Below are 72089 nucleotides of genomic sequence, written 5' to 3' on the forward strand. Positions count from 1 at the left end.
GCATCCTAACGCGCCACGCGCGAGAGGGAAAAGGGAGCGATGCAAACACCAGAGGGTGGTATAAACATTAGAGCACGTTCCAATGTTTCTAACCAAGACAGAGAAGTATAAGCGTCGAAACACGATCTAAATGTTTCTAACCGGAAGGGAGGTATAAACATCGGGCATACCCGAGTGTTTCTAACCAAAGCAAGGTATAAGCGTCGGACACACGTCCCAAACGCTTCTAACAACAGGGATGGTATAAACATCAGGCACACAACCCAATGCTTCTAACCAAAGGGGGTGGTATAAGCGTCGGACAAACTTCCCAAATGCTTCTAACCAAAGGGGTGGTATATACATCAGGCACGCAACCCAAGTGTTTCTAACCAAAACAATGTATAAGCGTCGGACACACGTCCTAAACGCTTCTAACCGGCAGGGAGGTATAAACATTGGGCGTACCCGAATGTTTCTAACCAACGAGATGTCGGTGTAAACACTGGGCGTACCCGAATGTTTCTAACCAACGAGATGTCAGTGTAAACACCGGGCGTACCCGAATGTTTCTAACCAATGAGATGTCGGTGTAAACACCGAGCGTACCCGAATGTTTCTAACCAACAAGATGTGGGTGTAAACACTAGGCGTACTTGAATGTTTCTAACCAACGAGGTATCGGTGTAAACACCAGGCGTACCCAAATGTTTCTAACCAACGAGATGTCGGTGTAAACACCAGGCGTACCCGAATGTTTCTAACCAACAAGGTGTCGGTGTAAACACTAGGCGTACCCGAATGTTTCTAACCAACAAGATGTCGGTGTAAACACCAGGCGTACTCGAATGTTTCTAACCAACGAGGTGTCGGTGTAAACACCGGGTGTACCCGAATGTTTCTAACCAACAAGGTGTCAGTGTAAACACCGGGCGAACCCGAATGTTTTTAGCCAATGAGGTGTCGGTGTAAACACTGGGCATACCCGAATGTTTCTAACCAACGAGATGTCAGTGTAAACACCGGGCGTACCCGAATGTTTCTAACCGACGAGATGTCCAAATGACAGGAATGATCTTACCTGGAGTTCCTCTGAATGAACCGTGCATACAATACCGTGCCTTATGTTGTTGGAGATCTTCTGTTTTTTCTTAGTTACACTTCCAAACCACAGGTACTACTTTTCTTCTTGGCCATGTTCACAACTTTTTCTATTCTCCAACAGGGTGACAAACTAGGTTGGTTCAGTATCTAGAATTGAAGCGCATAGATGCTACCTCAACCTATGGGGCTTCCATACAGATTTCAAGCTGGGGATACACCCCTGGGTATTTAAACCAGACTTTAGTCTCGAAAATTCCAAACCTTTGTGTTCTAGGCATCAGCCATTCGAACTCTAGTTTCCACCGTCGTAGTTGATCTCCTAGGAACTCATTGCAAACACAGCCAAGATGTCTCTGACAAGGAATGGTACTTAGGGAGACCACTTCTGATTGCCATTCTGGCTTTGAAGCAGGCTTGAGCTTGAGGTAGAGGTACATTCATACTTCGGAGCATTGACAAGGCTTGAAGAGGTACATTCGGAATACAATCTCAGAATTTGCTGAAGGTGAAACTCTTTTCTTTTGCTTTGCCGTCTAGAACCTATATAGCTTCAGTTAGGTCCTTGTTCTATTGTTCTCATATGATCTGGGTTGAACCCTGCAGTTTTATAAAAGAACAAATCCTATTTTGCACATATGTGGAGAACGGCAAAGCACTCTGAGTACAAAACGATTTATTTTTGAAATTGAAATTGGGAAACGAGTTCTGAACTAGGCATTGAGCCTACAACTGAACACAGCCAAAATGACTCAACAAAGGAAAACAAAGGTTAACAACCTAAACACATCTATTGACACTCAAAACGACTCAAAACAAGAATCGAGACAAATAAAAACACACACACAACACTCAGATGTGTTACGAAAGGGCGAGAGACCTTTCGGTTCACGAGGAGCCTGTTTCTCTGGGTATTGTTTCCCACCCTTTCTCATTTGTGATTCTCACATCACTCTGACACTCAATCTCTTTTTCTCTAAAAAAGCCCTTTCTTCACTTTTTCTCTCAATGCACATCTCTCTATTCTTTAATCTCACTTATTTTTTATCCCTCCCCTGGGTGGTTGATGGATAAACAAGAAGTTGTGGGCTCTTGCCCATAGTATTCTACTAGATTCTCCTTTTTTGGCTCACAACTAGTGAGTTTTTCCATAGAGGGGTTGCGCTACGACTGAATGTGTAGCAGATCCGCAACTAACATCTGTGCTTGATCGAGGTGAGTTACAGCATGTCCCACTAGCCAAGTATACAATTGATTGGTCACACACATAGTATTTTCTACGTCCCCATTCCGGGTCAGGTGCCAATTTGGGCGTGATCGTCCCAGATGAGGGAAACGAATATCTAGCGCCATTTCCAATTCATGCTTCGCACTTGGCTTGATACCTCGCTGCTCAGAGGATGTGAAAGCTTTCGGCCCTTTGCTTGTTAGCTTCAGTCGTGCCCTTTCTGGCGAACAAGGTGCCCTTTCCGACAAGTATGGTGCCTTTTCTGGCAAGTATGTTGACAACGGGAAAAAGACAGAAAACCTGACTCACCTGTGCCCTTAGTTCATCATTTTGACCATTTTTTGTTTTTTAGTTTTCTGCTAAAACAATTTTGATCAACATGAGAGTTAGATTAACATACTTGTTCGATTTTCTGATTTGAAATCATGCAAGTCAGGTTGTGCGCACTGAAAAGTTTCCTTTTTTGGGTCCAAGAAATAGTCCAGTTTTGGAAAAATAGAATAATTTTCGAGAGAATTAGTCAACCTCATTAAAAATCCTCAAAACAGTTTTTGCAAATGGCCACTGCTCGATCAACATAGAATTTACTCTTGAGATACACAACCTCAGATCTGAACTTGAATTGTCTTGCAACTGAATCTTCTAACGGAATAGAACAACCGAATTTGAACAAAGATGAGCACGAAGACGAGCCAATTTGCACATGGATAAGATAGCCTAGTTGAACAAGGATAAACCAATCAACATGGATGAGACCAGCAAGTTGAAAATGGTTGGAGCCGAACTTCAAAATGAAGTTGCCTACGTAACCCAAACATGGGAATCAGGCCTGACGTAGTTCCCGGTCAAGGTTCACTCGGGTGTTAACACTCTCCTTTTACGCTCTAACTTTTGCCAAAGCCGCCCTTCCGGGTTTTTAACCTTGCGAGCTATTTTTCTTTTCTTTTCATTTCTTTTCTTTTTTCCTTTCCTTTTCTTCTTTTCTTCTTTTCATTTTTTCTTTTTCTTCATTTCTTTTCCATTTTTTCATTCTTGTTCTTTTCTTCTTTTTTCCTTTTCATTTGCTCTAACTTTTGCCTGGGTCGCCCTTTTGGGTTTTTAGCCCAGCGAGTCTCTTAAGGATAGAAAAGTTTAACTTATCCATGTTGATTGGTTTTGAGATCTCGAAGCCATCTGAATCCAGGAGAATGGTTGTTATTCGTTGATGATGTAGGAGCCCATCCAATCGAGTCTGAATTTGCCCCTAGTGTTGTGGATAAGAACTCGATTGTCCTTCAACAATAAATTTTCTTCTTCAAGCTGCTGGAATTTGGCTTTCTTGCTAGTCTTCATTGGTTTATGGAATGACCCATCTTTTGAATCTTTGAGCACATCTGACATTTTTGCCCCTAGTTCAAGGGCTACTTCTGATCTAGCTTTGCAAGCTTCCTTTGATGACATCTGACCTTCTTGATTTGACCTTCTTGCCCCTAGTTCAAGGGCTACTTCTGATCCGACCATACAAGCTTTATATTGTGGTTGACCGTTGAACATTCTGAATCAAAGTTCAAGGTTTGAAAGCAAAAGGGGTCGAGTCTCGAGGCATGAGAGTGATCCTATGTTGTACAATCTCGAGAGCGATTCCACGCATGTCTTCGCAGAACCACACAAAACATTTTTTGAAATCTTTTAAGAAAGCGACTAGTCGCTTATGCTGAAGACAATGTAGAACCAATCTGGATCAAGCCAGGATCCTTCTCAGTACTCACATTAACAAACATGATCTCATTCATTAAGGGCTTAGCATGCCTCTCTTTCTCTCAATTTGATCAAATTTTGCAAATCCAGAGGAATTCCCCCCTCTTTGTTTTTAACACAGTGTTAGAAAAGTTTTTGAAAAACTTAGGTCAATGCAATGATTTCAAGGCACAGAAAAGTAGGTGAAAAGCACTGTCGTTTCATTCAAATCTTCTGGCACAACTGGCTTTAGTAGCAGAAACAGACACAAAAGAAAGAGTGTAAAAGATAAACACAAAATAAGAAAGTGATGCCCGAGGTTACACCCTCGAGATCACCTGATTCTAACACCACAGGACTGACTCGATACAACAAAACAGACTCAAAACAACACAACAGAACTGACTCAATACCCAAGTCAGAAAGTACAATAAACAACATTTGTACATTGCTTAAAACAGTGCGTGCCATCCACCACATCCAGAGTAAAATGAGCGCCGTCAGCAGGTGGTTCATCCGATCACTTAGTCACATTATCCCCCAAGTTCATCGATCCAGTACCAATAGACTTTGCAGGACCTGGTGCGACGATGACCTCGTTGTCAATCAGGTCTTGTATTTCATGGCGAAAACGAAAGCAACTGTCAGTGCCATGATTGGTTTGTTAATGGAAGGCACAGTACTTGGCAGCATCATGCTTAGCTGGAAATGGATCCGGGAGAGGCCGAGGCTCAAGAGGTTTGAGATGGCCTTGTCCTATAAGGATTTGGAGAGCTTTGGACAAGGTCATGTAGAGGGGATTGAAGGCCCTCTGGCCTCGGGGTTGGTACTTCGAGGTTTATGGAGTGTTGGATGTACTAGCAAAGGGGTTGGCAGGCGCTTACTTCTGATGATCTCTTCCGAGTGTAGGATTGGAGCTGAAAGGGGTGTTTCTGATACGACATCCCTTTTCTCGGCTTGCCCATTGATTCAGAATGCTCTCATCCTGAGTAGCAAAAATGTCATCCACATTTTTTGTAACAACTGCGAGCACTTGCTGTTCGTTTAGTCCTTCAGCCTTCAAAGCCTCAACAGCCCACAGAAGGTGTTCATGGGGACCAATGCCTGCCCCTACCTTGTTCTTGTCATTTTCTTCCACTTTTCCAAGGGATTGGGTTGCCATATCAGAGCAGAGCCTAGTTATTGTCGACATGTCATTGCCCAGACCTAGGATGGCTTTAGGTTGGCCATTTTCAACCCCAGTTCGCCCCAAGATTGGGGAGCCTTTTGGCGTGAAATTTCTAGCATGTGATGTGAGCGATGACGGAGCCAATATCCCAAAGACCAGATCTGCCACAGTTCTCTAAAGATCTTCAATCATTCTCATCAGCTCAGAAGTAGTGGGTTCAGGGGTTTGAGATGATTGGGGTTCGAGTGCATCCATCATGCACAAGTCTATACTTTCTGGAATAAACACCTTAGGCTTGGGTAGATGGGCTGGGGTGATGTATATGCTGGGGTTGTAGGTGGATGGGAGTGTACGGATTAGATTGAGATGTAGAGGCGACGGGTCAGTACTAGCCTGAGGTCCTTTAGGTGGTGCTATGAATTCTTCGTCAATAAGATCCTAAATCTTATGACGATGGCAGATGCAATGGTTCGTATCATAACCATACTATTGATGATAGGCACAGTATTTAGCTGGGTCATATCTTGGTGGAAGAAGATTTGGAAGGGGTTGGGATTCTAGGAGTTCTAGGTACCCTTTTTCTCATAGCATTTTCAAAGCTTGAGAGAGACTCATGTAAAAAGGATAGAGATTTCGCGCTTGGTGCCGAGTTGAAGTGGTTGGTCTTTGGCTATTATCGAAAGGAAGATTTTCGATGGGTATGGTTGCAGTGTTTACTTCTTCTGAACATTTTAAAGTTGCGATACCGCTGGTAATAGCATCGCATTTACAAACAACATTCTTTCTCATAAGCTCATTACCTTCCACAATGAGCCTTTGTCTGATGGCATCCTTGATTTGAACCCCAATGTCATGGAGGTCCTTAAAGTTGGACATCATCTTCTGTAATATGTCGGCTTGCCTAGCCATATCTTGCTGCAGCGAATCTACTGATTGCTGAAAACGGATCAGTAAATCCTTTAGATTTGTCGGAGGCTGCGCCATGATAGAAGTAGATGCTCATGCTCGGAACAAAGGTGATCTACTTGGTAAATGCTGGAACAGTGGAATTGATGAGCCCTATCTGGCCCCTTCTTTGCCTTGCCTCTAGCGAAGGAAACACTGGTTGCCCTTAAACTAAATCTCTAACCTGACAAAGTCTATCAACACAAGTCCAATGTACCCGGGGGATATCGGAGCCTTCTGAAGCTATAGTTCCAGGACTACCTTGCAAAAGAGAAAATAGACAGCATCTCTGCCTGATTTCACCAGAACAGATATGAGTATAGCTAAATGACTGTGCTCTCTACTGAATTCTACCCCAATAATCAGATACAAAACTCGCAACTGATATGCATATTCCTGTATAAACACACCCTAACAGCACATATCAAGCAAGTGAGAGCCAAAACACCAAGATCTTTCTGCTCCACCTTACCAATTCAATGTTGAGGATTGCACCAGTGGCCTGTCGGCCATGAGTGCTTGTCACCGGCCATCTTCCGGCCAAAAAGAAACATTGTCGGCCAAAGATGTAGCATTTGAGGCCATCAGTGAGCCACTGCCGGCCACTGGTGTACTGAATCACCATACTGCAACAGAGCACAGACAGAGGAAAATTAAGGGTTTTCCAACAATATGTTTGTACTATGCCCCTCCTTATCATCTCAAAACATCAAAAGAGTGGCACTCTTGGATCCAAAACCACTAATCAAGCATTTTCAATGCATGATGGCCAAAAATTCAAGTTGTACACTTTCAATAAATGCACAAAACAAGCCTCAAAGGACCACCACCCTATCATGCATGATCAAGGGCGATGGAGACAAAGGAGATTGGCTCATTTCATCACTTTTAGTATGAAATGGACCAATCTACCTTGTGTTCAATATAACGTCTGATTGAACACATGCAATGCAAACACAACATGCTTATCTTAGTCATGTTTTACTTGTCCAATTATTGTTTACACATTTTACATTACCGATTAATACTTTAACCAATTAAGTCCAATGTGAAAGTCCTCTAATTGGAAAGATGGCCTAAGCCACAAGTGTCTTGAGCATGAAAGAGGCCTCATGCTGTTGGTTAGGAGGAACCCTCAAGAAAGGGTTGAAACCATTAGGCATGAGAGCCTCAAGTTCACACTCAAGCCAACAAGGGGCTCAAGACCACTTTCAAAGCAAATTAAAAAAGCGAAGAATAGAGGGAGATTGCAGACTTTTCAGTGATGAAATGGCATGCAAAATAATACTATAACATGCAAACAACTCATGTACAATATGTTAAGAGTCAAAAACACTAAAGCTAGTGAAGAGCACTACATTAGAGGCATGCAATATCAAGCTCAAGAGACCAAACCAGCTCAAAACAGAGCTACAACATGCCAAAACAGTGGGTAAAACATGCTGAGATAGAAGCATAAAAGGCAAGAAAAACATGCTCACATGTTGGCTCATAAACAAGGCTCAAGGCACAACTCTCTAAAGCAATGAAAGAGTGAAACAAGTAAAAGTGTGACAGAGCTATATGCACTGAAATTACATGCTAAATGATGCTACGACATGCAAGCAACACATGCACAACATGTTAGAGGCCTTAAATTACTAAGCTAGTGAAGGCATTTACACTACAACCATGCAAGGCAAGGCTCATATGACCAAGAGGGCTCAAAACAGAGCTAAAGTAGGCCAAATCAGAGCCTAAAACATGCTGAGATCAAGTCACAAAAAGGTAGAAAAACATGCTCACATGTTAGGCTATCTACTCTTACAAACAAGACACAAGGAAGGGAGTCCACCCCCTCCTATTTTGGACCTCAAAACATAGTTTTTACTACTAAAAAACCTCTAAGTTTCAGCGGTTAAAATGGCAAAAGAGTTGGTTTGAAAGGTGATGAAAGATAGCACAAAAAGCTTCACAAGCCAAAGAGCCAAAAGGGGGGGACAACCCCCTAACTCACAAAGGCTCAAACCACCATTTTTAGGACCAAAAAATAGAGGTTTTTATACTTGAAAACCAGGCCAAAAACAGTTTGCAAAGGTGGCAAAACAAGTGTACAAAATAAGCTCAAAGAAGGTAAGTGTTATACCTTTGAAACAAAGCACACAATAGGCACAAATCTGAGCTTAAACCACCTTCTAGTGCTCAAAGGAGGCTCCAAGAGAGCTTCAAGCAACCTCATCCCAAAGATGAACCACTCTTGTGTAGGGTTGATAGGTTAAAGATTGATGTATGCAAGCTTCTAAGCACAAAAGCTCTTAGAGAGAGAGAAATTTAGAGAGAGAGGATTGTAGAGAGAGAGGCTCCCAAAATATATCACTCCTAAATTGTTCTAACCTTGAAAACAATAGAGAAGGCTCTCTATATATAGAAGAATGCAAGCCTTGGTCGAAAATATCCCAAAAGGGACAGCTGGAACAAAAATATCTGTAGAAAACTGCCTTTTTTCCATCAATGGCCGGCAAGCCATCATTAATGGCCGGCACATGTCCATTTCTGGCCGGCAAGGTTCACTCTTGGATGTCAGGTGGCTGGCAAAGGCCATTCATGGCCGGCACATGGCCGGAAAATCTCATCCATGGCCAGAAACCTCCATCTCTGGTTGGCCAGAAAAATCTGCTTTTTGGGCCCAACTTCAAATGGGAATATCTCATTCATCTGGACTCCTTTGCAAGTCATTCTTGAGTGGGCCCAACTTCCTTGTGGATCATATCATGCAAAAGAGTGGTAGCAGCTCTCTGGTAAGTAGCCCCGGCATTCTTCAAACCGAATGGCATAACCCTGTAGCAGTATGTCCCCCATGGTGTGGTAAATGCTGTCTTTTCTCTGTCCTCTGGAGCCATAAGGATTTGGTTATACCCTGAAAAACCATCCATGAATGACAGTAAAGCATGTCCAGCAGTGAAGTCTACCAATTCGTCGATATGTGGCAATGGGAAATCATCTTTTGGGCTAGCCTTATTCAAATCCCGAAAGTCAACACAAACTCGGATTCTGCCGTCTTTCTTCAGAACTGGCACAATATTGGCTAACCAAGTAGGATATTCTGATACTAGCAAAAAACCAGCATTGATTTGCTTAGTAACCTCTTCTTTAATTTTTAAGGCCCAATCAGGACGAATTCTGCGAAGCTTCTGTTTGACAGGTCGGGCCCCAGGGTCGAGAGGGATCCTATGCTGTACAATCTCAGGGTCAATTCCTGGCATGTCTTCGTAGGACCATGCAAAAACATCTTTGAATTCTGTTAATAAAGCAACTAATTGTTCACGTTCCTCTGAAGACAATGTAGAACCAATTTGAATCAAGCGAGGATCTTTTTCAGTACTCACATTTACAGAAACAATTTCATCCACTAATGGCTTAGCACGCCTTTCTTCCTCCCAGTCGATTAAATTTTTCAAAGCCCGAGGAATTTCTTCCTCTTCGTTTTTATCAAAATTTTGAAAATTTTGGTCAATATTATGAACTATGGGCATAGAAAAGTAAGCGGAAATCACATCTTCATTCAAAGCCTCGGGCTCACAAGTTGCAACAGACTCAAAAGAGAAAGAAAAAGAAGACTCAGACATTTTAGACAAACTTAAATCTGCTTCTAACCCCACAGGCCCACCAAACTCAGACTCAACAGCCAATTCAGAACTCTCAATACAACTCTTTTCAAAATGCCAATTTATTTGTGAGCCATTCACCGCATCCATGATGAAGCTTGAACAGTCAGCAGGTACCTCTTCCCCGATCACGGCAATGGTCATATCCCCCAAATTCATCGGTTCAGCGTTAGTATGTGATTCTATCAGTAAGTCAGCCAGTGTTAGACCCAGAACTTCCTTTGTGCTGCTTTCGGAGCTAACCTCTCTATCTTGTCTGATGTCGATACTAGGATCTACCCCCTCCTCATCACTGTCAGAAAGCTGATGATCGAAGAAGATCTCAAACCCAAGGTATCTCTTTTTCTCCACTTGATCAATCCAGGGCTCAGGGAAACCACAGAAAGGGAAGTCTTCTCCTTGGCGGACAAAGCGTCCGTTCAAGGTCCCACGAATTGGCTTATGAACTAACTCAAACTGCTGCCCGGTTCTCTTGGCCTTGATCCTCTCCCTGATCTCTTCAGTTTTCCTTTTCCAGTCATCAACTGTGGGTGCATACCCCAGTCCGAATGCATGTGGGTTATGAGGTACTTCACTGGCTGTAGTAATACTTTTCCTGCCACTTTGTCCCAATCCCATCCCTGGAATGTGACCTAGTTTACTCATGAAATAGATTGATTGGGCACTGACGTATACACCTTCATCTTCTGCCATGAGCGTTTGAACTAGCTGGGCCTCTGCCAATGTAAAACCTGATAGGAATACATCTTCTTCCCCATGCTGTATTTCTAGCAGTGGTGTTGTGACTTCTGGGGGAGGATGAATGGATGAATTTCCGAAGACAGTGGCAATTCCTCCGCCGTATGGGTACTTTACCAATTGATGTAATGTGGATGATACAGCTTTTATCTGATGAAGCCAGGGCCTTCCCAATAGCAAGTTGAATGTTGCGGGAACATCCATGACATGAAATTCAGCTTCGTGCTCAGATGGACCCACTGCTATTTGTACTTTGATTGTCCCCATCACTTCCCGACTAGTATTATCATAGGCCCGGATCAATTGAGTAGTGGGCGTGAAATCTGCCGGCTTTAGCCCGATTGCATAAGCAGTGCGTGTAGGGCAAACATTGATGGCTGATCCGGTGTCAATCAGAACAATCGGTATCCATTTCTTTCTGCATTCCAGTGATACGTACAGAGGCTTATTATGTCCCGCTCCTTCTTGTGGCAACTCTTTGTCAGCAAAAGTTATTGCTGGGATTGTTTCTCTCGGGGTGATTAATGACACTAATTGCTCAGGAGTGGTGTCAATTGACAGCTTAGCCTTGCTCAACATTGACAACATTGCCTGTCGATGTTCTCGAGAAGCCATGAGAAGACCCCAAATAGAAATGTTTGCTTGGATCTTTTTCAGTTGTTTTAGAACCAGGTCTTCTTCTACCTCTTTCTCTTTTTCTTTCTCTTTCTCTTTCTCTACCTCTTTATCTTTGCCAGAGGGTTCTCCTTGGTCTAGATGTGGAGGCTTGAAGTAGCGCCCACTCCTAGTCAAATGATCAATTTCGTCTGCATACCAAGTCTCATCTGGCACATGGTTTACCCATTCATCATCAGTATGGGCCAGCTGTAGGTCATTATCATCCCACCATTCGCCTTCGTTGACTGAAAGGCAATTATCTAGCGCTGCTTGAATCATTCCAACAGTATGCTCTAACTGGCTTTCTGGTTCTTCTTCTCTTCCTTTGGACCTCTTTCCTTTACCACATTTAACAGGTTCCCCGAAATCAAGTCTTAGTTTATCCCCTTTTCTTTCAGTTTCCTCAGCAGAAGTTTCATCATTGCTTGACCAACTGTGACTGTAATTCTCCAGTTCCCACCATGCTCTCTGCACATTCTCAAGATCTAATTCTTCAAAGAAATGAAGATTAGCCAAGTCCTCCTCCAGGTCGGCCAAATCATCCAACCCCTGTTCAAGTACATCATCTCTAACAACATTGATAGAAAATGAGTCAGGCAGACCAACCTCAAGCTTTAGTTGACCATTGGGAATAATATACCGGCTAGGATCATACTTTTTCTCTGATAGTTTGCCAGCCTCAAGCATAGGTACTACCACCATAGGGTTTTTGGGTTTTGGCTGGGTTGGAGGTGCATCCATCATGCATAACTCAATGCCTTCAGGAATATATACCTCAGGTTTTGGTAAATGAGTAGGTGTGATATAGATACTGGGGTTAAAGGTGGATGAAAGTGTATGGATGAGGTTAAGATGAGGAGGTGATGGAACTCTGTCATGGGGTGGCAACGGGTTGGTAGTGACGTTGGGTTTTGGCGGTTGTGGGGGAGCTATGACTTTATTGTCTATGAGATCTTGGATCTTATGTTGGAGACGAAAGCAACGATCTGTGTCATGTCCTGGTTGTTGGTGGAAAGCACAGTGTTTGGTAGGGTCATGTTTGGCTGGGAGAGGTTCGGGAAGAGGTCGGGGGTCCAAAGGTGTCAAGTACCCTCTTTTTATCAAGATGTTCATTGCTTTAGAGAGTGACATATAGAGAGGAGTGAATGTTCTACTTGGAGCTCGGGTTGTGTTTTGCAGGCCAGCATGAGCAAAGGGATCGGCTATTTTAGTGGTGGTGGCAACCAAGTTGATTTCAGAGGGTTTCACAGCTGTGCTACCACTGGTGGTAGTATTGGAACTGCGACCAAAAGGTTTCCGAACAGGTTCCTTATCATCAATAATTCCCTGTTTGATGGCATCCTCTATCTGAACCCCTATCTCTTTTAAGTCATTAAAAGTGAAGAGCGGGAGGACTATCATTTTTTGTAACATCTTTCCATGTAGATTTCTGACTATCATACGAATTTGGTCCTTTTCAAGTGGTCTGTTGGTCATCATTGCTGCTTTTGCCCTCCATCTGGTGATAAAGTTCATGAAACTTTCATTGGGCTCTTGACGGGTGGCTTCTAATTCCCGAGTAGTCACTTCAATCTGGGTGTTATAAACATACTGGGTGATAAAGGCCCCGGCTAACTCTTCCCAACTTTGTTTTACCGAGTCCTCTAACTTGGCGTACCAAATGGCAGCCACTCCTGACAAAGTTCGTCCGAATAAAGAAAGCTTTTGCGGACGAGTCAAACCCATAGGCTTTAAGACATCAGAGAATAGGCGAATGTGCACCATTGGGTCACCGGAGCCATCAAACCTATCAATGTGTGGCATTTTAAACCGTTCTGGCAACTTCACAGCTGTCTCAGTGTACCCGTCTTCGATGTCCGGGATTGAATCGACTCCTTGTGCCTTTTTGAAAAGTTTTTCCAACTTGGCCAGCTTCAACATAGTTGAGTCAGACTCAGGTGCTTCAGAGAGATGGAGCCCTCCCACTGGTTGTGGAAGAGGAAATGATCCTCCTGAAGTTTGTGCAGGAACCCTTAGATCTTCTGGTGAATTAGGTTCGGGAAACTCGTCAACCGGTGGAGGTGGAGGTGGAACTGGCTGAGTCACCGGAGGTGGTTGGGTAATGGACACCCCAGATGAGCGTTGCAGTTCAGCAAGAGTATTGCCTTGAGCGGCAAGAGTAGTGCCTTGGGCGGCAACCGTAGTGGCAACAGTATCCATGCTCCGTTGAATGGCCAATAGTATGTCTGCTATATTTTCCGGAATCTGAGCCATCACTGATTCTGGTGAGTTGAGTGGTGATGATCTAGTAGGTGAAGAAGGGGTATTCTGGACAGTTGATGAAGCTTTTTCTTTTCTTCGTGTAACTGGCGGCAAAGAAACTAACACTGGCTGACCTTGAACCAAATCTGCATTTTTGCAAAGTCTACCAACGCGAGTCCACAGAACTTGGGGGATATTAGACCTTTCGGAAGCTATAGTGCTCGACTACCTTGCTGAAACAAAATGGGACCCCCAATCAGAATTTCATCAGCATCCCAGCTCAACTGATTACTGCTAACTCATGTTGAAAAAAAACTGAACTCAACCACACAAGCTGAAATGACTGAACCACTCATCTGAATCTAAGAATCCCCATACATTGCGCATAACACATAGCATGAAAGAGAACAAACACCCCTATGGGGGCTAGGGTTACCCTGTCCTAACTTTGAAATGATCTAGGGTTTCACTATTCAAACAAGCGGCATCATACATCCTAGAAATGGGAGAGCATCCTGTCCTAATTTTGGAAGGTACTAGAGCTCATTATATGCACAAGGTTGGCTCTACTCTAGGGGTTGAAGTCAAGGTGACGTTACCAAAGAGTCCTTTAGGTCATAACCAATAAAGATCCCAGGAAATCAGAAGAGTCAAATAGCCTCTCTTCGTAGTCTGAGAACCTTAGATAGCAAAGCTAGATAGCAGAGCTACGTAGCAGAACTACCTTTTTGACAGATCTTAAAAGGTTATGACACAAGGCCTCTAAAGTATCGTAAAGATAGGTGTAGTGTCACAAAAAGCATGTCTGTGCTCCCACTAGTATCTGGGCAACACAAGGACTTGAAGTGCACCAATGAATGCAATGCAATGAACATATAATTAAAAAAAATAAAAATAAAAGTCATATCATGGAGTTCGAGTCAAGGTTTCATAAAATCCCCAGCAGAGTCGCCAGAAACTATAACATGCCCGGGGGGTACCCGCGCGCGTTAAACAGTTCGGACCCCCGAGATCTCTTTGATCTATTCTCACGAGTGCAATGTGAAACATAGATGAGAGTCCAGATTTGGCAACTTTTATTGAAAATCCATTTTATTGCAATTTTGTCAAAAATGGACTGCGTCATCAGATCTCAGAGTCGCCACCTAATATTTATTTTGGGAAAATTAGGAAACCCATGACTCGTGCCAAGGCCACTGTTCGTCGTAACCAAGGATGCTTGGCTCGGAACCTTAGGTATGAGAGGGGAAGGTCAATAATGAGCACCCCCGCCCACCCGATCAAAGATCGGCCTTTACTAACCATGATATGAATTTTATTTTATTTATATGTTCATGTTCTGATTAGTTAATAAATCCTAAAATTTACTATGTGAAGCATACAAGTATAGACTATGCCATTCATTTTGGAACAATTTGATATCATGCATTTTGAAAGAGTTTTGGCGATGTACAACCCAAATAAATTGAGTTTACAAGCATGAAAAATCAACATCATTCCAAATTAAGCGACACAACCTCCATCCACTGGCATTCATAGAGTTATATCACATAAGCAACTAGCCTCATGGTAGAATGCTAGACATAATAAGAAAAACACACACACACGGGATGCTAAAGCATAAAAGTTCACATGTTTGATGTCCCACGAACAAGCTGCAAAACAAAGTTAGTAAAATATGCATGATCTTATATACAAAACCCTAATGCAATTCACTCATGAGATGCAACTAAAGATTCGGCTTCTAAAATATGATATGTGAATCATCTCAAGAACATGAGGTAGCGCACATAATCACATAGGAATTGATTAAATTCACAAATGCAAACTTAGCCGAATCAAGATGCATGAAACATGGATGCGAAGCATAACTATGATGAAAAATAAATATGATGTTTATGTACAAATAAAGAAAGCAAGTAAAAGAACGGGATAGAAAGAAGCGGGGCGGGGAATTATTACAACATTTTAAAGAATAATTACAAACCAAATTAGAGAGGGATGAGGAGAATATTACAACAAAATAAAAACCTCACAATACACTCAAAATAAAATAAATAAATAAAATAAAAGCTTCATGTTCTTTAGAACCACCGGCGAAAATTGGTCAATATTGGGAGATTACGTCATCTTGTTCGGAAGAAGCTAACTGACCGGCCAAGTAGGCCGGCCGGCGAACTAGGCCAAGCAAAACCTGTCTTGTTGCGAAACCAAGAAAAGGAACAAACAAAAAATATGTAGGTGGCTTAACTAACCACTACCGGTTAGATTAAAAAAAAGAAAATAAATATAAAATAAAATAAAGAAAAGTGCAAACTCACAACATAAACCTAAAGCAATAAAACAAATATAAGATAGAACATGCAAAATTACAACAAAACTAATATGAGACTAAAGTATGCGAATAAAAATAAATAAATAAATAATTATGAGCTAAACAAACCACTAGGATTATAACAGCACACTATGAAATATAAAGTAAGAAAATAGATATGAGATAAACAAACCACTTGGATTATAACAAAACACAATGAAATAAGAAGCAAGAATATAAATATAAGATATAAAATATAAGAAAATGAAAGATTAAAAATTCACCTTCCAAAGAAAGATTGAACTTCTTGATTTCCAAACTTCCTCTTGATCACCCTCAAGTGTAGGAAGTGTGTTCTCAAATCCTCAATTCAAAATTATGGAGTTTATGGAGTTTGTGGTATGGAAAGTGGCTAACTCTCTAGTTTTCTCACTTTCAATCACTAAACATTCTTCCTTATGATCGAGGCGATTGATCTTTGGCTATATCAGAATTTTTGGAGTGGTTTTGGTGTATGGAAATGAAGAATTTCAGTAGCTATGGAAGGTATGGGGTGTATATGGAAGATATGAATATTTTTGGCTCAAAAACTCAAATTTTCTCTCTTTTTTCACTCTTTTCTCACTTCTTTCTCTTCAATTTCGTGGTCCTCTTCCTCTCTTACAATATGATCATTCTATATAGGCAATGAGGGAGGGTAAAGGTCAAAAAGAAGGTGGGAGACAAGGTGGGAGACAAGAATGTGATAGGAGAGCAAATTTTCAAGGTGGTTGCATGGGATACTCCTTTATGGATGCAAACAAAATATCTTTTTGACTATGGAGGATGATTAGGTATAATGGAGGATGAGTGGATACACTTGAATGGCTCAAAAAATGGGTAAATGGGTTGTCCCAACCGAACCAAAACCAAGAAAAATGGGCTATTGTTGTTTTGGGTCGAATCAACAAAATCTGCTTTTAAGCCCAACTTCAAATGGGCATATCTCCCCCATATGGATTTGGTTTTGGGCAGTTCTTTGGTCCAAATTGAAGCCCCAGAAGTCTACTTTCCAATGGTGGTGGCCTCACATTTAAATTCCAAGTGTACAAAGAGATATGCCTAATTTAGTGAAGGCTGTCTCGGGCTGGATCAACAAAATCTGCTCTTAAGCTCAACTTCAAATGGGCATATCTCCCTTATTTGGACTTGGTTTAAGGTGGTTCTTGGGTCTAAATTGAAGCCCCAGAAGTCTACTTTCTAATGGTGGTAGCCTCACATTTAAATTCTAAGTGTACAAACAGAAATGCCTAATTTAGTGAAGACTGCTCATTTCCTTCTTAATGATTTGATACTCATCCTTTTCCTAAACCAGCTTTCTTTCATCCCCTCCTATTTCCTTCAACTCCAAACCTATAAAGAAGATATTTTTAAATATTTTTCAAAAATTTCACCTCCCTTCCATTTATTTCCACTTTGTCCTTACTCGGTTTACTGAAAAGTGCAATATTTTAATCGAAATGGAAGCCTCGGGACATCGTAGAAACATTTAAAAAAACATATTTTGAAAAGAGGGTTTTAAGGTCTAAAATAGTTTGGCCAAAAAAATGGGTGAAGGTTGGGATTAAAACTTAAATTCCATCTTTCTTACTGAGAATTTTGTGAGAAACACATTCTAATTGTCATCATCGGGTAATCAAAAGAAAGCGCCCAAGTCTTAGGGCCGGTCAAAATGGGGTGTCTACACTTTGCACTGCACAACTTTCATCACCAAGTAAATAATTAGTGGCGCCCAAATCTTAAGGGAGGTAAAAAATGGAGTGTCTACAGTATATTGTTAAGTTGTGTTGAAATATTGGAAATTTCTCCTTTGAATGTATTTTTGACAAGTAAAGGATATTTGATTGGAAATCATTAGTGTTTGACCTATGAATGAAAGGGAAATATGTTGAGTTTTGAATAAAAAAAGAAATGTATCTATTGATAATGAGAGTGGAATTGGATGTGTATTATCACTCAAATTTTGAAATTTTAATTGTTGTTGGAGATTCATCTTTTGTATAGATATATCTGTTTTGGACTATTAGTGAAGGATAGTTTTAATTATTGTAGAAATTGCATAAGGATTAGGTTGATTGAAACCAATTACTCATACATCTTACTATAGATTCAAAATCTAGGATTTATGAATGCGTACATGCATATGTCATCTTTTGTACGTTAAAAGAGAATCAATGAAAGATTAATATAGTATAAGTTTCTACTTTTCCAATGAAAGGTTAATATTGTATAAGTTTCTGCTTTTCCATTGAATGTCATGAAGTGGTTGGTTGATATTATTTTGGAGTGTTACAAGAACCACCACAATAACACTAACAATTTTCAGAATATGAGGCATTCTACTAATAATCTATATTCATGGAAACACTGTCACTCCATTGGCGGTTTGCATCCATTGGTTCACAAGATGTAAACATGCCACTTGAATGCATGATTTCATATGCATTAGTCTCCTTCTTCATTGCCATTACTCCAAGTTAAAATGGTCCCACCAGGTGTGCCAATATTATGTTGGTAAAAAATTGGTTTAAGCCTAATCAATAGTAATTAATCAACAAACCTAAATTAATTTTCACACAAAATACAAAAAAATCGGACTTGTGATTGAGTTCTATACCTTAAACAGATTAAGGACTTCCTTGGAGGTAATTAAATAAAGAAGAAACAGAACAAAACAGAATATGTATTATTCAAATAAATTGTCACTTTCTACAAATTGCATGAACTTAAACAAGAACAAAGAATTGAAAAATATAGCAAACAATAGAAGAAGAGAAATAGGAGTTGTAAAAAACTATCACTGATCTACTCCTAAAAATGCCAATTCAACTACTCCTGACTAGAAACTATTATTACGATTTGTGAGTGATTTGATTGATTGATTGATGATATTCTTTGTATCTCTCTTAACCTATTTATAGGTTCAGCCACATGAGAAAAAGAGAGGTAATCAAATCCCATGATTTCCTAAATATCATCCATATCTCACGTTTATAGTAACCACTTTGCAGATTTGGTACATGACTTGGTCTTAGCTCCTTGATCTTAGTAACTAACTTTCAAATGAGGGCAATAGCTAACTTTCTGGTCCTTCATTTAACATGTCAACATACCACGTTATACCACATCCTTAAAACATCTGTCATGCCACATTAGCATGCCTGTCGATAGAAATAATAATAATAATAATAATAATAATAATAATAACAATAATAATAATAATAATAATAATAATAATAATAATAAATGTGGCCAAGGTTATTTTTTAATAATAGTTTATGATTTCAATTAACAAACCATAATCGAACTTGGTCACAATCGACAAAAAAATAAAATATGGTGCCAATAAGGTCATATGATAATTAATAGCATTTTTCATCAAACACTATTACAAAAATTCATTAATTGTTAATTTTCAACAACAGTTTAAAAATTGTCACAAAAAATGTCACTAATTATAAGTTTTAGTGACAATTTAAAAAAATTGCCACAAAAAATGTCACTAATTTTCAACTTTCAGCAACAGTTTGAAAAATTCATCACAGAAAAACGTCACTAATTGTAAGTTTTAACGATAATTTATAAAAACCGTAACAAAAAAAAAAAGCTATTAATTATCAATTTTTAATTACATGCAAAAAATAGTCACAAAAAAATATTTTTAATAACGATTTTATTAGGACATATTTTTAATAAGACTTGATAGAAAATAAATCTAACAACTATTATAACGTATTGATAATTTACCTTAGTTTAAGACCTTACAAAACTTTTGAACTGCTATGATGATTGACTTTGATATCAAATGACAAATTTCTTAAACTATGCTTTAAAACCCAACCTGCAACCTAAAAAATTTATATTTACATTGTCGATTCCATTGTCAACTAATATGGAATCGTAAAAATAAGAGGCTCACATAATTCTTGTATAAAAAATATTTTTGAAAAAAAGAACATTAATATATTAATTGGAAAACAAAATTATGATATTCGACCAATTAGACAGCATAGTTGCCACGGTATTATCAAAGCCTCTCAAGTAAAAAGCAAAGCCATGAAAAGAAGAAGAATTATAATTGTACAGCCTGCATTGGATACCGATTCATGCCATGTGCTCTCTTGCTCCGTTGGATTAGTAAGCCGGCCGCTTCCTTAACACTCTGTTTGATTAGAAAACTTAGAAAGAAATTTGAAAAAAAAATATATATATATATATATATATATATAAAATTATATGTAATGTAAGTATATTTTATTTATATTTTAATTATTTTTTTTATTTTTCTTTTTAAATCTCTCAGTCAAACAAAGTATAGAGATTAAAATATTAAAAGTATCAAGTGATATATCGAATATTATATTCATGATTTTTTTTTTTTTTAATTTACTATATGGAATAATTTTATAGCAACCCAACTAGTTATATATAATTTTTTAAGAATGGAACATTTTGATTCAGCTTTATTATAGGTGAATTCACAAATAAAAAATAATATATTTAATGTAATGTGATTTTTCATCAGTTAAAAAGTAAAGAGTATCTAATAATTTTCTTTTAGAGCACTTCTCAACGTTTCATTAAATTTGAGTAAAAATTTGATATGATATGATACACTTCAATCGTTTTATCAAATTTGACTGATCGTCTGATCGGTCATCCGACCTAGAGTAAATTTTCATCAAATCTTCGCCCAATCCGGTTATCTTGTCCGGCTGGTCGTCTACCTGATTGATCGGCCAGTCATTCACTCGATCATCCATCAACGGTCACCTACGATATTTAATAAAAGAGTTTAACGCTCTCTTGATTTGATGATTTTTTTGTTTTTTCTCTCATTTGATACAAGTTTGATACCCCGATTAAAGCCAAAAAAATATGTGTTTCATCAAATTTAAATTTGATGGCAAATTTGATACGAAGGTTAGAGGTAGTCATAAAATCACTCCACACTTACATAGTATATAGTACAATTCAATAGTATACATATCAATTATTTTATAAAATTATTTATATGGTACTCTAGACCAATAAAAATGACAACACACTAATATTATGAGTCATTTTTTATTTTCTATAAAATTGTTTATATGGTAGTCTAGACCAATAAAAATAACAACACACTAATATTGTGTTTGAATAAGTCATTTTTTATTTCCTAATTACGTAATAAAGTTGAGCTTATTTTTTTATTATATAAAATAATTTCACATAATACTCCGAAAATACTATATGCCAATTTTACATTGATCTTCTCTCCCACCCTCTTGGGAAATACAACCATATAAACTACCCCAAGGAGAACAACCACCCATTTGGTGTCTCTCACTCTCAACGCCCCCACGGGATAACTCATGGCCTTCTCAAACTGGCTCTGCACCAACAGCACAAAGAACATGCTCGTCAAGATAGTCCACCCCGGCGGCCATGTCGAGCTCCACGACCGACCCGTCCTCGCCTCCGAGATCATGCTTCGCAACCCTCGATGCTGCGTCACCCACCCCGACATCTTCCAGCAGCCCTGGGCCATCGTCTCTTCCGACACCAACCTCTTACCGGGCCAAAAATTCTACGTCGTGCCCATGGGCACCATCAGAAAGCTTCAAAAGCACTTCCTGAGAAACTTCCCAGCTTCTCGGGCTTCTCAACAAGCCCAAACAGGCCAAACAGGCCCGACCGGCCCGGGCCGGAACCAAGGAGGAGAGAGTGATGGGAAGGGTTTTAATTGCTGGTTGTTTGGTAAGAATAAGAGGAAGAAAGTGTGGGAGAGAGATGGGAAGTGTGATGATGATGACGACGATGATGACAACGATGAGAATTGCTTTGATTGCTTGATTGGTGTGATTAAGATCAAAGATAATACTAAGAATAACAATGAGGAAACTAGGTCAACATCGAGTAGTGTTAATGGAGTTTCTTCAGAGACTGTTGGATTAAACAGGAGAAGAATTGGAGGAGGGTTTGTCAAGAGACGCACATCTTGTGATAATTGGCAACCAAGTCTTCAGAGTGTTATTGAAGATTGAAAGTACTTTTTTTTTTTTTTTTTTAAAAAAAAAGGTTGTGCTTGGATCTTGAATTTGAAAATGAATTCCTAAAAGTAAATTTTTTTTTTTTTTTTGGGTCTATGAATTCAAGATTTTATTAGAGTCTTGCAATATTTGGAAAGGAAAGCTGCGTCAAGCAACAATAAGACCCGAATCGGAGTATTATGCTTGTTAAAGGTGCATCTCATCCCTTATGTTAACTCTTAATTTCAAAGATTGAAGTAGCTAGGAAAACTGTGTATATTATAAATTTAAAATTAACGGGATGTGAGACACATTTACAATTAATGTAATCAATTTAATTGACTTTTTTGGGTAAATGTTTTGAATAAATTTTTTTTAGATATGTAATATTGTTAAAACTGGATATATCACATAGAGTAGTGCTATTCAAATTAAAAAATTAGACTCATTTTTCAAACTCAATGCTAACCTAGTGAGTGATTAAACACCTTGTTAGCAAAATAGAAAACAAAAGAAAAATAAGAAATTATATGGGGAAGCTTTGTTTGAACAATTATCATTTAGCTAAGGGTTAATTATATTTTTAATTCTCAAAGTATGAGTCTTATGTTATTTTGATCTTCGATATTTAAATTGTGTTAATTTAGTCCCTAATGTATAAGTGTTTCAATTTATTCCCCCAACCTAACTCTGTTAGTAGACGTAATTAAACATTGGGTACTAAATCGACACATTTTTTATATATTGGAGAACAAATTTACACAATTTTAACATTGAGGATCAAATTGAAACAAAAACTGTAATTAAACCTTTAACTAACTTGCAACAGAAATAATCAAAACACTGTTTCAGTACCCAATTGTGTTTGCAAGTGTACTAAAGGCATAGAAGAATATTATAACTCAATCAGAGTCTGGACAATTCATTCATCCTAACCATGGTCAAATATTCAGGAGTTGGGACAAGTTTGGTATTTCTTTATATTTCAAATTTCAGATTCTCATTCTTCAAAATAAACATCAAAACCAATTATCCTCAACAGCTTGTTCTATTACAAAGCACATGTCCAAGTCAATGACAGAAAGCATGTACAGAGAGTACGCAATTTTGCATCTTACTCAAAAGCAAAAACTAGTACCCATTATAAAATAAAGTTGTAATAACATGTCACACATACCATGAAAAAGGAATAATAATACTATAATAATCACATTTTGTTATCAAATTTTGTTCATTTCATTCGTCAACCTTATTTACATTGCTAATAATATACGTAAACGGTTTAATACAGTGTTGACAAATAAAATGATAAACAGAATATGATAAAAAAACATTGTCACCATAACATTATTGAAAAAAAGAAAACCACCTAGGTTCCTAGTCCCAAATGACCTCTATTTTTCCAACAGTGGATTGTCTAAAACCAATCTCATCTGGTTGGATTATTCCCATGCCCTTTGAAAAAAAATAGCTTCTTATTCTCTTTCATTCTTGTCTCTTCTGACTCTGGTCAGATGCCAATAAATCTCTCTCATCACTCTCTTGCATTTTTAAACTGTGTAGTGCTGCTGAATGGTTTCAATGTCAAGACCCTTGAGCTTCACCACTGACTCAACATGTCCTTTGAGGGTGTGAAGCTCCCTTAGCCTGAAAATAATTTAAAAAAATTAAAGAAAAAGAAAAAGAAAAAGAAAAAGAAAAGAAAAATAAGATGAACCGAGAAAAAAAAAACGGAGGAATGAACTAGGACTATAAATGAACTAAGTTGTTCGCCAGCTCAGCCTGACTCAGATTGTTTTGTAAATAAATGAACTTAGGCCAGATTTTTAGAGTTTGAGCTAGAACAAGCTCGGCAAATAATAGGATAAGTATATTGTTTTATGTATTAAATAATATAAAATGTGTTATATATATTTAATAATATAGAATAATATTCAATGAGTCAACTGAGCTTGATTATCGAGCTAAACTTTTTCTTTGTTATCAAGTTTCGAGCCGAGCTTGAGCCGAGCTTGAGCCCTGCAAAGCTCGGCTCGATTCACTTGCAGTCCTAGAACAAACCAAATTGCAAGTAGCATTTACTGAGACTAAATAGACTTCGTTTAGTCCATAAATGATAAATCTTGTCATGATAATTACCTAGCAACTTCAGCGCGTCTCTTGGCCTGTTCAGCAATTTCAGACAACTCCTGGTAGCTATTCTTGTCATGGAAGAGATCGGATGTATCTGGAGGCTGAAGGCCGTGCAAAGTACGTTGAGCCAAAGCCCATTGTGCCTCTCTCTCCCCCCGGCCATAATCCTTTTTGGTTGTGAAAGCAATCTGGATAATTCAAGTAAAGATGTCAACAAAACATGGCAAAATAAAATTCAAACTTTTTCTCAATTTTCCATAAAGATCCTTGGGGCATACCCTATTCTCAAGTAGATTATCCCAGGCCCTGCCACTCAATGCATATCGAATCAAGAACTTGAAAACATCCAGAGGTATGTAGAAGACGATACTGTAGATCCAAATAACGGCAGCCCATCCCCAACCAATGCCTTTCATAGCCGCAAATTCCCAATTGGCATACACAGCAATCAGCGTAGCCACCTTAATTAATCAAGCAAAATTTTATTTAAATTTTGTAACCAAACGAAAATGCAGTGGAAGACAATGATAATCAACACTCCTAAGAATGATGTGTGCAACTCACCAGCTGTGCAATTATGAATGCAGAAACAAGCAGAAGACCGGGACGTTCAACAAAGGACCAGCTCCGGGAACGAGTTACAAAGATAAGCGCCTGACTAACAATGCTTACTTGAAGGTAAAGAGCTGCTGTAAGCTCTTTGTGACTGCCCCTAATCGAATGTACATGAAAATTGTTCTGCCAAATTACGGTATTGGGTTAGTACAAATAGAATTTAAACCAAATTGAGTTTATTGAGAGAAGAGACTTCAAAGCATTTTCTCACAGTGAAGAAGTCAGATTCACTAGCAGCCCAGAAGAAAACAACGGTCATGACAGCTAGGTAAGTCCCGAGAACAACGCCAGTTGCAAAAATTTCCTTAAGCTTCCATGAATCAGGCATTGGAGATGGCTTCACCTTGTCTTTTGAAATGGTCATGATGGTTCCATCGTTGAGAATGGCAATGATAAGAACCATGAAAGGCGAGAAGTCGAATTTCCAGATAAGAGCAATAAGCATGAAACCCAGAACAATACGGATTGTAATAGAAACGGCATAGATGGTGTAGTTCTTCATCCTCTGGAAAATGGCTCTGCTTGTCAAGACAGCGCTCACAATCACACTTAGTCCGGGCTCTGTCAGGACAATATCGGATGCACTCCGGGCTGCATCAGTTGCATCAGCCACTGCAATACCAATGTCTGCCTTCTTTAAAGCTGGAGCGTCATTCACACCATCTCCTGTCATTCCACAGATGTGTTTCCTCTCCTGTAGCTTCTTCACAATCTCATACTTGTGCTCTGCATTGTTCCCCCACTAGTGTGAGTTTTGTATTTTTTTTATTTATTATTTTTTAAAAAATTTGGGTGCAATTTCTGTAAATAATTTCCAAATAGTTCAAGTAAGACTAGAAACTAAGAAGCAAGCCACGGACACTTGGTACGACACGCTGATAAGAAAATTGTCAAAAATGTAAGACATGACACGTGAAAAAATTATAATTTTATATTTTTATTTATGTCATATAGATGAACCCCAAGTGATTGGCTCGGTGGTCAGTTACTGAGCCCTTGGTGCCTCATGAAGCATCAGGTCTAAGGCATTGTATGCTATCAATCCCTTAGGGGCCACCCCATGGGCATAGCCCGAGATTTGCCTGACCCGTGTGGAATGGACATTTTGAGTGGGTCTCAAGATTAGTCGAGGTTTACCCAGATACCCGACAATCAAAAAACTATCTCAGATAATTGAATATTTAATTCAAACAAAATAATTTTGAAAGTCGAAATGAGGAGAATCAGTATAAATTTTCATTGTTTTTGTTTTGTAATTGGATTTCAAGTTATTTTATTCAAGCTTTTAATTTGTTTCATGTGTCTTACCGTTGGGAAATGTCCAATCAGTGTCGTATTGTGTCAGTGTCCGACCCTTTTTCTTCTTAGAATTGTCCGCACTTCTTAGACTAGAAGCATTGCATTATTCGTATTGGGAAAGAGGAACGGTACAATCGGACTTGCTTCGCTTCACTCCAGTCAGGATTAATGAAATTTTCAAGAATTATTTACAATTTTAATATCCTTCCCTGTATTAAATACTTTTCTCAAAATGCTATGTAACCATACGTCATATGGTAGGATGATTTTGTCCACTTACCAGGGAAGACACCGGCAAAGCCATCAGCCTTCTCAATCAGCTCTTCAACAGGGATATCAGCTATGCTCTTATCCTTGCTCTGGCCAAGGAGGGAGGAAGAGGGATACATGTTTGTCCCCATTCCAAGCCGGCGACCAGTTTCTTTGCCAATGGCTAGCTGATCACCAGTGATCATCTTAACATTGACACCAAGGTGGAGGGCTCGTCTAATAGTCTCTGCACTATCATGCCTTGGAGGATCAAAAAGGGGCAAGAGACCCACAAACATCCATGGCCCTCCTGGACTTTCCTTGCTTTTCTCCGGTACTGTCTGTAAAAAAAAAAGAATACCCCCACAAATCAGGTTATATGCATCACAACTTCATTCAATAAACACGGACACAGAGAAAGAAAAAAAAATAAAACTCACCTGTTGAGCAACTGCAAGGGAGCGAAGGCCACGATCAGCAAACTTAGCAATGATGTCATGAGCTTTCTTCGCCACATCTTCCTTAAGTTTGCAGAGATCGATAATCTGGTGAAGATAAATGGGTACATAAATAAACTAAAAGTACAAAGGACAAAGGCTTTTATCTTTTCTTGCTGAATGCACACTACCTGTTCTGGGGCACCTTTGCTAACTCGGTGCCAATTTCCATTGGAGTCAATGTATGTTATGGCTGTGCGCTTCTCCACTGGGTTAAAGGGCAGGAAATGCACCTCAGTGATACCTGCTCTAGCCTGAAAGCGCACAAGAAAGTAAAACAAAGTATGAACAAATTTGATTATAGTTTATCAAGATTTAGTAGGTCAGGATAATCAATGACAATGTGCTTGTTGAGTTATTTCGATATGAGAACTACTCTGAGAGAGAGTGAATCACTTTCAACCTGACTTTGAAAAACATGGGAAACACACGACCTTCACTAATCATCATCAAGTATAGAAAAATAACTATGCTCAAAAACTGGTTGCATAATTGACAGCAACATGCAATTAGTAGAATGCAGGACCCATTAGACATAGTCAGATTCATTGTTTTAACAAATTGAATGGAAAACTTCTAATCAAAACTGGTAGAGTTTTAAAATGTTATTGAATGCTGCATTAGGCTATACCTTGCCTCTTATCCTTTTCTTTTTTTCTTTTGCTTGAACTAGCATTTATCTGAATTGATGATCATAAAAGCTAGAAGTAAAGGAGCTTCAAATATGAAGTCTCCTTGTGAGATTTAAAGCTAAAAACACATTTACTTTTTCCTTTGATTTTCTCTTTTCATCTCGACCACATCAAATAAGGTGCAAGCTTGAGGTGCGTTTGAGACCAGGATAGAAGTGATTGGTCTGAGCAAAACCAACAAGCATCAAGCTTTTATTCTATTTTTCCAAGGTCAAGATTATTAGCATGATGGTCGCATTTATTCACTATCCTACTCAGAAACCATACCTAAGTTGAAATCATTAATTTACTATTGCAAAATCAGGTTTTTAATCGAAAAGCCTTGTCTTATCAGTTTGTCACACCTTACTAGTTTTTATGCTACAAGTCAAAAGCAATAACTGCAGTGAAAAAACACCAACTTAAACAGGTCAGTAGCTAAAAGAGCTGAGCTCAAGCTTCTGAATAGTTCCTATTTCAGCTATTAGCTATAGTAAAACATGTTTCCTCAGCAATTGACGAACTTTGACTAGCATACATACAAGTACATCTCTTCTTTGACATTACCTCCTTGGGATCAGCGAGCATTCCAACAATACAAGCATCAATAGCATCCTGATTCTCCACCCTAGAAGCCCTTGCCCCAAGTAGAATTACAGTTTCCTTCTCCACATCCTTCATAAACACCTACATGTTAACATTTTAATTCTATGATTAGTGAATCAACAAAGTTCAAGTGTTACCTAGACATTTTAAAATCTTTGCTTAATTTATTTATTTGAATTTTTTTTTTTTTTGGTTGCATACTTTCTCCTTTTACATTCATCATCACATATCCTAAAACTTCAGCTTAACTCAATGATAATGTATTCTACACCAAACTTTAATAAATTACAGACCTCAATAAGGTTCTTGTCGACAGTAAGCTTGTTGAGAGTGAGAGTTCCAGTCTTATCACTACAAAGGACATCCATCCCAGCCATCTCCTCAATAGCTGTCATCCTCTTGGTGATGGCACCTTGCTGTGATAGACGGTGGGATCCAATCGCCATTGTCACTGACAGCACTGTTGGCATGGCAATTGGAATTCCTCCAATAAGAAGAACCAATAGATTATTAATCCCATCCCTGTACTTGCGGTGCTGAATTGGATACATCACCACTAGCTCTATTACGATTCCCACCGCAATCGAGCATATACAGAAGTTACCAATGGCTGTCAGTACCTAATCATACCAACTAGCGAAGTTAGGAAACGCCGCAGCTACCAAAAACTCAAAAGGCTTTTTGTAAGTAATTCATCTACAAAGTGTCATATTTTCTTAGATTTCAAAATAATGCAATTCTATTTTACTGTTGCCCAAGTATGTTTGACATTGCTTGAATATGTTTGAAAATTCCTATTTGAAGCAAATTGTTGAGTCATATGATGGACATAATCTTCCTCTTTTGAAAGAATATGAATTGCATTTTTCTTGCCCAAGTTCACTCTTGAGCTTTTCAGACTTGATCACAAAGTGATTCCCATTAAGATCCTAAATGTTAAACCCTTCCGGAAAAGCATTTACAAGTTAGTATCGTACCTTTTGGAAGTGGCCTACTTGATTGGTGCTGTCAACAAGGTGAGCCGCTTTGCCAAAGAAGGTGTGCACTCCAGTGGCAATCACAATGGCCTCAATCTCACCTTGTTTACAGGTGGAACCTGAGAATACTTCATCACCTGCGTTCTTTGTTACTGGTAAGGACTCCCCAGTGAGGGCAGATTGATCAATTTTGAGGGGGTCTCCTTCCAAGAGACGAGCATCTGCTGGGACGATGTCACCCAACTTAATGCTGATTATGTCACCCGGCACCAGGATAGATGCGTCCTGCTCGCCCCATCTTGCTTCTCTCAAGACCTTAACCAATCAACATGAACATAGAATTCAAGTATGTATCCAGTACTTTATCAAACATATGTCGTAGGTCAGTTTTTGTAACAATTTGGCCTCACCCAGTACAATATTATCCACTTTGCCTGCCATGAGCAACATGCACGCCCATACGGGCGTCCACGTGGCCAGTGCACGGCTTTGTTCTCCCCAAGGTTCCTTGGGGAAAGGCATAATACTAAGAAGGTACAAAGTCTTTACTTATATGGCATTAGACATTCCTCTTCCCATCTGATATGGGATGGGGCGTAAGTTTTTCCGTACTGTTGTTATTATGTAGAAGTACCTTAGTTTTGGGAGCAAGACCAGCCATTAGTGCTGCTGCAGCATTGCCTGCATTATTTTCTTCAATAAAGCTTATAGTGGAGTTGATGAAAAGCAATGACACAATACCAATAAAATCTTGCCAATCTGGAGGCTGACCCTGCATTTATGTGATGAAAATTAAAACGAGAGAGAGAGAGAGAGAGAGAGAGAGAGAGAGAGAGAGAGAGAGAGAGAGAGAGAGTAAATGTAAGAGAGCATTACCCCTCCATTTGCCAAAACAATGGCCATGATGGCAGCAATCTCCATAACCCATGACAAAGGATTCCACATAAAACCCAAGAATTTCAGAAACTTGCTTTCCTGTTTCAGTATTGTATTAAAAATATCAGTTATTCATGACTACTGATAATGAAGAAGCAGAATAAAAGTACTGAAATATAGAAAAAATTGCCTTCTTCTCCTCAAGCTTATTTGGGCCAAAGATTTGGAGTCTTTGATCCCCTTCCTCATTTGACAATCCCTCTTTTGTGCATTTCAATTGTTCGAATACTTCCTCAACTGGTATACGCTCCTGCGCATACATAATACAATTGAATACTCTTTTATCATCAGGGCTTTGTTGTAACTAACTAGCATTCAAATTAGTCTAAAACAAATCTTCTAACTAAATGCATGCATAATTTTTTTGGGGATACAAGAGAAAGAGAAGGCCACAGCCATTGGAAAGCTAGTACTGTTGCATGCCCTCTGAGGAGAACTCAAACCATATGAAGATAGTATGATCTAATCATATTAAATTTACTAAAGTTCTGAGTTTATTTTAGTTTTATATTCTAATTTCATAAGTTTGCAACATGCCTCTCTTCATTAAAAAAAAAACGAAAACAAAACCAATTAAGAAAAAATAATACAGAGTAGTAGTTCAATGCTAAGTTTATAGCATTATATTGACAAGTTCAGTAAACAAGCAAGATCTTTCATGCGTGATATTGATCCCTTGGACACCGTTTGATTACATTTTAGAAGTACCAATTCAGCTTTTGCTACTAAAACACATACTGCATTGATGTCATATTCGAAGAAATGAAACCCTCATTCAAGCAAAACTAGCAATGGATGAGCAAGAATAAACAAGAGCCAAAGCACCATCCATGAAATTATTTAATCTTGACCAAATTGATCCATTAATACACAATCGCACGTAGAGAGAGCTTCACTTCAAAATTATTTACAGAATCAATCCAAAATCAACTATATACAATAAAAAAGTAAAATAGAAAGTAAAACCAAGATCATAGAATAAAAATCCAAAAACAATGTCCATGTCTATTACACTATATGAAGTGTACACTCCATTTGTTTTTAAAATGACCTCGTCGCTACTGAACAGTTTTTCTCATCTATTAAATCGTTCAAAAATTTAAACATAAAATTACAAACGTATCATGTTTGCATCCACTGCTAGACTATAGGCCTTTTTTGGGAAGGCAATATTTTAGCTAAAAAGCTACTACAAAAAGTCAATATATTCTCTCGTCTTTATGTAAAAAGTTAAAAAATTACTAAAAAAATCAATTGCTAAACAAACAAAAACAACAGCCTTAGAGCATCTCCAATGTTTGTGCCATTGATCATGTCAAAACCAAAAAAGGGCTTGGCTTCACAAAATTGGTGCTCCAATGGTGTGCCATTTGTGTTACATGGATTCTTCTATTTCCTCCATAGTATCCGTGTCCACCGGATATGACATGGGTAAGGGTGTCGGATATGAGTCCGATACTTATTTCCAATTTAGATACTCAAATCTTTTGCTTTGTTACAATATATGAGAAGAAGAAACTCACATTTGCTAGCAAAATTTTTAGCTTCTCACATGAATTAGAGATAGACATTTCATATTTTTTCTGAATCATATTCAATTTCAAGTATATTTCTAAATAATTTATAACATTTCATTTGAAAATATATGTGTACATGACGCGTCCTCGTACCCACATCCAATTTTGGATATGTATCCCAAAATCTTAAGATTTAAATTTATGAAGGTCTGACACTTGAATATACACCCGCACCCGATACTCATAACCAAGTCCATATAACATAGTGTGCCATTGCTCTAGCCAAAAAATGGCAGCGCAAAGCCATCTTGCTGCCAAAATGAAAATTGATACCAAAATCAATTGATTTTCAGAAATCAACAATAATTTGGTACCAAAACTAACTAATTTTTAGAAACCAACAACAATAAAATTGCTACCAAAATGAAATGACAAATGCTGATATGGTGAGAATTTTTTTAATTAATATTTTTTATTTCTTTCTGTTGCTACATTTTATTACTTTATTATTTATTAGTTCTGTTTTTATTACTTCTAATTTTATTTTTTAAAATGTAGGTTCTTCAAGCAGAAACTATGTACAAGGATATTGAAAATTTTAGAAGTTAGTTGATTTGGCCAATGATTATGTCAAAATAGCAAGGCTTCATTGGGGTGGTATAGTCAAAATTTTAAAATTAGCTTTTGTGCACTGTAGCAGGCCAAAAAAATTGGAGATGCTCATAGTAAGGCCTGGTTTGGAAAGATTATGGTAGTATTTGGTTAAGGTTTGAAACCATGATTTAGATCAAAAATTTTCAAAACTCATAACTAAATACTTAATTCAAAATTCTTTTCAAAACTTATAACCAAACTTCTTTCAATACTCTATTTTTAAAACAAAATATATATTTTTTTTATTTTGTTCATTAAAATTATTTTTTATTTTTATTTTTTGAAAAAAAAAATCAGAATTTTTTTAAAATTTTTGAAGAAAAATAGTTTTTATTTTTTTATTTTTTGGAAAAAATATTTTGTTATTTTTTTAAGTATTGGCCAAATAATTTGTTATGATTTAGATATATATGGATGATCCAAATTTTTTTTTAGTTTAAAAAAATTAATAAATATTTAAAAATTTTAAAAATTAAAATGTTTAAAAAAGTAAAATTAAAAATAAAAAAATATTTAAAATAAAAAAAAAATTGATTTTAAAATATTGAAAATATTTTTTAAAAAAAATACAACCATAAATGTAATAAATACAGTGCATATTAAAAAAGTATTTACAATAAAAAATATTTACTCTAAAAAATAAAATAAATTTTTTTAAATATTTAAAATAATAAACTCAAAACAATTTCAAAATACAACTCAAAACTTAAAATTCTTTTCAAAATTCATAATCAAACAAGTTTTTTATTTTCGAAACTTATCTTTCAAAATAAAACTCCACACTGAAATTATGATCTTAAAACTAAACCAAATGGACCTAGATTTTACCCAAAAAAAAAAAAAACACTAAAAAGTTAAAAAGTCAACCAACTAAAAAATTATATTAATTGAAAAAATCTTTCATTTTTCACTACTTTTTACACGTTTTTTTATAAAAAAAAATTAAAAAATCAGTCTTAAATACTTTCTATATCAATTTTAGGGTTGGTTTGGAATATTTTAAAAAAGTACACTTTTTGACTTATTGGCTTATATGAGTTGTGTTTGGGTTGGGTTTGATGTGATGTGTTAGAGAGGTGATGTGATTTAAATAAGATGACGTGACTTAAATAGGATAGTGACTTTTTGACTTTTTGTATTATTTAGTTTATGTCAAACCAACCCTTAGTGTCTTTCCAAACAAACCCTGTCTACTACACTAAAACCACATATTTTTCTTTTCTGAAAACCGATGAAACCAATTCAAATTCTTGTTTGGGATGAGCTATATAAGTCTATTTTTTGATTTTTTTTAACTAAAAAAATAGAGAGAAAAAATATGTATGTTTAGGAGAACTTTTAAATTTTTAACAAAAAAAAAATATGTAATAAAATATTGTATCAAATATTAAAATTACTCTTGTACCCTTCCTAACACATATTGTGTCATTCAGTGCATTGTTCAATTTTGTTGACTTTGGAAATTCGTGGCTTACAATTAGCCACGTCAATGCATTTGGTACAATGTGTAAAGGAAAAAGAGTAATGCTAGAAATTTTAAATATTTTATTAAAAGTTTTACTAAATGTCTTATATGGGTGTAGGACTCACACAATGTGGGTCCCATGTGAGTCCCACACCCATATGAGACATTTAGTAAAACTTTTGGTAGAATTTTTAGGCCTCTGATATTTTTGAAGGAAAAATTGAGAGTTCTAAATTAAAAGTTCTAATAACTCTAATTGGTGTGTAGATCCTATGTGATGTGATGTTTTGGCCTTATTATTATTATTATTATTTGATTTTTCACATTATTAGTACTCTTTTATAATTTCTAAATTAAAGGGAGGTATCATTTCTAATATGTAAAGATAGGTACACTAATATGCACTTTTTCTTGTTGAATACAAAAGGGCAAATTCATAATTTCGTCCTCCATTTATTCAGCATCTTTTTCTGCCCAAACATGGGAATAGTGTTAATTTTTTTACTTTTTTAATAGCTTTTTAGCTTTTTTAAGGGATGCCAAACATCCACAAAATTTCAATTATTCATTTTTTTCATTTCTTAACTACATAAATTTACACACAAGGATGAGATGCATTTATATATCAAGATATATTTGTTAGAATTTATGCAATATACAATATGCACTTACACACTTAAAAGTTGTGCATATATACCCTGCATAATAAATAAATAAAATCAAAGTGGGAATCAAACAATGGAAAGGAAATGAAGAACGTACGAGATCGACGTTCTCATTCTTGATTTCTTCCAAGCTGATAGCTTTGTCCGCCATGCTTTGTCTCTCTGTACACTCAAAATCTTTTCTATGAACTCTCTCTCTCTCTCTCTCTCTCTCTACACTCTGTGTTCGTTCATGGAGATTGATTGAATTGGTTTGGGGGGTTGGGATTGAAGGTTGATGCGAGAGAGTGAGTTTGGTTTATAACGAACTCGGAAATCCAAATGATACGCGATAAACAATATATTATTTATAGTATAGGATGTCACTGACCAAAACCCCTGCGATCTAATGGGCGGGACTCTTGTGGTTCTGTAGCCCCCCCGAGTCATGCGCTTTCATCCCACCATTCTCACCTTGTCTTTCTGCCCCCCCACTCTAATTATGTTGCGCCATGTTTTTTTTAGTCCTGTTTGTTTCCCTCCTTAATCCATTGCTCTACTGGTCCATGTGATTCTTCTTTATTACTGTATTTGGTTGGAAAATTTGGAAAGAAAAAAAAAAAAAAAAGAAAAAATATTATGTGAAATTAAATGAATTATAGGTACATTTTACTTATTTTTTTCTTTTCCTTTTTCTTTTTCTAAATCTTCCAACTAAATACAAGGTAAAACAATAAGAAAATTAGAGGCTCGAGATATAGATCCACTACGAACCTTTTGTTTTGTTGTATTTTAAGTTATTAATTCATGAACACATCCTATCATGTGTCCAAAATATATATATATATATTTTTAAAAAAAAAAACTTGTAAATTTTACAAAGAATTAACGGTTGGTACACGCAATACGTGTGCAATTCAAATAAATAAAAATAAAAATAAATGATAAATATTCTTAATATGTGTGTTGATTCAGTGATAAGAAAATTTTTTTTTCCTTAAACTTAAAGTCAAGGTTTCAAGCCTTATATATATAACGTCCATATTAATTCAGGTGTACGCTTTATATAAAAATATAGATGTATATTATTTTTAAAATAATTTGCAAACAAAAGATTTGTACAAAAAATACATCTAAAATAATGTGTTAATGATATTTTTGGAGTTATGAGAATAATATGTGTTTGATTAGAAATGAAATGCATATCAATTTATTTAAAAGTTACATACAAAATATTATATTAGTTGGGTCAAACTATTAATTGCAATTTTTACTTAAAAGTTTGTGGCTCAAAAATAATATATATTGCTTTTGCATAAAGTTGCATACAAAATACAAAATGATGTGAATTTTTATGTAATTTTTTTTTTTAAATGAAAGCACTTATGATTATGATTTACAATTTTAACAATATCATTATCATATAATTTTAGATGAATTTTATGTATTAATGTTCCTTTTTGTAAATTATTTGGAACAAAGTCGAGGCATACTTGAAAGCGATAAAGTCACTGAAGTTACTAGGGATCTATACTCACCCAAGGTCACGACATCAAGGGGGACAAAGAGATATGGCCTTGAAACCCTCTCAAGTTCTATAATTCATACGAGGTTTTGAGAATTAAAAACACATTTTCTAATCCGTCAATACCAAAGAAAAGAAAGACCACTAAAGTGAGGATTAATCGAAAATACCAAGATTAGCTTCAATAACCTTCATTTACCAAGACCTACCTAGAGTTCCAATGCCTCTGATAGACCATCAATAATGGTGTGGAGAAGTGATTTTGGAATATTCATTTTACCCAAACAAACCCTTGAAAGATCTTTTAGTTGTCACCTGAACTAAAAGAAAAACTCTTGTCACTGTTGTTAGTATTAGCATTTTGACATGCAAGTCAGTTTCTCTCGAAAGAATACTTTTGTTATTTTGTTTTATTTTTTATTTTCTTTATTTAGGGCGCAAATTTAGAACATACCTCTCTCTTCATCCTCTTCCTCCTTTAATAGTCATTCTCCTTGATTTTTTCTTTTGTAGCCTAGCCCCTCGTCATTACTCTGATAGGGTCCATCGTCGTATTGTATTTTTTAAGAGTGATAGAGACCCCCTCCAATCACCACCCCCACCACCCCCATACACACGTGGCGGATGGTGAATGGAGAACAAGGGGAAAAAAAAAAATCCAACCAATGAGAGAGAGGGGGGGTCAAAAGGGGTGGGGAAAAAATAGAGTCTTAGACATTTTTGATTTTTTAAATAGGGGCAACCTCTGCCTAACTAACGGGGTTGTGCCGACTTGTGTGATATACTCAGTTCAAATGTGCGGCCCAGGTATCCTTAATTTGGCACGTGCTTCATCTTGTTTTTGTATTTATTCAGCAATGATCTCGAGTCCAGTGGGCTTTGACTGAACCCATCAAAGATGAGTTTGGATGTACTTTGTTTGCCAATTTAGATTTATTTTTACTCGGCTCCCACAAATGGTGATCTAATTTAGACATGGTGGTAGACTGGCAGTTTCGAAAAAAACAAGTCAAACGGTAAAAGTTGAAGGTCCTAACCGTGCGACTACTTTCCATCACTAATTTATTTTGAAAAGTGTTAAAAAAGTTGATTTTTCTATTGAAAAATGCTTGGGAGCACTAATTAGTGCTCCCACTAATTAGGTGGCAGTGGGTCCCATCATTAATGATGTGATGTTTTGGTCTTGGAGTTGTATTTTTTTTTTTTTTTACTTTTTTAATGCATTAGTGCTATTAGTGGTGGTGTTTTTAGTGGGATGAATCATTGTTGTTTTTTATTTATTACAAAAAAAAGTGTAATACATAGAAAGATGTTGTGATCTAAACAATAAATTAGTTTTTTTTTACACTTCCCAAAAGAGGCCAAGTTGATTTGAGAACTTGACTTTTAAAATAAAAGGCTAAAAGGCTTTTCAAAAGAAATTTTAAAAATTATTTACAAAAATGAAAAAATTACTAAAAAAATAAATTATACATACTAGTCATTTACATTTTTTAAATATGGATTTGGATTTTTTCAAGTTGGCTATCTCAACTTGACAAAAGTTTGGGTTTGGTGGACATATTTTAAAGTTGACCTTGATGATTCGAATTATTTATTTTTTAGTAGTTGTTTAGTAAATATTTATATAAAAATTTAAGATGATTAAATATCAGTAATTATGTGTTTAAATCACATTTGTACTACAAAAAATAGATGGTTACTTTTAAGATTATAATTGTTGTTCATTTTTTTAAAATAAATGTGGTTCAAACTATATCCGACCATATTAATTTTTTTTTTTTGTATAAATATTTTACTCAACGAATCTTAAAAAGTGAACGGTTTGAATCATTGAAATTGGCTCTAAAATGAGCTCACCAATGCCAAACACTCTTTCAAGTTGAATGGTCAACTTAAGAAAATTCAATCCTTTTTAATATCTCAAGACTTTTTTCTTTTATTAAAAAATGCCAAATTTCAATGAAATTCTACTATACCCCTTGAAAGGGGTGTACCATATACACTACTAATTATGTCATTTTATCTTAGTTATAATTAATTTTCTTATTTAGTTATGACTCAAAATATCTTTAATTATGTTTCATGTGACATTTGGTTATGATTTTTTTTTAATTATAATTCAGAAAGTATAGATTTATATTATTTTTTTCGAATACACATACCATATTCTTTTGGGCAAATTACATTAATGGTTTTTATAGTTTGAGGTTTGTGTCACTTTACTCCATGACTTTTCAATTGTGACATATTTTACTCTAAATTTTGAATTTTGTTCCAAATAAGGACAATTGAAGATATTATTACTTAATTTCAATGGTAAAATCATCAATTTGATAAAATATAAACTAATTTGACAAAAATAAATGTCAAAAAAATATTTTTGAGTTTTTAAAAATTATTTCTACCCACCAAAGATAAAATTATGTAAAATTGATAAATCTTTTAGACCTTTATTTATTTATTTGACCAAATTAATTTTTATTATGTGTTTTGATGATGACTATGTAATGGGTAATTATTTTTATTTTATTAAATTAGTTTTTATTTTTCCAAAAGTTAAATATGGTAACAACTTTGATATCATTATTAAAACAATCCATTAAATCAAAAAATGCAAAACTAAAAACATTTCATATTATATATCGATTATACATTAAAATCCTAACAACCAACTATTACATGATCATCATCCAAACACGTAATAAAATTAATTTGGTAAATAAGTAAATGTCTAAAAAATTTATTAATTTTACATAATTTTATTTTTAGGGAGTAGAAATAATTTTTTTAAATTTAAAATTATTTTTTTGACATTTATGTTTGTTAGATTAGTTTATATTTTATCAAATTAACGATTTTACCATTGAAATTAAGCAACGGTATCTTCAATTGTCCTTATTTGGAATAAAATTCAATATTCAGGGTCAAATGTGTTACAATTAAAAGGTTAAGGACCAAAGTGACATGAATCTCAAATTATATGGACTACTAGTGTAATTCATCCTATTCTTTTCCTAAATTTCAAATGAATCATAAATTTGGGATAAATTACCAATACGTCCTAATAGTTGGATTTAACTCCTATCAATTCCTATTAAAAATAAGTCATAATAAAATCGTCGCTAAAAATAAATTTTTGTGACCATTTCTTGCATATGTTGTGAACAATTAACAATTAGTGATTTTTTATATCACAATTGTCGCTAAAACCCATTTTTTGCATATGTTGAGAAAAATTAACAATTAGTGACTTTTTTTATTACAATTGTCGCTGAAACTTACAATTAGTGACTTTTTTCTGTGATGAATTTTTCAAACTATCGTTGACAGTTAAAAATTAATGACTTTTTTTAAACTATCGGTAAAACTTATAATTAGTAACATTTTTTATGACAAAATTAATAATTATTAACATTTTTAATAATATTTGATGAATTTTTTTATTAATTATTATAAGACATTTAATAATAAATTTATTTATTTGAACTTAAACACGTAAATCCCTCCAAATTTTGTTTGGCACCCTTTCAAACTATTTTAGTTGCGGAATCCATAACTACGTCGCTTTGTTCCTTATTTCAAATTTAAAATTCCGCATCGATGGTGAAACACTTTTCACTCTCTCACTCTCTTCTGGACTGTTCTGGTTTGCGCCACCGTGATCTTCTTCTCGACCCTCCAGTGCACCACCGTCAGCGGCTCCACCTCCACCGCCCTCAACACCAGTGGGCGATCTCCATTTCCGCCGCCGCCACCAGTCCAACCACCCTTTAATTCTCCGCCGTCATACTAGTAGGGATTCTCTCTCTCTCTCTCTCTCTCAAACTTGCACTTTCTCTTTCTCTTCTTTCCCCAAATTTGAAAACCCTAACATGAGATTATTAGGATGTGTATATGAGCTATAGACTCATAGTTATTGGTGTTAAATCATCAGTTCTCTAAATTTGTGGTTAGATCATATAAACTAATGTTGTATTTGGTTGGAGGATTTGAAGAGGATTTGTGAAGAGAAATGAAAAATATAAGTAAAATATGAATAAAATATATTTATATTTCATCTAGTTTACATAGTTTTTCCCTTTCTCTTTTCAAATCGCTCACTAAATCTTCTAACTAAAAACAACGTAATGTTTTGCTAAACTATTAGTGTTGATGTGGTTTGTAAAACGAAGGGAGGGATGGTGTTGGTAAAGCTACATGTTTTATAATGGTTTATGGATTTGGGTAATGATTTGGAAAAGGAAAGGAGATGGCAGATGAAATGTGAATGAAATTTAACAATTTTTTTTTCTTTTTCCATTTCCAAATGGTCGCCAAATTCATGAACCAAACTGTTTAAGGGTTCGTTTGGAATATGAGTTGACTTTTTGGCTATTTTAGTCTAGAGTTAAAAAGTCTCGTTTGGGATGAGTTTTTCGATTTTGTGAGAGAAAAAATAAAATAATTATGGTTTGGATGTGATATTTTGTCTTATTGACTTTTTAGTCTTTTTTTTTTTAAGACTATTTTAGCCAAAAAGTTCATAACTTTTTCTTCTCAAACGAGGGCTAAGTGTTACGCACACTAAAATGGTAGCAGCTCTCCTCAAGATTCTTTCTCTTTCATAACTTTCAGCTTTCGACACTCTATATTTTGTGGGCGCTGTGGGGCTTACAACAGTTATCCGAATCTTTTATCTGCTAATCCTCAAAGAAAATAATATATATACAAAAGATTAGTTTAATCAGATATCAATACGCATATTAATTTATTGTATTTTATTTTATAAAATGAATAATTTTGGTTTAAAATTATATTTACCATCAATTTTATAAAACAAAATACAATTAATTAGTGTGTCTATTGATTTTTGAAGTTGATTTTTTTGCATATATGTTTTTCTCTTCAAGACTTATGAGATGAACGGTTCGGGGGTCTCACATGGCCTACAAAATGGAGTCTTGTGATGGAGGAGATGGAGTTTTGAGGGAAGCTACTCCCCACTAACATGTGCAATTAAAATTACTTTGGGTGATCTTTTTTGCATATATGTTTTTCTCTTCAAGACTTATGAGATGAACAGTTCGGTTCACCATCGTGGTGTCTCTCATGGAGTCTTGTGGGTTATTGAGAATGTTAGTGTAATATTAGTGTACTATAGTATTGTTAATATAATATAGTATTAGTGTAATATAGCTGCAATATCTAACTGTCCCACTAATGATGTTGTATACTTTCTGCTTTCGGTGTGTTAGCATTAGCATCCTATGTACCATCTTTCCTCTCTATAAATGAGAGTGATCTGCTCCTTGTAAATCACTGAACATAATACAATTTATTCAGTCTCTCTCTCGCTTTCTCTCTCTACCAAGTTTACATGGTATCAGAGCTGAGTTTATTTTCTCCGTGTTCTTAGTCCCGTACATAGTGGCACTACAGAACTACTTCCAAACCGTTGTATCTTCCTACCAACCTGCTCGGAATTTCCTCACGATTCTAACGGCACCACCTACGTCACAAAAAACTCTGTCACGTGCCCTCATGAGCCCCTTCCGTGCTCGGCGCGTCTTTGCTTTCACCGCCACTCTCATACACGTCATCTCTGACGTCAGCCTACCATTTGCGTGCGCCGTGCCTGCTGCTGTGCGCCCCGCATACGCCGTCTTGCTATTGTGTGCGTTTGTGCGCCATTCTGCTCTCTTGCGCCGCGTGTGCGCCGTTCGGCTATCATGCACCCGCGTGCGCCATTCTGCTCCCTTGCGCGAGTGCACCGTTCGGCTATCGTGCACCGCCCTCCGTCCCTGTTATTGTGCACCGCTCCTCTAGCTGCTATTGTGCGCTGTTGAAATTATTCGACCCTCTGTCGACGTCAGCAGCCCCTTTCTCAGCTATTTTCGACTTTCCGGACTCATTGGTATACTCTGTTTTACCAAATTTTGCTCCTACAAGCCTGTTCCTATTTATTTAGTTCTACTCCATTTTTATTATGGATCACAATAATGCCTCCCATCCAATTTCTGTTCTACTTAATGGTTCCAATTATGTACTGTGGGCCCAAACCATGTTTTTCTTCCTCAAATGACGGAAACTTTAGCGTATTATCACTGGGGATGTGACCAAACTGGTGAAAGAGGATGCTGAACTTACTGCCAAATATGAAGACCGACTCGAAGACTGGGACAGTAAAAACTACCAGATCATTATTTGGCTTCGGAATACCTCTGTTTCCTCTATTAGTCTTTAGTTTGGCCGTTTTCAACTTGACTCTATTCCCAATCTTGCTAAAGCCATTTGGGATTTTTTGAGAGATCGATACCAGACTATCAGTCTTGCCCATCAATATCAACTTCAGAGTCAACTCTACCGCCTGCGTCAAGAAACCAGTCAGTCTATTAATGACTTTCTTTCTCAAATGTATTCTGTTTGGGACTAACTTGCTCTTTTAGAACCGGTATGGCCTCACCTTGAAGATGCTGCTTCATTCACTACCTATCGTAATCAACAGCAGTTGGTCCACTTTCTCATGGCTCTCACTCCCTCTTTTGAGCCAGTGTGTGCCTCTCTTCTTCATCATCATCCATTGCCCACTCTTGAACGGGCTATTTCTGAGCTGTTATCTGAGGAGACTCGTCTTGGTACTCTCCAGACTCATCAGGTGGACTTTGTTCTTGCCACTCCTCAATCACGGCCCTTACCAAACCAACGGGCCACTGCTTGCCTTTATTGTCAGAATCGGGGCCTTCCTTCTACTCATCTTTTGGTTCATTGCCCTGTCCGCTCCTGCCAATATTGCAACAAACTTGGTCCTGGTCATCTACAGCAGGATTGTTTTCGCAATCCATCCCGGTCATCTTCCACTAGTCACTCCTCTCGCGGTGGCTCTTCTAGGGGGAGCTCTCATCGTCAGTTTAATCGTACCGCTGCTGCTGCCTCTGAGGATTTCTCTGAGCCTCTTGCTCCGTCTACCCCTGTTTTTTCTCAAACAGATGTTGAGACCATGTTCAAACAGTTTCTCTCCACCTCTCTCTCCTCCTTTCACTTACCCGCACTCTCCACTCCGGTCATCTTTACTAATCCTTCCCTCGATCTCTTCTCTAACCACTTTGATACAGGTTCCTCCTTCATCGAAACGCCCTTGTTGATCTCTGATCCCGGCCAGACTGTTCTCCCTGATGTCCACCTCTACTTGCACCTTCTAGTCCGTTTCCTCCTTCTTCGCCAACTCTTCCTCCTCCCGACCCTCCTACAGGTCGGCCGCACCGGGTAACTCAACCACCTATTCATCTTTGTGATTATATTGTTGGGTCTGCTGCCTTTTCTACTTATAAACCCACCTCTTATCGTGAGGCTTGTACTAATCCTCTTCGGCAACAAGCTATAACCGATGAACTTTAGGCTTTGGATAAAACTCATACTTGGGATGTTGTTGATCTTCTTCCTAGCAAGATTGCAATTGGCTACAAATGGGTCTACAAAATCAAGACTCATTCTGATGGCTCTATTGAGCGCTACAAAGCTCGTCTTGTTGCCAAAGATTTCAACCAGGAATATGGCATTGACTATAAGGAGACCTTCTCTCCTGTTGCTCGACTTACCTGTGTTTACAGTTTGCTCGCTGTTGCTGTTGCTGTTGCTCGCCACTGGGAGCTCTTTTAGATGGATGTCAAGAATGCCTTCCTTAATGGTAATCTTCTTGAGGAGGTCTACATGCAACCTCCACCTGGGTCTACTTTTCAACATCATAAGGTTTGCAAACTACAGCGTGCCCTCTATGGCCTCAAGCAAGTACCCCGCGCTTGGTTTGCTAAGTTCAGTTCTACCATTCATGACTTCGGGTTCACCTCTAGCTCCTATGACTCTATTTTATTAATTCGGACTACTCCTCATGGTACCACTATTCTCTTTCTTTATGTGGATGATATGATTATCACTGGTAATGATGCAGCTGGTATTCTTCACCTCAAAAGTTTTCTCCACCGTTAGTTTGAGATGAAGGACCTTGGTACTCTTAACTACTTCTTAGGCCTTGAAGTCTTTCATGATTCTACTGGTTCCTATTTATCCCAGGCCAAATATGCATCGGATCTTCTGGCCCGTGCGGGTCTTACCAATTGCAAAACTACCTCTACTCCAGTTGATCGTCAGATTCGTCTCAATCCTCTCGATGGGGATTTCCTCTTAGATGTTACTCTTTATCGCCAACTCGTCGGTAGTCTTGTCTACCTCACTGTGACTCGTCCTGACATTGCCTATGCTGTTCACATTGTTAGTCAGTACATGTCGGCTCCTCGCACTCCCCATTATACTGCTCTACTCCGCATCCTTCGCTACCTCAAAGGCACTTTATTCCATGGCCTCCACTACTCTGCTTCCTCCTCTCTTGAACTGTGTGCTTTTTTTGATGCTGATTGGGCTGGGGATCCCACGGATCAACGCTCCACCACGGGTTTATGTTTCTTCTTAGGGGATTCTCTTCTTACTTGGCGTAGCAAGAAACAATCCCTCACTGCCCGCTCTAGTACCAAAGCTGAATACCGAGCTCTTGCTGATACTACTCAGGAACTTCGTTGGCTTCGCTGGCTCCTTGCTGATATGGGTGTTTCTTCTTCTGGCGCTACCTCTCTCTATTGTGACAATCAGAGTGCCATTTAGATTGCTCACAATAATGTTTTTCATGATCGCACCAAGCATATTGAGATTGATTGTCACTTCATTCGCCAACATGTTACCCGTGGCACTGTTCTTCTTCTCCCTATTGCTTCTGTCGATCTACTTGTTGATATTTTCACAAAAGCTCATCCTCCTGGTCGCTTCACTGATCTCGTTTCCAAACTCAAGCTGATTGATGCTTACCCTCCTTGAGTTTGTAGGGGGCTGTTAGTGTAATGTTAGTGTACTATAGTATTGTTAATATAATATAGTATTAGTGTAATATAGCTGCAATATCTAGCTGCCCCACTAATGATGTTGTATACTTTCTACTTTCGGTGTGTTAGCATTAGCATCCTATGTACCATCTTTCCTCTCTATAAATGAGAGTGATTTGTGTTAAAATCCACTTCACCTCTCCACCTACTTCACCCACTTATCCACTTCACCTCTCCACCTACTTCACCCACTTAAACCTACTCCACTAAACCTAACCCACTACACCACTACCACCTCACCTACTCCACTAAACCTAACCCACTACACCACTACCACCTCCACTTCACCTACTCCTTACCTACTACACACTCACCCTCTTCTATATATAGGAATCATGAATCATTGTAATAAATATAACATTCGATATACAACATAAATCAATCAATAATACATCAATCTTTTACAATTTGCTCCTTGTAAATCACTGAACATAACACAATTTATACAATTTATTCAGTCTCTCTCTCTCTCTCTCTCTCTACCAAGTTTACAGAGAAGATGGAGTCGTGAGGGGAGCTACTCCCCACTAACATGTGCAATTGAAATGACTTTGGGAGATCATGGGTGAGAGTGGAGAGAGTAGCAGGTACTGAGCACAGTAGTTTTTGTTAGTTAATTTTACTTTTTTAATCCTTAAAGGAACTGCTAGGCAAAGCTAAATATTTGGGGGAAATCTAGTATTGTTATGGTTATTTCTAGAAATCAAAATTACATGACAAAGTACATACCAAGTGAGTTGCGTGCTTTATATAATATAATAGAATGGATAGATACAGTGGGAAAAGAAGGGGAAGGGTGTGGGTTTTGGTGGGCTTTACGTGAACTATTGTTATACACGCTGTCTTGGAATTTTGTGCATGGAAGTATCTGAGCGCTGTTTGTTTTTTTTCTTCTACCTTTAAATTAAGAGGGTAATTTAAATTTGTTATGATGAATTGACCACTTAAATGGGATGCCCTTACATTCAGCCATTTTTCTTCTAATTTATGTTTTTTTTTTTTGTTTTTTTCCCCCCTCTGATTTTGCTTGGTATTTTGTGTATGTTTACCCACTTTTGACATATGATAGAGCATTTTTTCAGTTCAAGACTTTTCATTTGAACCCTTGAATGGGCATGCATATAAGTTCTATGCCTTGCTTGGCAAAAGCTACTATTTTTTATTTTTTTATGTTGATAAATAATCAAACTTTATAAGAAAAGCATTAAGGCGATACAAAGAATACAAAAAAAACAAAACAACCTACAACGGGCTGGAACACAACTAACTAATCAAATCCTCCACAAAATCTATAAAAGTCAAAATATTCAAATCAACCGACCTCGTAACCCAACTATGCAACACCAAAAGGAGCCTACTTTCTAACCAATTAAACGAATGAGCTGAGACACAACCGGGCAATGAATAAGCAAATGATACACCACCTCCGCATCCCCGTAACACATACAACACCAGGTAACTCAAAAGCTGCTATTGACTGTTAACAAGCCTGACCTAATATAGATCCCTCTTTGAAACCAATTTCAATTTTAAAAAATTGCTTGTTAAATGAGATAGCTATTTAAAAAGTCACAAAATTTTGTTAGCATGCCTAAAAGCCTCTACAAAAATTATGTTAGGGCTTTTAGGCATGCGAAGCTTGAATAAGTTTAGAATTAAATTTATAATCAAGGGACTATGGCCTCTAGAATTATGTATGCCTGTTACTGAAGAAGGATTGGGATTACCAGATTTGACCTTTGTCATCTGGGCATTGCTTGCAACGTGTAGGCGTCATGACCCAAAACAATTAGAAAACCGTTGTGATGCACTAAAAAAAGATTGGATTGCTTGGATTAAGTTGATAGATGGGAGGAAATAAGTAATTGGCATTGGTTTTGATAGTCACATTGGGTTTGTTCGCTGCGTCTGAGGAGTGGTGGGCAAAAATGGCTTCAGCATGTTTGTCACAATTTATGTTGTTACATTTTAATGTCTTTTAATGCTTGGTTGGTAACACCATATTTATTGTTGTTGTTACAGATTAACAAACGTTTAAAACAAAACATTGGAGCAAAAGGATTTGATGAAGCAGGTTTATGCAGGAGCATCAGCTAAGAGGAAAAATGTACAGATTCTTGGTGAAAGTGGTAAACCAATGGAGGTTGATGAGGGGACTGGGGATACTGATGACATCATAGGGTTGACACCTTTTACAAGTAATGCACCGGTTACACCCTCAGAAGGTTTCTCCACAACAGCCAAGCAGCTCAAAGAAGATGAGGACTGCGCCTGGAAAAGGAATGGTAAAGCAAAAGACCATCAAAAGCGAAGGAAGGGGGTTGGTGCATCAATGCCAGTGGACATCATGGATAATCTGGTTCAAGCCATTATGTCACAAAGCCGAGAAGTAACAATAATACATCGTGTCTATGGGAATGGGAATCCTAATGCAACGGTGAAGGATTGTTTGGCGAAGTTGATGAATCTACCAGGCCTTTTGCCCACTGATGTTCCACTCTTCTGTTTTGCATTGACACTATTGGACAACCCTCACTTTAGGGAGGTTTTAATGGGCCTTCCTAGCGATGAACGTTGTCTAAAATGGCTTCAGACTGTGAAGCAGCAGTATAGAGGGGGTGGGTCAGCACGCTAAGTCCCATTCTTTGGTTCCCATGGTTTTGGACTATAATTGACGCTTTATGGTTGGACACAATTCTATCATGGACACCTCTTTTGTTGAACAACTTCATATGAACTCAAGTTCGCTTATGTTGAACAATGTTATTTGGCTTATCTTTTGTTGTTAAGACATCGTAAGGTTCTGTAGATTGCTTATGAATGTGTTGTTAGTGTTTTTTGACATTGGCAGTTTGTTTAAGTTATCTTTCTAGTAGATGGTTGTCTCTTGAATAGTTTCCTATATTATGGTATTTAGAACTTTATGTTTGTTGTGGTTATTTCCATTTTAGAAATTAATTGCTTATACCTTTGTAATTAGCTTTATTGATGTTGTTTATACCTATGTTATTTGCCTATGAGATAATTAAAAAGTTAAAAAGGACAAAGTGAGATTAGGTATGAAGTACGGGTACAAACCAAGATTAGGTATGAAGTATATGGTACGAGTGTAAGTTGCCTATTAGCTTAACTATATCATTCATTTCTATATCTATAACATATATATAAAAGAATGAAAGCTAGCAAGTCTCTTGAATTTGACGGATCAAATTGTCCTATCTGCTTGTAGGCACAAATTTTAGAATATTGCGTTTGGTAGAGTTTTGTAAATATGATTTGAAAGTATAAGTTGTATTTTGAGTTTGTGAGTTGTGAAATTATGATTTGAGTGTAGAAAATTTGTTTGGTTATGATTTTTGAATAGAGTGTTGAATTGAGTTTTGAATTGAGTGTGAAATTGAGTTTTGAAAGTTTGATTTGACATGTAAAGTAAGAAAATTTGTTTGGTTATGAGTGTTGAAAAGAGTTTTCAAAACTTAATTCAAATTGTTATAACTCATAACAAAACACACTACTTTCACACTATTGAAAATTCTAATCAACACACACAACAAACTCTTTTTAAAATTCAATTAAATTTTTTTATTATTAACAGAAAATAACATTAACCAATTTTTTAATTGAAAATACTACAAAGGAAATAATTTTTTTTCAAAACAAATATTCAAAAAATTTAAATCATAAATATTTAAACAATTTAAATAATCTAAAAAATTTAACAAGTAAAAAATTTAAATAAATATTCAAAAAATTTAAATCGTAAAAATTTTAAAAATTTAAATATTCAAAAAAATTAAATAATTTAAAATGTTAATATTTTAAATTTAAAAACAACTCTACACTCAAATCGTAACCAAACACATAAAACAAAACTCAATTAAGAAATTATTTTTAAAACTCATAACCAAACACAACTCGAAACTCTATACTACTTTCACATCTCTACACTTAAATCGTAACCAAATACATAACAAAAAAATTAAAATATTTAAAAATATTTTTATAAAATCAAGTTTGAATTTATTTTTATAAAATATTTTTAAAATTTTAAAATTTTAAATCATAATATTTTGAAATTAAAATATTTAAAAATATTCAAAAAATTTAAAAAAACGTAACATATTTAAATATTTAAATATTTAAAATCTTAACAAAATTAAAATATTGATTTGAATTAAGTTTTGAAAAGAATTTTGAATTATGTGTTTGGTAATGAGTTTTGAAAAGTAATGATTATGTTTTGAATTGAGTTTTAAGAAATGGGTGTAGAATTATGATTTGAAAGATCAAAACAAACAACATACTCAAATCAATGGGTGGAACTATAATTTGAGAGGCTTACCAAACGGAGCCGAAGTGTTTTCAACACATTTCAAAATTTTATGTTACAAATGTCTACTGTTTAGTTTTTAGATTAAATAGTATTTGAATAGCAAGTTCCTATTTCTAATCTGTATTCCAGATCGTTAATTACACATTTTATATAAATGAAACCTCCGGTTAATGAAGAACAAAATAAATAACATAGAACAATTTAAGAAAAATAAATATTTTATTGAAATTGTTATGGGTTTTGAACCCTCAAATACAAAGTACAATTCTTGAGTTTGGAACCCTTTACCTATTCATCGCCATTCTGCGTTTGTAGCGTTGTTTCTTGAGTTCTCTAGGCTTCTTTTCTTCTAACTCTTGATTTCTTTCTCTCTCTCTCTCTGATATTCTCACTTTTTGATTTTTCTGATCCCTGATCTTGTGTAATGGTCCTCATATTTATAGAGGGTCATCCAGGTGATAACAATGCCTCATCCTCAATTGAATTTCAAATTGAATGATAGCGCCATTTGAATTTTGAATGATAGCGCTATATGATTAATCGTATATCTGATTAACCGGATTGATCTTTGGGGTTTCATCATGTGTCGTGTCCTTACTGTAGGCTCTACAGGTGTCGTCTTTCGTAAGCTCCACGTGTCACTTGAGCATTTTGAATAATGTCGTTGAGATACGACGTTGTTTTATTTATATACTTCAACGGATCATATTAATCCTTTTTAGGAAGTGATTACCTACAACATTCCTATCATAGGCTCTATGTGTGTCATTGACTGTATTTGAATTTTAAACATAAATTTGGTTGAAATTTATGTACTAACACTGCTCTGCTTCCTTGCTTTGGATGAGACCAAACCTACAGGGTGGTAGTCCATCACGGTGCGAAGAAGATCAAGCTTGTTCCTTTCCACATGATTTCTGTGGAGATTATTTCATTTTTACCCTTATACTTTCCACATGATTTTCAATGACCTCCCAAGACTACTCTTATTTTCACGAGTACCCCCATACTATTTAAATTACTATCAATTTTGCCCCTGCCGTCAAATTTGAAACAGAAAACGTTAAAAAAATTACATTTTAGCCCCAAATTTCAAAATAAAGATGCAAACTCACCCTTGCCTACTAGCAAACCACCACCACCAACCACCACTTCAAACCCTTCTATCTTCTTCATCATAACTCTGTTTCATCTCATTTTTACGTTGTTGGATTCAACTCATAGTCTAGTTTTCGTATCACATCTCATACGTTTCGTTCTTCTTTTCTTCGAGCCATCTTTCGGACTCCATATCTTTCTCGATTCTTGACGATTCTACTTCATTCTTTCGTCATTCTCTTCACCTCACTTCCTACTTCGCCCTACACTACCTCGCTTTCTCACTTCTTTGTGTAATAGGCGGTTTTGGTATGCCGAAAATTGTCTGAAAACTAATTTCGAAAATTTTGAAACATTCATTCTTTGTTTCTTTCTCTACAATCTTCCTCATTCTTCTTTTTCTTCTTCATTTATAACATGATGCAGAGCATGGTTCTAGGGGGTAACCGACCACCTAAACCACCAACTTCATCAACTTCTCTAACATCGGCACCCGAACCACCAACTTCACCAATATCACCACCCCGAACAAAACACACCAAACGTGACTTTCAACGTACAACCCACCGAAGACTTGTCATCACAAAGATTTGTCGCAAATGAGGACCTAATTTTTGTTGTGATTGTATTGTATGAAATTGGTATTATTGATTTAAAAATGATGTAATTGAAAGTCATGTTTTTGTATTCAAACTTTGAGACAACTATTTTCTCTCTCATCTATATATAGTTATATATGTTTTTTTTTTATTGTAATTTTTTTTTCTAATTTTAAATGGTGATTGGCTTGTTCATATATTTATTGACAATAGAGAGAGTGATAAATTTTCAGTTGAAATTAGAAAAAATATGACATGTTCCGTAGATTTAATCCACACGGGTAGCTCAGTGATTAATAGCGTTGAATGTGGTTTTCTAATAATAGATAATTTCTTGAGGTCTCTTGGTCCAGTTTCATGAGGTGCAACATATTCGGATTTAATCACTGGTTGTATAAGATTTGGAGCACGTTTGGTATGTTGGAAATTGGAATGGAATGCCAATGCCTATTTTAGTTTTGTATTGTCTTCTCATCACCACCCGAACCACCAACTTCACTACCACCATGAGCATCACCATTACCACCACCTTTCAAACACCAAACCCACATCTTTTACAAGCAAATTCCATTACTACTACCTTCAAACTCCATGACCACCATCATCGCGAGCGCTGTCACCGTCGCTAGACCGCCACGACCGCCATCACTAGCTCCGTTACCACCTAGAACCATGTTTCACATCATTTTATAAGTGAAGAAGAAGAAGAATGAGGAAGATGGAGAAGAAATAAACAAAAGATGAATGTTTTGAAATTTTCGAAATTAGTTTTCAGACAACTTTCGGCATGTCAAAACCGCCCATTACATGAAGAAATGAGAAAGCGAGGTAATGTAGGGCGAAGTAGGAAGTGATGTGAGGAGAATGACGAAAGAATGAAGTAGAACCATTAAGAATCGAGAAAGATATGAAGTCTGAAAGATGGCTCGAAGAAAAGTCTAATTTTTTTATCAACTTTCAGAGCTCCAATAGCATGTAAAAAGAAGAAGAACAAGACGTGTGAGATGTGATTTGAAAACTAGACTGTGAGTTGAATCTAACGACGTAAAAATGAGGCGAAATGGAGTTATGAGGAAAGAGATAGAAGGGCTTGAAGTGGTGGTTGGTGGTGGTGGTTTGCTGGTAGGAAATGATGAGTTTGCATCTTTATTTTGAAATTTGGGGTTAAAATGTAATTTTTTTAATGTTTTCCGTTTCAAATTTGACGGTAAGAGCAAAATTGATAATAATTTAAATAGTATGGGGTATGCGTTAAAATAAGAATAGTCTGAAGGGTCATTGAAAATTGTGTAAAAGTATAGGAATAAAAATGAAATAATCTCATTTGTGAGTTGGTTTTGTTTGTTTCTTCAGCTTTCAATCGCGGAAGTCCCCATGTGCTACAGAACAAAGGAGGAGAGTCAGTGCACGCAATTTTGTATACAGAAATTGTGCGGTTTGAATCTTACAATCTGCCAAACACTGATTTTCCTCTTTGAACAGAAATTCCAAGTGTTGCGAATTGCTTGGCGTTTCAGATTGGCAAAGCGGTGCTTTCATGAGCTTTGCATCAGATGGCCAGGTGTGTATGGTAATATATACATCTCTTGCTTCTACAGTTGGTACAATCTGCAGCAAACAAAATACCTGGTATGCTGTTTTCTCTCTATTCATTTTTCTGTCTGATTCTATTTCCAATTATATGTCTGCTTCTATTTACTGTAATACATTGATGGCCTTGTTTTATTCATGTTTTGTTGCCTTAAGATTTGTCCACCATGTACTTGCAAATATGTCTAAACAAGAGACTCAGACATCTTTGCCTCCACAAACTGCTCATCATGTGCTCGCCAATATGTGTACAGAGATATTGCAGGTAATTTATTGCTTTAATGTTCTTCTATTACAATTTAGCTTCCTATGTAGGTGATTGGGGAGAAGGCTGAAAGGAGTGCCCTTCTTGACATTGCAAAGAATAAGAATGTTTCACCATCTTTGTTTTCTGCCTACTCACGGCAAACCATGGTTGCTATTCAGATACCACACTACTTCTGATTGAGGTTTTTTGCCTATTACATGTTTGTTGTTATGTGTGAGACATTTATTGGTTTATTTGTTTTATGTTTTTTTGCATAGTTTCTTCCCCCCTGTTTTGCGGTTTGTGTTTCACCTAATTTCCTCTTTTTTTACTATTGTTAATTGTTTGATTAATTGACTTTTTCTTAGCTTCTAAAACTTGTCCGTTTTGTCCCAGATTCTGCCTCAAAACTCTTATTTTTAATTCCTACTAAATTTGAATAAATTTGCTTATGAAGATGATTGCATCTTTATAGTTGGCAATTCTTCAAATATCCGAAACATAAACATTTCCTGTGAGCCAAGCCATGGTATGGTATAATAAGGTAAGTAAAAATATGGTCTTCAATTATTTGCAGCCATGTGCTTAGGTGGTGTTCGATAAAATTGAAAACTGAAAGATAAAGATTGAAAATTAAGTATTAAAAATTGAATGTTGAATTTTTTAAGTTGAATGTGATGGTGATGGTATGACGGTGGTGGTGGTGATGGTGGCGGCGATGGTTGTAGTAGTAAAATGATGGTGGTGCTTATGGTAACAATGACTTACGTTACACGGACTCGTCAATTTTGGCGAAGTATCTGTGTAGACTCACACGACATGGGTACGGAATCCGGCCAAGATACGGCATGGAAGAAGTGGATACGACATCCGGAAGTAAGAAGAAAGATGGCATACTTGCGATTAGGGCTTCGATCTTCTTCTCTCTCTTCTCTCACTCTCACTTTCACTCTCGATCGTTCTCTTCGTCTCTCTCTTTTCTTGCTCTCAATTGTCTTCGTCTCTCTCTTCTCTCTATTTCAATAGATTTTGTCTCTCCCTTTTCTCTGTTTTCTTCTCTCACTCTTGATCCGTCTCCTCTTCTCTGTTTTCTTCTCTCTCTCTCTCTCTTCTTTTTAATTGGTGTTTATCATATATAATATATATAATATAATTCATCATAAATAATACATAATACAAATTATATTATTTATAATATAATGAGAGCAACTCCCTTTGTCTTCCAAGAAAATGTGTATTGGCTCTTGAAAGTTGTCACAAACAAGCTAATAAACTTTCATCTTTTCACTTACCAGTCAAAAGTCAAAACAGTTAGCATCGACTTACCAATTATATAATAATAAATCCAATTAAATCATATATAATAAAAAATATAAAATCTATAAAATACATTATCTATTTTTTATTTATTTTAACATAATTTGTTATTCTTTATATATTATATTTTTGTTATTTAGGCCTTGTTTGGCATATATTAAAAAAGTTAAAAAGTCAAAAAGTCACTATCATATTTAAGTCACATCATCTTATTTAAGTCACATTACCTCTCTACCACATCACATCAAACTCAATCCATATTTCATAAAAAGTCAAAAAGTGCACTTATTTAGAACATCTCAAACAACCCCTAAATATAAATATCAATATATACTATTATAAACTCACCACTACCACTACCACCACCACCACCACTACCGCTACTACTACTACCACCACCACCATCACTACCACTATCACCACCTTCACCAAGCCGCCGCCGCCACCATCGCTGCTACTACCACTATCACTATTGTTACCACCACCCCCATGCCATGCCACCGCCACGACCACCGCTACTACTATATCACCACCTTCATCACTATTGTCATTGTCTACGTTACACGGACTTAGGTGCGGGTATTGAGTGAAGGTGCGTAATAGGGTTCGGACACTTCAAAACTAAAAATTGATAATATGTGGATATGGATCCAAATGGAGATACGAATACGAGGATACGTTAAATATTTTATTTTTTAAATATATTTATTATATAAAGATGAATTAAATAGTTATTTTTAAAATATATTTATTATTTTTATCTTATGTATTATTTTTATTGATAATATTTTTAATTTATCTACATAATTTATTTTTTACTTTTAATTGACATATATATTATAAGGCCAAGTTTGGCATCCTCAAAAAATTCAAAAAGTTAAAAAGTCACTAAAAAAGTAAAAAAAAAAATCATACTATTTATCTCTTTTTGGCGGGAAATCTGTCAATTGAAAAAAAAAACAAAAAAACAAAGACAAAACAGCGCTGCACAAACTGTGTAGCCACACATTCCAACAAAATTTTCAACGTGGCACACTTGTAGCCACACATGCCATATAAAAAATAAAAAATAAAAAATTGAAAAGTGACAGAAAGTGCACTGTGCAGTGTCAGCGAGGGAAATTTCGTAATTTTACAATTTTATATAATATTTTAATATACATTTTTTCGTAAAAAGTCAAAAGGTTAATGCAAACATCCATATTTTTTTTCTCTACTTTTTAGTCTAAAAAGACAAAAAGTGCACTTATTTAGGACACTCTAAATAACAGAGTAACTACCTGCCCTGCCCCCTTCTTTCTCCATTGGTGTTTCTTTGTAGAGAGGGTAGTGGTTTTGGCATAAAGATTGCTTTTGAGAATGCGTAGATGGAAAATGTCTCAAACCCCATAATAACATATCAACATGATTGCGACTAGCAAGTTCCAGTCAAAACCAAGTATATGATCCACACCTAAGTTTTCTCTTTTAAGTGATAAGTTGATCTTTATGAGTTACCAATGTGTCTGATGTTATGATGATTTGTTTTACTTAAAATGTCGAAGTGCATGCTTTTGATTTGAATATATAGGCTTCGTTTGGGAAGAGTGGGTTGGGTGAGTTTGGGCTATTTTAGTCACAAAAAGATAAAATAGGCTTTTTAACTCAATATAAAATATCACATTCAACCCATAATCATTACATTATTTCTCTCACAAAAAGTCAAAATAACAAAAAAAACCTTTGTCAAACAAAACTTTTTAACCCTAAACTAAAATAGTCAAAAAGTCAAAAAATCAATCCACTTCCGAAACGAACCCATAGAATACATTAAAGTTCAGTGAAGAGATCGACAATATTCCTTTATAGTCAGATACATAAATATTTAAACTATGCTCTCCTCAAGTTCCCTTCACTTCAGCTTTAATATACTATATACCCGAAGCTTGGATTGTCTAAATGTCACACATATTACATCATTAGTCCACCACTTAATCCAATAACAGATGCGTTTGTTTCGTTAAATTGGGATAATCGAAAATACAAAAGCAAACAGAGAGGATGATATATTCATTCCAAATGCTACATAAAAACTCTGAAAAGATTGAAATTCTATCAAATTCTAGAAAAGCCTTTACAGAAACTTATGGCTTCACGACATACCTACCAAAAGCAGTGAAGGCAACACAAACCCAACAAGAAAAGCTCTTTCTTGTAACAAGATTACTGCAATTCCATTTTTTGGGCTCGAAACTTTAGAATTCGTTAGTGGGTTTTCAATTTTCCCAATTAAATTTGAAAACCCATATGGCGGAAACCAACAAAAAATCATCTACAAAGAATTATCGACATGATAAAAGATTCACAAAATAAAGAAAAACCCAACCCAGCTCTTTCTTCCCAATTTCTTTCTGTTTTACGAAACTAAGGAAAATGCAGGGGGTTTCTAAATTCATGGTGGAAAAGGAGAATTATTGCATAACTATCAAGCTGTGTTTTCTTTAATCATTTAAATGTGACACATTTTCCATTGTTTAAAGTGGTTGTAGCAATAATTCTGAAATCAGAACTTCATACTACACGTTACCAATGGCATCCTCTACAGAAATATCAAATATATGTACCTAGAAGGAGCGTGTATAAAGTGAAATGCTTATTGACCCCAACCTTCACATGTTCTCATTCAAGGGAAAAAAAAAAAAAAAAAAACCAGCTTTTACGTGTTCCCAAGGTTAAGTGGATGCATAGCTTTAGAGGGTATTGTTTTCTTTGGCTCTTAACTTCTTCAATTAGGCTTCTAACTAAGGACAAGGGGTCACTGCTGTGCGTGAAGCACAGCAGTGACTGTGGTACCTCCGTTTGAGGTGTATTATGGCCTTATTTTTGTGATCCAAACCGTTCATTTTGTAGGATTTGTTGAGTACTTCATGCCTATCAAAAATCATATTAATCGGATATCAACAACTATATGATCGATAACCAAAAAAATAAATAATAAGTTTTATTTTGAGAAATAACATAAATAATATGCAATTTGATCATATAGTTGTTGATATCCGATTAATATGATTTTTGGTAGGCATGAAGTACTTAACAAACCCTACAAAATGGACGGTTTGGATCATAAAAATAAGGTCATAATATACCTCAAATGGAGGCACCACAGTCACTGCTGTGTTTCACGCACAGCAGTGACCCCTTATCGTCTAACTAATGGAATACTAGCCTATCACCCGTGATTATAGATATTTATATTTGTTTTAATTTTTTTTTAATATACAAATTATGTTTTTTAAGATTTTTTATAAAAATAATTTAATAATCTTATCACTAACCATAATGTACAGAAGAAATTAAAAAGGCTACTGCAATAACTATGAACAGGCTATATCTATAATTATTTGTATGAGGGGATTTTAAATGCTAATCAGAAATTTTGACCAAATCAATAAATGTAGGCATATGGATTGGAAAAAGTTAATAAATGCTGATCAAGGGATTCTGACCAAATCAATAAATGTTGAGTTTTTTTTTTTTAAATAAAAAATTTAGAAAATTAAGATTGAGAGATTGGAGCTCCCACAAGGCTTGGGGTTTAAAAATCCCATTTTCCTTAATATATTTACAATTATCTATATATGTGAATTGCGATTTTTAAATGTCTTTTTTTTTTTTAAATGTCTTCTTTTTTTCTTTTTTTATATTATATTAAAGTTTAATATTTTGATAACAATCATATGTGTTAGACTTTTCAAGGAATTAAATGTCTTCTTTTTTTTATTATATTATATTAAAGTTTAATATTTTGATAATAATCATGTGTTGATCTTTTTAAGAAATTTTTTTTATGTTTGTTCTTAATGCATTAAAGTGTTATTATAATGGATAATAATCATATGTGTTAGGAATTTTCAAGGAATTCATATGTGTTGGATTTCAAAGAATTTTTTTGATGCTTGTTCTTAATGCATTAAAGTGTTATTATGAGGGTAAGACTTGGGGGTTGAAAGAAGTTAATAAATGATAAGGTTTTTTTTTTTTTTTTCTTAATCAAAAAATTAGGAAATTTAGATTGGGAGATTGGAGCTCCCACAAGGCTTGGGGTTAAAAACCCCATTTTACTTAATATATAGTACTAGCTTATCACATGTGCTCTGCACGGGATAATTATAAATATTTATATTTGTTTTAGATTTTTTTAATATATAAATTGTGTTTTGTAATATTTTTTATAAAAATAATTTAACAATCTTATCACTAATCACAGTGTATGAAAGAAGTTGAAAAGGGTTTGCAGTAACTATGCACGGGTTGTATCTATAATTTGTATGAGAGAATTTTAAATGCTAATAAGGAATTTGACCAAATCAATAAATGCAGGAATGTGGAAAAACATGTGAATTGAAAAAAGTTAATAAATGCTAATCAGGAGATTTTGACCAAATCAATAAATGCTGAGGTTTCTTTTTTTTTAAATAAAAAAATTAGAAAATTATGATTGGGATATTGGAGGTTCCACAAAGCTTGTGGATTAGAACCTCATTTTCCTTATATAATACTAGCATATCACCCGTGCTATGCACGGATTATGTTTACAAATATCTATATATGTGAATTGCGATTTTTAAATGTCTTGTTTTTTTCTTTTTTTTAAATGTCTTCTTTTTTTCCTTTTTTATATTATATTAAAGTTTATTTTGATAATAATCATACGTATTAGACTTTTCAAGGAATTAAATGTCTTTTTTTATTATATTATATTAAAGTTTAATATTTTGATAATAATTATATGTGTTGGATTTTTCAAGAAATTTTTTTTATGCTTGTTCTTAATGCATTAAAGTGTTATTATGATGGATAATAATCATATGTGTTGGGAACTTTCAAGGAATTCATATGTGTTGGATTTCAAAGAATTTTTTTTATGCTTGTTCTTAATGCATTAAAGTGTTATTATGAGGGTAAGACTTGGGCATTGGGAGAAGTTAATAAATGTTTACAATTATCTATATATGTGAATTGCGATTTTTAAATGTCTTTTTATTTTATTTTAAATGTCTTCTTTTTTTTCCTTTTTTATATTATATTAAAGTTTAATATTTTGATAATAATTATATGTGTTAGACTTTTCAAGGAATTAAATGTCTTTTTTTTATTATATTATACTAGCATATCACCCGTGCTATGCACGAGATTAAATTAAAAAAAAAAAAAAAACCATTCATAGTTATGTCAAACATATTTTTAAATTGTTAGCATAAAATATATGTAATTTAAAAAAAAAAATATTGACATTGCATAATTAAAGTAATAAAAATAAGAATTTATTACATTTGTTCGAAATTCACTGAATAAGTAAAACAAAAAATAACTAAAATCTAAATTGTTGTGGGCCTTCCATCAGCATCCCTGCATTGTCAACATGATAGTTAGTATTATAATTAATAAACAACACATATTTATGTATTTATAAAATGTTATAAAGTAAAAATGTTATACTTACATGCTTCTTTTTTAACTTTCTGAAAGGTATAGGCATTTTTCAGACCAATCTATATTTAAAACAAAGGTCACGTACGGTGCACAATCTAGTTGACGTGGCATTGTTGGTACATGTATGATAAATGCATAGGCACGGTCTTGGCATGACGCAATATAATCTTTAATCATTCTAACACCATTATCCAATAAAATTTTGGAATTATAACCTTGTGTTTGAAAAAATAAGAATAAGTTATTTATAATAAATTTTATAATTTCCTACATTTGATCTCATATTCTTCAAATATGATGGTTGACATCTTGAACAGTGAGATTTATTGAATTAGTACTGTCTTTGACCACAAGGTTAACATTGTATCTTATCAACCAAAAAAAAAAAAGGACACTTGTTAAAAGGAAATATTGTACCTAATAAAAAATTAAAACACTTGTTAAGTTTGAATTATTATTATACATAGTAATTATTTACGTAAAGAAAATTACCTTGTTATAATATCAATATCATCATGTAGGCAGTGATGACAAACAATGTGACCATAATGATATTCAACTTTTTGATAGCAATTTTTGCACAAATCAATCCAAAGGTTGTCAACATCAATTTGTTCGATGTACCCAAGTATTCGAAAATATAAAACCTACAAAATATTTAAAAAAACATAAATTAATCTCTCTATAAACAAATTATATACATATCGTTTAATTTTCATTAATTGGGATGATAACAATTCTTACCTTTGGCATGGGTGCAAAATCATGTATTCGAATTCTTTTGGCATTTGATATTATCAATGACTGTGAAATTGAGAATCCATTTTTTCGATTCTAAGATACCAACTTTTGTGATATAGGATTCATAACAAGCGTAGATAAACATGTCAATATATATATATATATATATACAATATTGTCATATATAATTGATTAATATTATACAATCATAACATACCACACTCAAATATGATTTATATAACGGAATGAATGATTAATATATAACTTGTTGTATTTACATGTAGCGAGACATGGACTTAAAAGTTGAGAAAATATAATTTATTAATATCAATATTTGTATAAGCATGTAGACACTATAAAAGTGAATAAAAAGTAATCCTACCATGATAATTTTTAACTGTTAATCCAGTGGTAAACAAAGTATTATCATTCTCTAAAGTATGATATAGTTGCATGCCATCAGTTGTTGCAAACACATCCCATAGAGTTAGTCTTACCAATGTAAAAATGTTTTTACAATTAAAAAAAAAGTTCAGATTACGAAAAATAATAGAGTATTTCAAATTTGGTAAAGACACAGAAATATGTTATAGTAAATAAAAAGATTATTTATAAGCATTGAACAAACTACAATCACATTTTTCTTTTTTTTGAGTGTTTATGTTTATCTAACTTCAATCATATTAAAAAAATTAAATTATAAACAAAAGGAGATAACTTCAATCATACAAATCACAATTTTTTTAATGCTATCTAACTATAGGAATGGCAACGGGGCGGGGCGGGGCCGGGGATCACCCTCCCCGTCCCCGATCCCCGATGGCCAAAATTTCCCCGTCCCCGGCCCCGATCCCCGACGGGGAACCAATCACAGTCCCCATCCCCGTCCCCAACGGGGATCGGGTTTCCCCGACCCCGAAATTCCCCGATCCTCGTCAACGGATCAAAAAACAACATCACCACCATCAGATCAAAAAATCAATAACAGATTAAAAAAAAATAATAACAGATTTGTTTTGTTATGGTATTTCATACAAACCCTCTACACAAAAAAAATTCGTTCAAAAAAAATAAAAAAATTCACACAGATCTGTTACAGAGATCTGTATTCGTTCCAAAAAAAAAAAAATACATACACAAACAGATCTCTATTTGTTCAAAAAAAATTAAAAAAAAAAATTGTATACATACACAAACCCAAACCCTCTACACAAAATAACAAAACAAATCTGTTATTATTTTATACAAACCCTCTACACAAAATTTGTTTCAAAACAAGATCTGTTTGTGTCGGTGGAGGACGATCGGGGGAGGAGGAGGACGGATGAGGACGATCAGCGGATGAGGACGATCGGCGGATGAGCACGACGAAGGAGGACGATCGGCGGAGGAAGACGACAGAGGAGGACGATCGGCGTCAGAGGAGGAAGAACGGCGGAGGAGGACGACGGAGGAGGCAATCGGCGTCACAGAGAGGTGCGAAAGTGAGAGTAGAAGAGAGAGAGAGAGAGGGGAGAGAGAGAGTCGAAGATTAAAGGGAGGAGAAGAGGCTGCTGTTTGCCAAACCCTATATATGTTATTTATATATATATATATATATATAAGGGCAAAACAGTAATTTTACATCGGGGAAAACGGGGCGGGGATCGGGGCGGGGATCGGGGCCGGGGTCGGGGCCGGGCCGGGGCTGAAACATGTATCCCCGTCCCCGGCCCGTATATCATCGGGGATTTAATTTTTAATACCATCCCCGGCCCGTCGGGGGTATTTTTCGGGGAATCACCACTCAATTCGGGATCGGGTCCCCGTCGGGCCGGGTTCCAATTGCCATCTCTATCTAACTACAATCATATTTTTCTCATAATAAAAAAAAATAATTGTAAAAAAGAACCATTAAAATAGTAAATAAAAATATTATTTAGAGCCGTTGAATAAACAACAATCACATTTTTCTTTTTGTGAGTTAACTTCAATCATATTAAAAAATCAAATTATAAACAAAATGAGATAACTTCAATCATACAAATCACAATTTTTTTTAATGCTATCTAACTACAATGACATTTTTCTCATAATAAAAAAAATAATTGAAAAAAATAACCATTAAAATAGTAAATAAAAAAGATTATTTAGAACCATTGAATAAACTACAATCACATTTTTTTTTTGTAAGTGTTTATGTTTATCTAATTTCAATCATATTAGAAAATAAAATTATAAACAAAAAGAGATAACTTTAATCATACAAATCACAAATTTTTTAATGCTATCTAATCATCATCAATAATTAAAAAAATCAATCACAAATTAAGTCAATTGATAATTAAAAAACACAATAATTTATTTTTTAAAAAACAAAGTGAGTAAAAAAGATCAATTACAATTTTTTTTTTTTGGTCAAAATACAATCTAATCATCATCAATAATTGGTACATTATGTAACCCTAATGAGTACAATCTATTTTGTTTTTCAAAAAACATAGTGAGTTAAAAATCAAATCACAAATTAAGTGAATTGATAGTTAAAAAACACAATAATTTTTTTTTCAAAAAACACAGTGAGTTAAAAAAATCAATTATAATTTTTTTTTTCAAAATACAATCTAATCATTATCAATAATTGGTACTTTAAAAATCAAATCAGAAAAAAAAATCAAATCAAATCACAAATATTTTTATGCTATCTAACTACAATCATATTTTTTCCATAAATAATTGTAAAGAAAAACCATTAAAACAGTAAATAAAAGATTAAATCACATTAAAAAAAAGAACCATTGAACAAACTACAATCACATCACATTTTTCTCATAATAAAAAAAATAAATAAATGAAAAAAAGAACCATTGACTAACTACAATTACATTAAAAAAAAAAAAAACCATTGAACTAACTACAATTACATCTTTTTATTTGTGAGTGTTTATATTTATCTAACTTCAATCATATTAAAAATAAAATTAAAATAGTAAATAAAAGATTAAATAACATTAACAAAAAAAAAACTATTGAACTAACTACAACAATCATATTAAAAAAAAAGAGCCATTGAACAAACTACAATCACATCATATTTTTCCCATAATAAAATAAATAAATGAAAAAAAAGAACTATTAAACTAACTACAATCACATTAAAAAAAAAAAGAATCATTCAACTAATTATAATCACATTTTTCTCTTTGTGAGGGTTTATATTTATCTAACTTCAATCATATTAAAAAATCAAAAATAAAATTAAAATAGTAAATAAAAAGATTAAATAACATTAAAAAAAAAGCCATTGAACTAACTACAATAATCATATTAAAAAAAAGAGCCATTAAACAAACTATAATCACATCATATTTTTCACATAATAAAATAAATAAATAAATAAACTATTAAACTAACTACAATCACATTAAAAAAAAAAAAAAGAATCATTCAACTAATTATAATCACATTTTTCTATTTGTGAGGGTTTATATTTATTTAACTTTAATCATATTAAAAAATCAAATTATAATTTTTTATTCTCTAGACAAATCACAAATATTTTTATGCGCTATCTAACCACAATATTAAAACAGTAAATAAAAGGAAAAGTCAAGAAAAAAAAAACAAAAAGAAAACTTATTGTTTGCATACGTGGTCATTAAAGTTGAAAGTATAGAAGTAAGAAGTTAAGAAGGAGAAAACAAAAAGGAGACTCACTATTTGCATTAGGTATGTGAAAAGTTAAAAAGAATGTGTGTATTTGAGAAGTTAAAAAGACTTAGAAAAATTTAATAAGTACTAAGTTTTTTTTTTCAAAAAAAATCCAAAAAATTAAGAAATTAAGGTTCAAATATTGGAACTCTGACAAAACTTGTGGGTTAGAGATAGATATAAATAAATAGATAGATATAGATATAGATATTTATATTTGTTTTAACTTTTTTTAATATATAAATTATTTGTTTCGAAAAAGATACTGCAGTAATTATGAGAGAAGTTAAAAAGTCTTGTAGATTAAGAGAAGTTAATAAATGCTGAGGCTAATTTTTTTTTAAAAAAACAAAAAATTAGAAAATTAAGATTGTCATATTGAAGCTCCCACAGGCCTTGGGGATTAAAAATCCCTTTTTGCTTAATATATAGTATAGATTAAAGTTTAACATTTTGATAATAATCATATGTGCTGGACTTTTCAAGAATTTTTTTATGTTTGTTCTTAATGCATTAAAGTGTTATTATGAGAGATAATAATCATATGTGTTCAAGAAATTCATATGTGTTGGATTTCAAAGAATTTTTTTAATACTTGTTTTTAATGTATTAAAGCGTTATTATGAGGGTAAGACTTGGGGGTTGGGAGAAGTTAATAAATGCTAAGGTTTTTTTTTTTTAAAATAAAAAAATCAAGAAATTTAGATTGGGAGATTGGAGCTCCCACAAGCCTTGGGGTTAAAAACCCTTTTTTGCTTAATATATAGTATAGATGGCTTCAAATGTGTCAACACTTTGAAAAGGTTTTAATTAAAATAGAAAATTTAGCCAAAATCTCTTCATTAGACCTTGTTTGATGAAAAAGACAGTCCAATTTATTTTACTTCATAAATTCCCTAAAGAGAAAATACATAATTGAGCAAAGACAAATTAATATATCTTTTTTTTTTTTTCGTGGACAATATTACCAAAATAACGTGTTACTGTCAAATAAAGTAATATGTTATATATTACTACCAAACAGAGTAACATATTATTGTTTACATCAATTTCCATGATAATAACTTCTTTTTTTATAAAAAATTTCATGGCCACCATGAATCTTATTTAATAGATCTTTGATGAAATGATTCTAAAAATACTAATTTTGTTAAAAATTAAAATCTACATCAAAAGTTATATTATTTTAAAGTTTAATATTTTGATAATAGTGATATATATTGAATTTTTCAAGAAAATTTTTTTATGCTTGTCCTTATTGTTTTAAAGTTTTATTATGAGTGAGTTTTGACCAAATCTCCCATTCAAACATTCCCAAATGTAAGTTTATGTTTCTTTAGGAAAATCCCTCCCTAATCTCTCAACTGTTCTTTCATGAAAATTTATCTCTAGCATATCACCCGTGCTATGTACGGATTGTGTTTATAATTATTTATTTATGTGAATTGCGATTTTTAAATGTCTGTTTTTTAAATGTCTTCTTTTTTTTCTTTTTTTATATTATATTAAAGTTTAATATTTTGATAATAATCATATGTGTTAGACTTTTCAAGGAATTAAACGTCTTTTTTTATTATTATATTATATTAAAGTTTAATATTTTGATAATAATCATATGTGTTAGACTTTTCAAGGAATTAAACGTATTTTTTTATTATTATATTATATTAAAGTTTAATATTTTGATAATAATCATATGTGTTAGACTTTTCAAGGAATTAAATGTCTTTTTTTATTATTATATTATATTAAAGTTTAATATTTTGATAATAATCATATGTGTTGGACTTTTCAAGAATTTTTTTTTATGCTTGTTCTTAATGCATTAAAGTGTTATTATGAGGGATAATAATTATATGTGTTGGGACTTTTCAAAGAATTCATATGTGTTGGATTTCAAAGAATTTTTTTTATGCTTGTTCTCAATGCATTAAAGTGTTATTATGAGGGTAAGACTTTAGGGTTGGGAAAAGTTAATAAATGCTAAGATTTTTTTTTTAAATCAAAAAATCAAAAAATTTAGATTGGAAGATTGGAGCTCCCACAAGGCTTGGGGTTAAAAACCCCCTTTTGCATAACATATAGTATAGATTAGCATATCACCCGTGTTATGCACGGATTATGCTTACAATTATCTATATATGTGAATTGTGATTTTTAAATGCCTTTTTTTTATATATTTTAAATGTCTTCTTTTTTTCTTTTTTTATATTATATTAAAGTTTAATATTTTGATAATAATCATATGTGTTAGACTTTTCAAAAAATTAAATGTCTTTTTTTTATTATATTATATTAAAATTTAATATTTTGATAATAATCATATGTGTTGGACTTTTCAAGAAAATTTTTTTATGCTTGTTCTTAATGCATTAAAGTGTTATTATGAGAGATAATAATCATATGTATTGGGACTTTTCAAGGAATTCATATGTTTTTGGACTTTTTAAGAAAATTTTTTTTGTGCTTGTTCTTAATGCATTAAAGTGTTATTATGAGGGATAATAATCATATATGTTGGGACTTTTCAAGGAATTCATATATGTTGGATTTCAAAAAAAAAATTTATGCTTGTTCTCAATGCATTAAAGTGTTATTATGAGGGTAAGACTTGGGGGTTGGGAAAAATTAATAAATGCTAAGGTTTTTTTTTTTTTAAATCAAAAAATCAAGAAATTTAGATTGGGAGATTGGAGCTCCCACAAGGCTTGGGGTTAAAAACCTCCTTTTGCTTAATATATAGTATAGATTAGCATATCATCCGTGTTATGCACAGATTATGCTTACAATTATCTATATATGTGAATTGCGATTTTTAAATGTCTTATTTTTTTTCCTTTTTTATATTATATTAAAGATTAATATTTTGATAATAATCATATGTGTTAGACTTTTCAAAAAATTAAATGTCTTTTTTTTATTATATTATATTAAAATTTAATATTTTGATAATAATCATATGTGTTGGACTTTTCAAGAAATTTTTTTTATGCTTGTTCTTAATGCATTAAAGTGTTATTATGAGAAATAATAATCATATGTATTGGGACTTTTCAAGAAATTCATATGTTTTGGACTTTTCAAGAAATTTTTTTTATGCTTGTTCTTAATGCATTAAAGTGTTATTATAAGAGATAATAATCATATGTGTTGGGACTTTTCAAGGAATTCATATGTGTTGGATTTCAAAGAATTTTTTTTTTTTGCTTGTTCTTAATGCATTAAAGTGTTATTATGAGAGTAAGACTTGGGGGTTGGGAGAAGTTAATAAATGTTAAGATTTTTTTTTTTTAAATCAAAAAATCAAGAAATCTAGATTGGGAGATTGGAGCTCCCACAAGCCTTGGGGTTATAAACCTCCTTTTGCTTAATATATAGTATAGATAGATGGCTTCAAATGGGTCAACACTTTGAAAAGGTTTTAATTAAAATAGGAAATTTAGCCAAAATCTCTTCATTAGACCCTTGTTTGATGAAAAAAACAGTCCAATTTATTTTACTTCATAAATTCCCTAAAGAGAAAATACATAATTGAGCAAAGACAAATTAATATATCTTCTTTTTTTTTCGTGGACAATATTACCAGAATAACATGTTACTGTAAAATAAAGTAATATGTTATATATTACTGCCAAACAGAGTAACATATTACTGTTTACATCAATTTCCATGATAATAACTTCTTTTTTTATAAAGAATTTCATGGTCACCATGAATCTTATTTAATAAATCTTGATGAAATGATTCTAAAAATATTAATTTTGTTTAAAATTAAAATCTACATCAAAAGTTATATTATTTTAAAGTTTAATATTTTGATAATAGTGATATGTGTTGGATTTTTTAAGAAATTTTTTTTTATACTTATCCTTACTGTTTTAAAGTTTTATTATGAGTGGGTTTTGATCAAATCTTCCATTCAAACATTCCCAAATGTAAGTTTATGTTTCTTTAGGAAAATCCCTCTCTAATCTCTCAACTGTTCTTTCATGAAAATTTATCTCTAGCATATCACCCGTGCTATGCACGGATTGTATTTATAATTATTTATTTATGTGAATTGCGATTTTTAAATGTCTATTTTTTTAAATGTCTTCCTTTTTTTATTTTTTTATATTATATTAAAGTTTAATATTTTGATAATAATCATATGTGTTAGAATTTTCAAGGAATTAAACGTCTTTTTTTATTATTATATTATATTAAAGTTTAATATTTTGATAATAATCATATGTGTTGGACTTTTCAAGAAATTTTTTTTATGCTTGTTCTTAATGCATTAAAGTGTTATTATGAGGGATAATAATCATATGTGTTGGGACTTTTCAAGGAATTCATATGTGTTGGATTTCAAAGAATTTTTTTTATACTTGTTTTTAATGCATTAAAGTGTTATTATGAGGGTAAGACTTGGGGGTTGGGAAAAATTAATAAATGCTAATGTTTTTTTTTAAATCAAAAAATCAAGAAATTTAGATTGAGAGATTGGAGCTCCCACAAGGCTTGGGGTTAAAAACCCTTTTTTGCATAATATATAGTATAGATAGATAGATAGATAGATATATCTTTTTATTTTTATTTTTATTTTTATTTTTGTGTGGTTTCTATTCGGGTATTTTTTTTTTCAATTTATTTAAGATGGAGTTGTGGATATATTTTTATAAAAAAATTTAATTTATCTGTGATTTCCATTTGTTTTTAATTATTATTATTTAGGTAAGTTATGATATGAGTTATATATGTGATAGACATGTGAGTTTTATTGATTTAAAGTTTATTTAGATAAACTTTTAAAAAAAAATTAGTTTTTTAGTTTTTTTTGTTATGTTATAATATAATATATAAAATATAGGTAGATATCTACAACTTTAATAAAAAATATTATCTGATTTTTTGGAGAAGAGAAAAAGAATGCAAGTTTTAATATTTTTTTTTGAAAATTTGTGAGAGAGATTAGGAGGGAGAGATTATGAAATATTTTTGTTATTAAATAAATAAATCAGTCAATAGTTTTTTTTAATCTATTTTATAAATTAAAAATCAATAATTTTGGAAAATTGATTAATTTTTCCCATTCAGTGATTTAAAATTTTGATAGATATACCAAAAAAAAATACATAATTATATTATTAAATCATAATTCAAATTTAGTTGTTATATCTTTTTGAGATTTATAGCTAAATTCTTATCTTTTTTTTTGTGTAACCATAGTGTATGAGAGAAATTGAAAAGGGTGTTGCAATAATTATGAGAAAAGTCAAAAGGGATTGTGGGTTGGGAGAAGTGAGAAGTCAATAAATGCTGAAGTTGGGTTGGGAGAAGTCAAGAAATGTTGAGGTTTTTTTTTTTAAATAAAATAATTAATTATTATTATTTAGGTAAGTTATGATGTGAGTTAGATACGTGATAGACATGTGAGTTTTATTGATTTAAAGTTTATTTAGATAAACTTTTTAAAAAAAATTACTTTTTTTTTTTGTTATGTTATAATATTATATATAAAATATAGGTAAATATCTACAACTTTAATAAAAAAATATTTTTTATTAAAAAGAATGCAAGTATTAATATTTTTTTTTGAAAATTTGTGAGAGAGATTAGGAAGGAGAGATTATGAAATATTTTTGTTATCAAATAAATAAACCAGTCAATAGTTTTTTTTAATCTATTTTGTAAATTAAAAATCAATAATTTTGGAAAATTGATTAATTTTTCTCATTAAGTGATTTAAAATTTTGATAAATATACATACAAAAAATACATAGTTATATTATTAAATCATAATTCAAATTTAGATGTTATATCTTTTTGAGATTTATAGCTAAATTCTTATCTTTTTTTATTATTATTTTTGTGTGTAATTATATTGTATGCTAGAAATTGAAAAGGGTATTGCAATAATTATGAGAGAAGTCAAAAGAGATTGTGGGTTGGGAAAAGTTAATAAATGCTGATGTTGGGTTGAGAGGAGTCAATAAATGCTAAGATTTTTTTTTTTAAATCAAAAAATTAGAAAATTAGGATTAGGAGATTGGAGCTCTCACAGGCCTTGGGGTTAAAAACCCCATTTTGCTTAATATATAGTATAGACTAGCATATCACCCGTGCTATACACAGATTGTGTTTACAATTATCTATATATGTGAATTGTCATTTTTAAATGTTTTTTTTTTAAATGTCTTCTTTTTTTTCCTTTTTTATATTATATTAAAGTTTAATATTTTGATAATAATCATATGCGTTGGACTTTTCAATGAATTAAATGTCTTTTTTTTATTATATTACATTAAAGTTTAATATTTTGATAATAATCATATGTGTTGGACTTTTCAAGAAATTTTTTTTTATATTTGTTTTTAATACATTAACGTATTATTATGAGGGATAATAATAGTATGTGTTGGAACGGGATTCATATGTGTTGGGTTTTAAAGAATTTTTTTTTATGCTTGTTCTTAATGCATTACAGTGTTATTATGAGGGTAAGACTTGGGAGTTGAGAGACGTTAATAAATGCTAAGATTTTTTTTTTAAATCAGAAAATTTAGATTGAGAGATTGAAGCTCCCACAATGCTTGGGCTTAAAAACTCTATTTTGCTTAATATATAGTATAGATACTAGCAAATCACTAGTGCTATGCACGGATTGTGTTTACAATTATCTATATATGTGAATTGGCGTTTTTAAATGTTTTTTTTAAATGTCTTTTTTTTTTCCTTTTTTATATTATATTAAAGTTTAATATTTTGATAACAATCATATGTGTTAGACTTTTCAAGGAATTAAATGTCTTCTTTTTTTTTATTATATTATATTAAAGTTTAATATTTTGATAATAATCATATGTGTTGGACTTTTTAAGAAATTTTTTTGATGTTTGTTCTTAATGCATTAAAGTGTTATCATAATGGATAATAATCATGTGTTAGGACTTTTCAAGGAATTCATATGTGTTGGATTTCAAAGAATTTTTTTTATGCTTGTTCTTAATGCATTAAAGTGTTATTATGAGGGTAAGACTTGGGGTTTGAGAGAAGTTAATAAATGATAAGTTTTTTTTTTCTTAATCAAAAAATCAGAAAATTTAAATTGGGAGATTGGAGCTCCCAAAAGGCTTGGGGTTAAAAACTCCCTTTTGCTTAATATATAGTACTACCTTATCAATAATTTTGAAAAATTGATTAATTTGTCCCATTAAGTGATTTAAAATTTTGATAGATATACATAATAAAAAATACATAATTATATTGTTAAATCCTAATTCAAATTTAGATGTTATATCTTTTTGAGATCTATAGCTAAATTCTTATCTTTTTATTTTTTTATTTTTGTGTGTAACCATAGTGTATGGGAGAAATTGAAAAGGGTGTTGCAATAATTATGAGAGAAGTCAAAAGGGATTGTGGGTTGGGAGAAGTCAATAAATACTGAGGTTTTTTTTTTTTAAAAATCAAAAATTTAGAAAATTAAGATTAGGAGATTGGAGTTTCCACAAGCCTTGGGGTTAAAAACCCCCTTTTACTTAATATATAGTATATAGAGAGATAGATTTTTGTATCTTCATGTAAAAATAATTGTTGGCATAATTCTTGCCATTAGAATAACATAGGAATAATATAACGGATTTGAAATTCTACTTTGTTTTTGTGAGCGTAGGTCATTGGCTTGGGGTTTGTTTGTTTGGACTTCTTTTGGACCATGAAAATATTGGCGTTCTACATTTGCCGAGTTTTTGTTACAAAGGAACAACACACCATATGACTGCCCCGTTTGCTTTAAGGTGGATGGCATTATCCGTATTTGCTTCTTTCTTCTTGATAGTATAGATAGATAGATAGTAGCCATGGTGCAAACATGATGTATTCATAATTCATATTTAAATTTTTGGACAATTTAATGAAGAAGAAGAATCATTCTAAAATTATTGGATATGACAATTACTTAATAAGAAAATGTGACAGGTATAATGTAAGAAGGGCATTCTCAGAAAAGTAAAAAATGTAATAGCGTTCACACCAAGTCAGGTATATGCTTTATATAATAATATACAAATATATATTTTTTGAACAATAATTTGCAAACAAAAACGTTAAGCCAAAAATACATCCAAAATAATATGTTAATGACATTTTTAAAATTATAAGAATAATGAATATGTGTTTTGATTGGAAATGAAATGACCTAAAGAAGCATATCAATTTGTACGAAAATTTTGTTTATATATATTGAGTTGGGTCAAACACCTAATTGCAATTTTTACTTAAAAGTTTATGGCTCAAAAATAATATACATTGTTTTTACTAGGGGTGAACATGGTCTGATTTGGACCAGTTTGGGATGAAATCAAAATTAACTCGTTGTCCACGGTTCCATAAAAATTAAAACGAACCAAATTATTAAAATCATGGAACCAATTTGAATTAAACCATTTAAACATGGTTTGGTTTGGTTTGAAATTATGGTTTCACACAATCTTTTCACATTTTCACAAGAAAAATCATATAATATTTTTAAAAAAATTTA

The 72089-nt window shown here is 34.0% G+C and overlaps 2 protein-coding genes and 1 long non-coding RNA gene across 3 annotated transcripts; 2 read left to right on the top strand and 1 right to left on the bottom strand.

Moving 5' to 3' along the window:
* Positions 1-23080: 23080 nt before the first annotated feature.
* HA9 (H[+]-ATPase 9) lies at positions 23081-34552 on the bottom strand. Its single transcript, XM_082922959.1, has 15 exons — positions 34163-34552; positions 29895-30014; positions 29705-29803; positions 29463-29600; positions 28829-29143; positions 28145-28471; positions 27813-27932; positions 26706-26828; positions 26518-26622; positions 26109-26418; positions 24741-25255; positions 24479-24652; positions 24193-24375; positions 23921-24102; positions 23081-23428 (listed from the first exon to the last, which is right to left on the bottom strand). The coding sequence occupies exons 1-15, from the start codon at positions 34214-34216 to the stop codon at positions 23332-23334; spliced, it is 2862 nt and encodes a 953-aa protein (XP_082779085.1). The 5' UTR covers positions 34217-34552; the 3' UTR covers positions 23081-23331.
* A 4605-nt stretch (positions 34553-39157) lies between these two features.
* On the top strand, positions 39158-47423 carry LOC145823426 (uncharacterized). Its single transcript, XM_082922961.1, has 2 exons — positions 39158-39364; positions 46501-47423. Exon 2 carries the CDS (start codon positions 46544-46546, stop codon positions 47111-47113), a length of 570 nt encoding a protein of 189 aa, XP_082779087.1. The 5' UTR covers positions 39158-39364; positions 46501-46543; the 3' UTR covers positions 47114-47423.
* Positions 47424-51840: 4417 nt separating this feature from the next.
* On the top strand, positions 51841-52827 carry LOC145789476 (uncharacterized). The gene is made up of 2 exons (XR_014327457.1): positions 51841-52137; positions 52255-52827. It is a non-coding gene; the product is annotated as an uncharacterized LOC145789476 (long non-coding RNA).
* The last annotated feature ends 19262 nt before the right edge of the window (positions 52828-72089 follow it).

This window comes from Camellia sinensis, chromosome 4 (assembly GCF_055761805.1).
Source record: "Camellia sinensis isolate YWXY chromosome 4, ASM5576180v1, whole genome shotgun sequence".
NCBI lineage: Eukaryota > Viridiplantae > Streptophyta > Magnoliopsida > Ericales > Theaceae > Camellia > Camellia sinensis.

Coding starts and splice junctions, on each gene's coding strand:
- HA9 (XM_082922959.1), bottom strand. CDS start 34,216: ATGGCGGACAAAGCTATCAGCTTGGAAGAAATCAAGAATGAGAACGTC. Junction 30,015..34,162: donor AGAATGAGAACGTCGATCTC/GTACGTTCTTCA, acceptor ATGTATGCGCAG/GAGCGTATACCAGTTGAGGA. Junction 24,103..24,192: donor ATAATCTACTTGAGAATAGG/GTATGCCCCAAG, acceptor TGAATTATCCAG/ATTGCTTTCACAACCAAAAA.
- LOC145823426 (XM_082922961.1), top strand. CDS start 46,544: ATGAAGCAGGTTTATGCAGGAGCATCAGCTAAGAGGAAAAATGTACAG.